We start from the raw sequence: 72,089 nt of genomic DNA on the forward strand, positions 1-72,089 counted from the left end.
TAGTAAATACATATTGTGATAAGAATAGTAAAACATATTAAATACTTTCATATCCTTGAAATTTATGTTATAATTTTGTCAAATCCTTTGTGTGAGTCATATTTGAGTCTTAGAACCCTCCCATACTGTCAATATGTTCATCTACTATAATCATGTCTGATGCAGGAGCATCCGGACTTAGCCAGAAATATAATTGCATGTTCACATGTTGTGGCTAAGAAGAGATGAATTTCATTGACTTGAGTGGTCAAAATCAATTCTTAGTAGAGAGGGTTAGATCTCTCAAAAATTACCTTTACTCGAATTATTGTAATAATTAGAATATTGTATTATTTTTAGAATAGGAGATAAGTTGTTAGTATAGGTGTGTATCAGAGCTTGAGAATAGGGATTTAATGGTTGAGTTGATAAAAATAGAGATTGAGTTGTCAATGTAGTTAGGATAGGATTTGATTCATAAAAGAGGAAAGAATGTAATGACAAAGGAATGAGATGATCAAGAATGATAGAGTGAGAACTAAGAAATTGAGAGAGCGAGAGATAGGATTTGAGAGAGAAATAGAGGTCAGACAGATTGTTGTAATCGAGCTAAGAGGGCCAAGACTCTGTAATTTCTATTTTATTGAATAAATTGATAAAGTGTGGCATGGGGTATTATTCCTGGTGTGAATTTCTCTTGAATCTGTGGTTCGGCATTCTAGACCCTAATCGGGTAGTGATTTCTGTTTATGTGTTTTATTGTTAATCGTTGTCAAATAGAGTTAAGGCTTTATTCTAAGATGAAGCTAAACCTCTATTAAACAATGTTTCTTAAAGTTATGTATTTAGCATGTGGGGAGTATTCCCAAGTGGTAAATGGTATCTCATGTGCTTAAGAAGAGGTAAATGGTATTGTTCCAAGTCGCGTGATTAAACTTAGCGGTCGACACGTAGCACGGGAAAACCACTTTTCTCGCGCGCTCTCAACCTGATATCAGTCGTGCAATATTTCATGCGAGATTATGCGATATCTGTTGGATCTGAAGGAGTGAAATCGATGGTATGGATTGAAGCGCCTAACAAAAGGAAAATTCAAAGAAGGAACGACATTGATTAGTCAGGAAGGTGGGACTTCAGGAGGAAATACACATACAGAATCTGATTAAAGCACAGCTGATTGGTTCTAAAGTTAACTAGTAGTCTAATTCTAGACCACCACCCCATTTTCATCAAAATCCTACATAATTTTGGTATCAGAGAAAGGATTAATTTTTGCTACAGTAAACATGCCACCAAGGAGAGGAGTTGGCATAGGCTAGGAAAGACCTGTAGCGAATGTAGTTCTGCTGGATGAGATCCGAAATCTACACAAGGATGGAGACAATGGAGACTTCTCAGAGGAGAGCACCTGATGAAGGAGATGTCAGTGCTACAGAAGAATCTTCTGAGGAAGAAGAAGAGGATGAAAGTGAAGCTGCCAAAGTTCTCAAGATATTGGCCAAAGCAAGTGGAAGACCAAAGGTGGAAATACCTTTGTATGACGGGAATCTCAATGTAGAAGAATTGATGGATTGGATCAGTTCATTAGACAAGTATTTTGACTATTAGGTGGTTGATGATAAAAAGAAGGTGAAATTTGAAATTACCAGATTGAAGGGTCATGCAGCTATCTAGTGGGATTAATTACAAAAATCCAGAGGGAGAAAGGGAAATCCCAAGACCAAACAATGGGATAAAATGGCAAGTAGATTGAAATCCAAATTTATGCCAAAACATTATCAATTAAATCTTTTTAGACAGTTACACAATTTGAGGAAAAAAGGAATGACTGTTAAAGAAATACACAAAAGAGTTTTATAAGTTGAGCATTAGAGCAAGACATGCAGAGGATGATGTAGAAAAGGTAGCTAGATACATAAATGGGTTGAGATATGATATACAGGATGAAATCATCTTGCTGAGTCTGAAGAAAAGTTAAGATGCCTATCAAGAAGCTTTGAAATCAGAGGAGAAGATGTTGAGAAAACAAAATCAGAGGAATAGAGGGAAAAGTTCAGCAAGAGGTAAAGGAACTACTAGATCAAGATTTCAGAATCCTCAGGGTGAAGCAGGAGGTTCAAGTAGTAGACCACCACAAAGAGGAGAATTTAGTAGAGGAGGATTTGCACCCAAAGGAAGAGGCCGAGGAAGAGAAATTCAGTGTTACACATGTGGAGAATGGGGACACGGATCATGGGACTTTCCTCATAATAAAGTAACAAATCAGAGGAATGTGAATGTGGCTGAGGCAAGGGAAGAAAAAAACTCAAATTGCAAACAAGGAAAAATCACCTGAAGTAGGAGAATCCTTGTTGTTGAAAAGGGTATTGCTTAAGGCAGAGAAAGAGATAGGAGAACTAGCTCAGAGAAAGAGTTTATTCAAAACTACATGCAAGTCCAAAGGAAAATGTTGTAAATTGATAATTGATAGTGGAAGCACTGATAACCTTGTTTGTAGATAAATGGTGGACAAGTTAGGACTAGTAAAAACAATACAGCCTACTCCTTACAAAGTATCATGGTTGCAAAAAGGACATTAGCTTATTGTGACAGAACAATGCAAGGTAGAGATACGGATTCATACTTATAAGGATGTGATATTGTGTGATGTAATGCCAATGGATGTATGTCATGTTTTGCTGGGAAGACCTTGGCAGTTTGATTGGAAAGCTATTCATGATGGGAGAAGAAATACTTACACTCTAGAGAAGGATGGAAATAAACACACACTACTGCCATTGAAGGATGAAGCTGGCAAAGAAGCGCTTGGAAACAGTGTTATGTTGATGAGTGGGAAAGAATTACTACAAGAAGTCAAGAAGGATGAACAGATGCATTTTGATGTCATAAGGAGACCTAAGGTAATTTTAACTTCCACAAACTTAGATGATTTATCTGAAGAAATCAAAACTCTGTTGTATGATTTTGTTGATATTATTGTGGATGAGTTGCCAAATGCATTACCACCCATCAGGAGTATTAGTCATCATATTGATATAATACATGGAGCAATTTTGCCAAACAAAGCAGCATACAGGTTAACTCCTCAAGAAAATGCACAAGTTGGAAGACAAGTACATGAATTGATGGATAAGGGATTAATCAAAGAGAGTCTAGTCCATGTGTTGTACCAACAGTACTCAGTCCAAAGAAAGGTGGTGAATGGCGTATGTGTACAGATTCCAGAGCCATAAACAAGATTACTATTAGGTATAGATTTCCTTTACCACACATGGATGATTTGATGGATTGTTTAAGTGGGTAAAAGTATTTTTCTAAAATAGATCTGAAGAGTGGATATCATAATATAAGGATTAGAGAAGGAGATGAATGGAAGACTGTATTTAAAACAAATAGTGGGTTGTATGAATGGTTAATGATGCCTTTTGGAATCACTAATGCACCTAGAACATTCATGAGATTAATGAATGAAGTCTTGAAGGAATATGCAGGCAAGTTTGTCATTGTTTATCTTGATGATATTCTAGTTTTCAATAGAAGCAAAGAAGAACATCTAGAGCATCTTAAGTTGGTTTTAAGAACTCTGTAGAAATAGAAATTTCTGATAAATATGAAGAAATGTAGTTTCATGAAAGAAGAATTAATATATTTGGGATTTGTAGTTTCTAAAGAAGGTTTGAAAATGGATCCAGAGAAAGTCCAAGCAAATTGGAACTGGCCTACTCCAAGAAACATATTTGAGGTAAGAAGCTTTCATGGTCTTGCAAGTTTTTATAGAAAAATTATTAGAAGTTTTAGTCAAATTTGTGCACCAATTATTGAAATAATCAAAGATACTAATCAGACATTAAAGAGGACAGAAACAGTGGACCAAAATTTTAAGTTGCTAAAGAAGAAAATTACAGAGAAACTAGTTTTAGCTTTACCTGATTTTGGGAAAGTTTTCCAAGTTGAAATTGATGCTAGTGGAGTTGCAATTGGAGCAGTTTTGAGTCAGGAATAGAGACAAATAGCCTAATTTAGTGAGAAAATAAATGATGCTAAGAGGAAGTATTCTTCTTATGATAAATAATTTTATGCTATTGTGCAAGCTTTAAAAAAATGGAGACATTATTTGCTACCAAAGGAGTTTGTATTATATTCTAACAATCATGCATTACAATTCATAAACAACCAATGAAAATTGAACCAGAAACATGCCAAGTGGATAGAGTTTTTACAGATTTTTACTTTTGTGATAAAACACACAAGTGGTAAGTTGAACAATGTTTCTGATGCTTTGAGCAGGGTAAATTTCATTGTATAAGAATGAAGAGTTGGTGTTGTAGGATTTGAAGAAATGGTTGATATGTATAAAGATGATGCAAAATTCAAAGATATTTATATAGTTGTACAAAATCCAATAGTTCATAATAGAAGTCAGTGGTTAAATTATGTTATACAAGGAGGTTTATTGTTTAAAGGTAGCAAATTATGCATTCCCAAATGTTCTATGAGGGAAAACATAATCAAGGAGAAACACAGTGGAGGATTATCTAGTCACTTTGGACAAGACAAAACCTTTGCTTAGGTAAATGCTTTTTACTATTGGCCAAAGATGCAAACTAATGTTAAGAAATTTGTTGAGAAGTGCAGAATATATCAGCATGCTAAAGGGAGAAGCCAAAATACAAGATTGTACCAGCCATTATCAATACCAGACTAACCATGGGATGCAATTAGTATGGACTTTGTTTTGGGGTTACCTAGAACTCAAATAGGGAATGATTCCATTTATGTTGTAGTATATAGATTTTCCAAAATGCCACATTTCATTGCATGTAAAAAGACTAGTGATGCAACACATATTGCTAATTTGTTTTTGTCAGAGGTTGTAAGGTTACATGGATTGCCTATAAATATTGTGTCTGATAGGGATACAAAGTTTGTTGGGCATTTCTCGAGAACTCTTTGGAAGAAATTAGGTGCCAACCTTAGTTTTAGTTCAAAATATCATCCTCAAACAGATGGACAGACCGAAGTGGTAAACAGAAGCTTGGGAAACATATTGAGAAGTTTAGTGTATAACAATCCTAAGAAGTGGGATTTAGCACTTGCTCAAGCTGAGTTTGCTTATAATGACACTCCAAACCGAAGTACTGGGATTAGTCCATTTTAGATCATTTTTGGAATGAATCCAAGAGGTGTGTATGAACTCATAAATTTGGGTAAATGGGAGACAAGAAGTGCAAAAGATGAAGAGTTTACAGAGAAGATGTAGAGACTACAAGAAGATGTCAAATATAGATTGCAGGAAAGCAGTAGAAAATACAAACATAGATCTGATATGAGGAGGAGAGAAAAAGAATTCCAAGTGGGAGATCTAGTGATGGTATACTTGAGAAAAGAAAGATTTCTTGTTGGGACTTACAATAAACTAAAGATGAAAAAGATAGGGCCATGCAGAATTGTGAGGAAGTTTTCAACTAATTATTATGAAATTGAATTGCCAGAAGGGATTGGAATATCACCTATCTTCAATGTCGCATATTTGTATCCATACAAGGAGATAGAGTCAGAGCTACAGAAGGAACCTGCAGGAGATGAAGTTCAAACTTTAAATTGGGAAGAACAAATGCCAAAGACAATCAAGAAAGAGGTGGAAGCTTTTTTGGAGAAAATAGTATCCAAAAGAACCAAAGGACAAGTTTATTTTCAATATTTAGTCAAAGGGAGGGGATAGCCAATGGAGGTGCCATTTGGATAACAACAACAGAATTACAAAAGTATGGAGTTAATCCTGAAATTTTGACGAAGGATTGTTTTCTTCCCCAAGAGTCTGATGCATGAGCATCCAAACTTAGCCAGCAATGTGATTGTATGTTCACATGTTTTGGTTAACAAGAGATGAATTTCATTGACCTGAGTGGTCAAAATCAATTCTTAGTAGAGAGGGTTGGATCTATCAAAAATTATCTTTACTCCAATTATTTTACTAATTAGAATATTGTATTATTTTTAGAATAGGAGATAAGTTGTTAGTATAGGTGTGTATAAGAGCTTGAGAATAGGGATTTAATGGTTGAGTTGATAAAAATAGAGATTGAGTTGTCAATGCAGTTAGGATAGGATTTGATTCATAAAAGAGGAAAGAATGTAATGATAAAGGGATGAGATGATCAAGAATGATAGAGTGAGAATCGAGAAATTGAGAGAGAGAGAGATAGGACTTGCGAGAGAACATAGGTCAGACAAATTATTGTAATCGGGCCGAGAGGGCCAAGACTTTGTAATTTCTATTTTATTGAATAAATTGATTAAGTGTGGCATGGGGTATTATTCCTGGTGTGAATTTCTCTTGAATTTGTGGTTCATCATTCTGGACCCTAATCGGGTATTAATTTTTGTTTATGTGTTTTATTGTTAATCGCTGTCAATTAGCGTTAAGGCTTTATTCTGAGATTAATCTAAACCTCTTTTAAACTGTGTTTCTTAAAGTTATGTATTTAGCATAGGTTTAGGATGTGAAGGCAACTGATTGTATTCAAACGTTTAAACCTCCACCTCCTCTCAAGAGAGGTGATGTATCAGTGAATTTTGTCCACCTTTTTCCAAAGAATTCAGAGCACTTTATAGTCTACAACAAGGCATCATCAATCTATATCATGACACTCCAAGGGCAGGTTGTGAAAAGTTTCTCATCTGGAAAAAGAGGAGGAAATGCAAGAAAAGCCATCTCAAGGAAATTGTCCCAGATTTGAGGAAATGGAGTAAAAGAGGAGAATTAATGGAGAAAACTAAAGTATCAAAGCTGCCAGGCACAAATCTAGCAGTGGTTGAGGAAAATCTCATATTTTAGGGCTTAATATCAGCAGTCAAAGATTGAAACAACAATAAAAGGGTAGATTTTGTGGAATATGGTTCCACACTTAAAGGAGCATATCCAGTAATATTAATTCACTTGGCAAACCTTCACTAAATTTGGGTTTTCCAAAATTATTTCTCATGGTTCTCGAGATAGTTTGGAGTATTAGTTGCAAATTAAGTGATCATATTGTTTAGTTTTGATATTGTTTAGTTTTTATATTATTTCATGATAGGATTTTAATATTAATTGTATTTATTAATAGGATTTTATTTTATTTTTTATTTCTTATGTTGAGGAGATAAAAATATATTTGTAATTTAGTATATATAGGATTCGTTTTGAAGATGTAAGGGTTCGATTTTGGCAGCAGAGAGGCTATCTTGGATTTGTGTAATTTTTTTTTTTCTGAATATCATTTTAATAAAAGCAGTCTTTTGCCCTTTGGATCTGGGATTCATCACGGTGCTGATGTTTAGTATGTTTTTCCTTTAATTCATTTGCACATTATGTTTTTTCTGCCTTGTTACATCATTATCTAAGTAATATTTTAGGAATTCATCCTTAATGATGCTCCTTTCATGATGATTTTTCTATTAGTTGTAATGGTTGTCTTATGCAGAATTCATCCTTGGCTAGATGCTCTGTTGAGCAACCTCGTGATTCTCTTTCATCTAAAGTTGTTGTTGCAGATTCATCCTTTGTCTGATGCCTGCAGGGCAGCGGGCTTTCTCCCTCATACTTCTCACATTTACAATCTTCACTTGGCTAAACATGGCACTTAATTTTCCCTAGGTTTTCCGGCAGAAACTGACATCGATTCCATAGTCTAATCACCCTTTCTCTTGTTGTTTTCAACCTAAAACAAATCCAATCAAATCCTCTGAGCTTCTATACCTAGCCTAAAATCTATATTTGATTTAGTCATCTCAACTGAGATTGACAAGGAGAGAGCCCTCTCCCGACCTGGTAGGGCTAGCTACCAGGTTAAGCGTGGTTTGATGTTACCCTAGACCTACTTCCTTTAGCCCGAGGCAGATTTATGCACTAACATATAACATGCATTGAAACAAATTACCTACAATTTTAGAGCAGTAGATATTGAAACGATGAAATAAAGAAAAGGGTGCCTCAAAAGGTTCTTTGCCATATTCCTATAATTTTATGTTTGAAATGATTGTTCAAATGCGAAAAAATAACACAGTTTATGGATTACCATGCATGGAAGAGAATTACAGATGGTGCTCTTCAAATTCCTGTAAATGGTTATGCATTTAGAAAAATTGAGGAAAATGGGTTGCATATTAATGGTGAACCTTGTAATGTTAGGTTTTCATTGGCAGCTGACCATTTGGAGATCTTAGGTCTATTTACTTAGTGTGGCCAATTTTTGTTATCAACAATAAACTTCCTCCTTGGATAGAAATAAAGAAGGAGCACATAATGTTGACAATGATTGTTCCTGGAATTTGTTTACATTAGTTTTTCAAATGTAATATTTTAATTTGTCTTATTTTTTGCATAATATCTTATATTTATTTATTTAGTTATATACATACATATAATGGTAGTAATTATGTGTAATTTGAAATAATTACTAGGTAAATACCAAGTTAAAGATATGATTGTATATATTGAGCGTCTTATCAACGAGTGACTGATTTTTATGGGTATGCATCACTATGTATAACATTTGTAGACCAACAAGGAAGAGGAAATTTCAATTATATGGAACATGTGTATGGACAATTCATGTTTCCCTAGGACTAACACTTTTTTTTGTATGTAACATTCCAATATTTCACTTTAATAGTATATAACTATTTGAATATATCATGCATATATTTTAAATAATCCCTTCATATAATTGAAATTAATCCATCTCTTAATGCTAGTCTTCAAATAAAGGGTAAATTTGCATATCCACTTTGTGGTCCTAAGATGAAATCTTCTTGTTCAAAAAGTTTAGGAAAAGAGATGTTTGAGGAGTATAGGCATATCCTCTCTAAAAGCCATAGGTATCACACTACTAAAAGACATCTTTTCAATGGGAACAAAGAGTCTGGATTAAAACCACAAAGAATGACACCTCACCTATGGAAGTTGGAATATAACAAAAAGAATCAAGATATGAAATTTGTTTATGTATCATATATGTAATGTTTTGAATTTTTATTTTTATATAATTTATTTTACTGTATTTGATAATTATTGTTTTGATTTCTTCTATGCTTCATCATGAAGGTCGTGAAGGAATTCATAATGGTCTTCCACAAGGGATGAAAAGCTATCCCACTCAATTCATGAGGTTTCCCTACTATGAGGACCTAAGAATAGTTCATTTGTTTGATAAAAATCATGTTGGGAATAATGTGAATGAAATGTTATGGTGAATCATATATGGTAGAGGGATAAATAAAGAATCGTCAAAATTTGTAGTGACATTCAGGAATCTAGTCATGCAATGAAAAATGAAATTTGATCAAATAAAAATGGAGATAGAAATAGCCTTCCATTGTTATTAATATAGAAGCAGAGAAATGATGTAAAAGAGGTCATTCGAAGAATAACATTTCATGTGGTTTTTTTTCAAACTTAAAAAATATGTTAACAAAGAAATGTAAATTTGGTGGCATAAAAACACTTGATTAGCATACCTTCATTAAGGTAGTTAATTTGCTCTATATATTTCTATATTGGTATACATCTTCATAGTTTTTTTTCTACTTTGTATTAAACAAATAACTATTCATTTTTATTGTTACTATATGTTCTATCTCTATCTCTCCCAGACAAATTTAACAACAACGTCAAACGAATTATATATTATCTTGGGAAATACATGAGGTAAGTAGCGATTTATATGCAAAGCGTTTTTTCAATTTGTTGTTAGATTTAATGACATGTGTTTTACTTGTAATGTAATATATTATGTGTTGTTGAAACATGTTATTTCCTTGTATCATTTGTAGATGGTTTTCATTGAAACAAATCCATAAACAAGATATAAAGTATTGGAAGAGAGAAATTCCTTGGCTAATGTGTGAAATGCAAAAGTATCTTGATGGAACACTACTTATATAATAGTAAATTTCAAATAAATAGTATGACTGTACAACTAAAATTGGTTGTATCATCAAAAATTATAATAATTAATGTCAATTTTTCAATTTTTTTTAATTAATCTAAATTCATTGGTATTTTGACGACATATCTTGATATCGTTATAATTTGGATGGTATTCTTCATATCATCATGAGAGCAACAATATCTAACGATTGTCGCAATATTAATGAAAACCCTTTTCCCCTATATTTTGAGCTATTAATGAATCATTGGTCTTTCTCACTCGTTAAGTTTGATTTTGTCAACTATCGTTGGAATTATGATGGTAAGTAAATTTATAAATATGTTTATTTGAAGAGACGTTGTGGCATTTTCTCTATAACTACAATTGTTCTAAAAAGTTATAGGGTCTTCTTTTCGAGCTAATATATCAATTGGAGTATAAAATATAATACATCTAGTTTGCTATTCAATTGTATAACATAATCATCAAATACTTTTTTTGTGGGGAAGAATGTCAACAAACTTTAGTAGGGGAAAGAACCAAGGGGATGATGAGAGATGTTATTTCACTTGTTATGAAAGTGGGGGCTTACCTCCCATGAGAGTTTTAAAAGAAATAACTAAAAGGCATTGTAGGAAACATGAACATATTGAAGGGGATCAAAGAAATATCGTCCCTTGGTAAGCTATAAATTCATCATCCATTGTATTTATATTAATTGTATTTGTAATATTTATATTGTTATAATATTTGTTATGCAGTCTAATTTTAATTTGCATGATTATTTGTAATTATAAAGTCAATTTGTCCCCTTGCTCGGTGTTGAAATGCCATTATTAGTAGTAGAAATGTTGTACAAGTTGAGGAAGATGGAGAAAATATTGAAGATCAAGTTAATGATCATATTGAAGAAGATGAAAATAATAACATAGTTCAAGATGATGGGACAAATGAATTGATCCAAGACTTGTCCACTTGACTAGTCAAGGATGAGGATGAGGATGATGATGATAATATTCTTAATGAACCTTTGCAAAGAAAAGGTAATGACGCCACTTCATGAAGACAAGAAAATCTTCTCTTTGCTACATTATTTTTGGTGAACTTAAAGGTATTGAATGGTTTCTCAACTAGTTGTATCACACAAATCCTAAGATATGTAATATGTTTCATCACATATTATACATCAAGGTTGGATTTTTCCCTCTCTTTGTGTTAATTAATATGTAAAATAAGAATGGAATATTTATGATTAATTCTTTACAGTAGTTAGTGATTTTTTATTTTGTATATTGTTAGGTGAAATGATGTTACCATCATCAAATATTTTACCTCACACATACCGATATTTATAAGCCATTATGAAAGAAATTGGAATAGAGTATCGAGTTTTAGATGCATGTCCTAATGATCATATTATATATTATGTACAACATGCATTGAAACAAATTACTTGCAATTTTAGAGAAGTAGATATTGAAACGATGAAATAACAAAAAGGGTGCCTCAAAGGGTTCTTCGTCATACTCCTATAATTTTATGTTTGCAATGATTGTTCAAGTGTGAAAGCATAACACAATTTATGGATTACCATGCATGGAAGAGAAGTATAGATGGTGCTCTTAAAATTCCTATAGATGGTTATGCATTTAGAAAAATTGAGGAAAATGGGCCACATATTAATGGTGAACCTCATAATGTTAGGTTTCCATTGGCAATTGACCATTTATTTACTCAGTGTGGCCAATTTTTGTTATCAACAATAAACTTCCTCCTTGGATGGAAATAAAGAAGGAGCACATAATGTTGACAATGATTGTTCCTGGAATTTGTTTACATTAATTTTTCGAATGTAATATTTTAATTTGTCTTATTTGTTGCATAATATATTATATTATATTTATTTATTTATTTATATACATACATATAATGGTAGTAATTATGTGTAATTTGAAATAATTACTAGGTAAATACCAAGTTAAAGATATGACTGTATATGTTGAGCCTCCTATCAACGAGTGACTGATTTTTATGGGGATGCATCACTATGTATAACATTTGTAAACCAACAAGGAAGAGGAAATTTCAATTATATGGAATATATGTATGGACGATTCATGTTTCTCTAGGACTAACACTTTTTTGTGGTATGTAACATTCCAATATTTCACTTTAATAGTATATAACTATTTGAATATATCATGCATATTTTTTAAATAATACCTTCATATAACTGGAATTAATCCATCTCTTAATGTCGGTCTTCAAATAAAGGGTAAATTTGCATGTCCACTTTGTGGTCCTAAGATGAAATCTTCTTGTTCAAAAAGTTTAGGAAAAGAGATGTTTCAGGAGTATAGGCACATCCTCTCCAAAATCCATAGGTATGACACTACTGAAAGACATCTTTTCAATGGGAACAAAGAGTCTGGATTAAAACCACAAAGAATGACACCTCACCTATGGAAGTTGGAATATAACAGAAAGAATCAAGATATGAAATTTGTTTATGTATCATATATATAATGATTTGAATTTTTATTTTTCTATAATTTATTTTACTGTATTTGATAATTATTAATTTGATTTCTTCTATGCTTCATCATGAAGGTCGTGAAGGAATTCATAATGGTCTTCCACAAGGGATGAAAAGTTATCCCACTCAATTCATGAGGTTTCCCTACTATGAGGACCTAAGAATAGTTCATTTGTTTGATAAAAATCATATTGGGAATAATGTGAATGAAATGTTATGGTGAATCATAGATGGTAGAGGGATAAATAAAGAATCATCAAAATTTGTAGTGACATTCAGGAATCTAGTCATGCAATGAAAAATGCAATTTGATCAAATAACAATGGAGATAGAAATAGCCTTCCATTGTTATTATTATAGAAGCAAAGAAATGATGTAAAAGAGGTCATTCAAAGAATAACATTTCATGTGGTTTTTTTTTCAAACTTAAAAAATATGTTAACAAAGAAAGGTGAATTTGGTGGCGTAAAAACACTTGATTAGGATACCTTCATTAAGGTAATTATTTTGCTATATATATTTCTATATTGGTATACATCTTCATAGTTTTTTTTTCTACTTTGTATTAAACAAATAACTATTCATTTTTATTGTTACGATATGTTCTATCTATATCTCTCCTAGACAACTTTAACAACAACATCAAACAAATTATATATGATCTTGGGAAATACATGAGGTAAGTAGCGATTTATATGAAAAGTGTTTTTTCAATTTGTTGTTAAATTTAATGACATGTGTTTTACTTGTAATGTAATATATTATGTGTTTTTGAAACATGTTATTTGCTTGTATCATTTGTAGATGGTTGTCATTGAAACAAATCCATAAACAATATATAAAGTATTGGAAGAGAGAAATTCCTTGGCTAATGTGTGAAATGAAAAAGTATCTACCTCTAGATTTTTTCAATGCACAAGAACACTATCTCATACACCAAGTTGAGGAGATTGAATTGTGTAGACTTGTACACACAAGGTCAATGTGGATGGTAGAGAGATACTTGAAATCATTGAATGCTTTGGTTATACAAAGAGAACATCTTGAGGGTTCTATGGTGGAGGAATATATGGTATATTAATTCATGGTGTATATTAGTCAGTATCTTCCTAAATTAGCAGAAAGTATACATGTGGATTGCATTTGGGATGTGAAATCCATAAAAGATTGAAAGGGAGTACCAATTAGGAAAAGGTAGAATAAGAAAAGTGAGAGGTAATTAAATATTTAATGTGAAGATTATTTATAATACATATAACTTTTCAATTTTGTTTATATCATACTTATTTAATTTTTATTCTTTGATAAATTAATAATGGTGACCATGATAACTAATATTTATTGGTGAATTATGATTTTCTAATAAAGTTGGTCAAGAGTGGGATGTACTACATATGTATATTAAAAACAATACTTGACTGGATGAAGGTATGGATTGAAAGATGTATACAAGGTGATGTCAGGTTATCATGGGAAGGGGTGTCTACATTAGTTATAGAATCTCATCATTCATAGACAGGATACCAATATTATACAAAGGGAATTTGATTTAGTAAATGGTTTGAAAGATGAACAAGAAAGCATGCATTTTCACCCTGAAATATTTTATTAAGATATTTTCATAATTTTTAAATGTGATGGAAGGTGTGTTTTTTCTTTCAAATATTTTCTCATTTATATAAATATGTTTATTTATTGAAAATTCCTTTTGTAATATGTTTGGAATATTGCAGTAGATACACCACAAGGCTATGTGGTACAATGGCTATAAATTTTGCATCAAAGAGTTGGATGAAAAGAGGAATTTTTTTTATTGTGGGATAACTACAATCTTCTAAGTCACTAATATTTCCTCTAAAAGTGACACATGTCCACAACTATTTGAAAATTGATACTATGGGAATTTGGATGACATACTTGAGTGTGATTTTAATTCCTTAAAATTGATTCTATTCAATATCAAATGGTACAAGCTACGAATGAATGAACATTGTCCTAATAGAATCGTTATTCAGCATGATAATGGATTTACCATGATTAATACAAGCTCATTTGAGCCAAGACTATATCACTATGTTTTTCCAAGCCAACACAAATAATTCATTTACTCATATGTTCCAGGTAGAGGGGGTTAGTCATATGTTGTTAGATATGATCCAAGAGGAAGGGTAATAGAGTATAATGTAGTGGAAGAAGATGATATGGCAGAAGAAGATGACATAAAGGAGAAATTACTTCATGTGTCAGATGAATACATTGAATAAGTTCAAGAAGATGTTAACCAAGACAAAGTTTTGGATGAAGATGATATCGACAATATACTGTTAGATGAAGACCTTGAAGAAGTCAAATGAAACATAAGAGACAATGTTCGTGATGATGATAACGATGTTGATGATGATGCTAATATGGCCAATCCTTTTATCGACATCAATTCTAAATTGGATGATATAATTGTTTACTTAGATGAAGAATAAGATTAATGATACCAAAATGTTGAAATGTACAAGGTATGTGTTTATATGTTTTCAGTTTATTCGTCCTTTTTTATTTACCTTATATTTTTGTTTTATTAGTAATTTGTAGCTATGCTTGATTTTTACTATGTTGGTTTCAAATATTTTGTAGTAGATAAATTGGGTATTAGGGAATTGAGGGTGATGTGAAGCGGGGGGGGCGAATCGCGTAGGGGCTGTATGAGCTTCCACCTTCACGTACTTGGACTTGTTTAGTAGAAAATATATTATTCTTGAAACCAAGAGAACCTCACTGAGGTATGTATTTAGCTACATCGAGGATAAGCTCAATTGGTAGAGCACTCATCATCAAAGCACCTTAATTTGCTATTGAGAGGGGCCAATGTTGAATATTTTTCAGCTTGTGCTTATATGAATTGAAATTTGACATGGTTATAATAGATGCATGTGTTGATGTTATGGGAGGATTTCAAGACTCAAATATGACTCACACAAATAATTCAAAAAAAGGTTAACATAAATTTTAAGGAGATGAAATTATATATTATTTTTTACTATCCATATCATGGTGTGTATTTACTATCCCTATTGATGGTTAGCTCAATTGGTCAAGTACCCATCATCAAAGCACCTTAATTTTCTACTAAGAGGACATGGGTTAAATTATCTTGACACTATCGTGGTCTGGTAAATGTTCATTTCACTTGACATTTAGTAATGGAAATTATGCTTTAATTAATTAACCCCATATAAAGGGGGTTGTGAATGGGGCTTACATTGAAATCTTTTCAAATTATGTTTGTATGCACTAAAATTTGACATGGTTATAGTATATGCATGAAATGATAGTATCAACCGGCTATAAGATTCAAATATAACTCACACATGAATTTGAAAAAATGATATCATAAATGTCAAGGAGTTGAAATTATTTATTAGTTTTTACTGTCCATATCATGGTATGTATTTACTAGACTTGTCGAGGTTTAGCTCACTTGGTCAAGTAACCATCCTTAAAGCACCTTAATTTGCTTCTGAGAGGTCACATGTTCAATTATCTAGATGCTCTTAGGGTCAAGTAAATGTTAAATTCACTTCAAATTTAGTAGTCAGACAAAATTATGCTTATTAATTAACCTCACATAGAGGTGGTTATGAATGGGGCTAACATTGAAATTTTTTCAGTTTGTGCTTATATGCATTAAAATTTGACATTGATGTAGGAGGTTGATGAAAATAGGGTGGTAGTCTAGAATTAGACTACTAGTTAACTTTAAAACCAACCAACTATGCTTTAATCAGATTTTGTACACGTATTTCCTCCTGAGGTACCACCTTCCTAACCAATCACCATTGTTCCTTCTTTGACTTTTTCTTTTGGTAGGTGCTTCAATCCACGCCATCAATTTCACTCCTTTAGATCCAATGGATATCGTGCAAGCTCATGTGAAATCTTTCACGACTGATATAAGGTTGAGAGCGCGCGAAAAAATTGGTTTTCCCGTGCTACGTGCCGACTGCTAAGGTTAATCGTGCGACTTGCAATAATACCATTTACCTCTTCTTAAGTGCACGAGATAGTAATAACATGACCCCCATCACTTATGAATATTGCATCATTTACGTAAAATGTATGACCATAAAATTCCTTTAACGCTTTGCCAGATTTGAGCCCATGTATTCTTGCAATACTGTCAAATGACGTGCTTAAAAGTCGATTGCCATCACGAGAGAAGGAAAGGCTTGTAACGCCTTGAGAATGTACATGCTATGGACACCTTAAACACTAACCTATTCGTATACGCCATACCTTAATTTTCCCATCCTGTGAACCAGAAGCCAGTATCTCTGAATCTCGACTGAAGTCAACACAGAGGACAGCATCATCATGCATCATAAAGGAATCATCAGCTTGATACTGAAGATCCTTTTTAAGCTTCCCACTGATGTAGACCCAGACCCCTATGAATCCATCAACTGAGCAAGAGACAAGGTATTGACCATCTGGAGAGAAATGAGCACATTCTGGGTGGCTTTGTTTCCCAAATTTAATTGTATGTGCCAGTGTTGTCAGATACATTTCTTCCTCATCTGCCTTTACTGCTGCAGTGCCCCTGAAGAGATCAAACTGTGTACCTGGAGGAGGTAATCCTCGATGTTGTTGCCACTTCAAAGATTGACCAATCAAGGCCATTAATCAAAATGATTTGTGACCACCTCTTCTCTTTTGAGGACTCGTGATAAGCCTCACGAAGATCAAAATATGTGCGAACTAGAAGGTGTTCCAAGCGTAGATAGCGCTCAGGTTGCTCCTGCTTCATGAAACCCATTGCTTGAGTCGGCCTTAGAATAGCTCTTGCAGTATCTAATTCTCGAAGTCAAATTATTTCCAATACAATCTGTTCATACAAGTCTTCTAGTTTCTTCCTAGGAAGCTTAAGCTATGCAACTTGTAGTATCACATCCCATCTTCTGCTATTGATATCTAATACAAATGTTTCAAGGTTGTCCATAGTATTAAGAGAAACCTAGATGGTGAACATGATGATGAAATTTCAGGTTAAACTGCACCATCAAAATCATTCCCACAATGATCTGAAAGCTTGTGGTTTGTTTATGGACTTCATGGGGATTTCCTTCTCAATGAATCAATATGATTGACCGATAATGAAGTTTTGGAGAACCTTTGCCTCAAAGACACTGGCATCTCAGAAGTTCTCTGTTCATGAAGTCATTTCTTAGTGTTCATTATTTCGAGACTTGTTTCTTCTTTCATGGGTGCCTTAGACTTGTTTCCTGTGTTCTGTTTGTTTTTCTGAATTCTATGTTGTTCTTGCTTTTGGGTAGTCCTTTTCATTAGACCATCCAAAAAAAATTGCAAGGCTGCATTTTTCTGGGTCAAATTGTTATTTGAATAGCGAATCTTTCCATAAGAAACATGAGCATTTCTTAAAGAAATAGCCCATGACTGCACCTCTTTTCCACCTGTTGATGCCAACTTCTTAAGCAAATGCTCTGATGTTATACCAGACAGTAGGTTTAGTTCAAGTACATCAACAGCAGACACACAAATATTGATATCTAACCCGAGCACTGACAAGAGCAGTTCCAAAAGCTTTTCATGAAACACCTTTCCAAGGATAGCCATATGCATTGCAGTTCTTCCTTCCTTGTCCTGGAAATTAACAATAGTTGGCAAATATATAGTTTTGTCTAAGACTAATCTTGCAGAAGTGAATGCAGTCAAGTCAGTGATTGATTTTGTGTCTCACTTACTCCATGATAATAACCAACAAAACAATGCCATCACCACTTAAACTTTGAGCATCTTCTTCAATGAATTCATTCGGTCATATATTTTGATCTGGGAGCTGGTTTTTGGAGTAATATACCATTGGAAAGCTCTTTCCGAGATGCTCTTGATGGATAGACTTATGACATGTTTTGTGCTGAATATCATGTGCAAAACATCTGCTGAAACCAAACCTAGTAAGACCTCATGTTGATCCCTGGTGACAGGCTGCGAAGACTGGAACTAACATCGGCTCCATTGGGGATGGCAGCTCCTTAGAGGTGTCAAGAACACCATAGACCAAATGCCTCATCCATTGGACAATACGTCAAACAACTACAAACTCAAAACAACTCATACCAAACCAATTATACCCATACTACAACTTGTACATAAAAAATACCAGAAACTGAAATGCTACCTTTGGCAGCTTATTTATTTACAAATATACCCTACTTTGCTGCAAAGCCAATAGGTCAAGTGATTTTGTAATTCCATATCAACCAATCAAGTAACTGTGACAATGATGTTGTTTTTTTATAGTGTTTGAACCAGAACATAGTTAGAAATCCTACCAGTAGTATATACCCATAGTACCTCTGGCTGTGTAAAAGGAAACCTGGTTTTCTTTCAACTTAAAAATATATTCCATATATGCTGCTATGGGATCATAGAAACCAGATTCTATCTGCTGCCCCATCTCATTAACATATGCTCTTGGCTGGAGATTGTCACATCCTCGCTGTAAATCATAACATCCTTCCATCCAACCATCTAAAGGCAGCCCTATCTTTTCTTCTTTGGGAGGAGGAAGAATTTCCAAGAACTGTTTAGGGTCTTGGAATAGATGTGATTTACTTTGGACATCCAATAGTTCAATTTCATTTTATAATCTTTCAACAACTAAGCCAAGAAAATAATATTTATTCTCAGGTGTGAGTCGGCTAGATTTCAAGCTAAGAAGCAATGATGTTAAAAAACTCTGATCAATCTAAAATTTTGCTATCTCATCCCTTAAAATCAATAACATTTCACTAGATAACAGATTTTCCACATACCCTGTCATCGGTGATTACCATCAACGTTTTGAAAACTGGATTCTTTGGCAGTGAAGTCGAAGCACAGGATCTTGAACATTGGAGTCATCAGGTAGATGATTTCAGCCTTCATATGTGTCTGACTGTTGTCCACCATCAACAATCAGATCTACAACTTGAATGATCTTTCCCAGAGAAGATCTGTCGCCTCTTCCTCAGTGGAGTCACTACTATGTTAGTGCCTAAATCTACCTCAGGATGAAGGAAGGCAGGTCTAGGGTAACATCAAACCATGCTTACCCTGGTAGCTAGCCCTACCAGGTCGGGAGAGGGCTCTCTCCTTGTCAATATCAGTTGAGATGACTGAATCAAATATAGATTTTAGTCTAGGTATAGTAGCTCAGAGGATTTTATTGGATTTGTTTCGGGTCGAAAACAGCAAGAGAAAGGGTGATTGGACTATGGAATCGATGTCAGTTTCTGCTGGCAAACCTGGGGCAAATTAAGTGCCATGTTCAGCCAAGTGAATATTGTAAATGTGAGAAGTATGAGGGAGAAAGCCCACTGCCCTGCAGGCATCAGACAAAGGATGAATATGCAACAACAACTTGAGATGAAAGAGAATCACGAGGTTGCTCAACAGAGCATCTAGCCAAGGATGAATTCTGCATAATACAACCATTAAAACTAACAGCAAAATCATCACGAAAGGAGCATCATTAAGGATGAATTCTTAACATATTACTTAAATAATGTTGTAACAAGGAAGAAAAAACATAATGTGCAAATGAATTACAGGAAAAAACATACTGAACATCAGCACCGTGATGAATCCCAGATCCAAAGGGCAAAAGGCTGCTTTTATTAAAATGATATTCAAGAAAAAATTTAAACAAAGCCAAGATAGCCTCCCTGCTGCCAAAATCGAACCCTTACATCTTCAAAACAAATCCTATATATACTAAATTACAAATCTATTTTTATTTCCTCAAAATAGGAAATAAAAAATAAAATAAAATCCTATTAATCAATAAAATTAATATTAAAAGCCTATCATGAAGTAATATCAAAACTAAACAATATGATCACTTAATTTTCAACTAATACTCCAAACCATCTTGAGAACCATGATAAATAATTTTGGAAAACCCAAATTCAGTGAAGATTTACCAAGTGAATTAATATTACTAGATCTGCTCCTTTAAGTGTGGAACCATATTCCACAAAATATACCCTTTTACTGTTTTTTCAATCTTTGACTGTTGATATTAAGCCGTGAAATATGAGATTTTCCTCAACCACTGCTGGATTTGTGCCTGGCAGCTCTGATACTTCAGTTTTCTCCATTAATTCTACTATTTTACTCTATTTCCTTGAATCTGGGACAGTTTGCTTGAGATGGTTTTTCTTGTGTTTCCTCCTCTTCTGCCAAATGAGAAAATTTTCACAACCTACCCTTGGAGTGTCATGATATAGATTGATGATGCCTCGTTGCAGACTACAATGTGCTCTGACTTCTTTGGAAAAAGGTGGACAGAATTCACTGATACATCACCTCCCTTGAGAGGAGGTGGAGGTTTAAACGTTTGAATACAATCAGTTGTCTTCACATCCTAAACCTATACAGTACAATCACTAGAAGTAGTAATAACATGACCCCCATCACTTGTGAATATTGCATCATTTACGTAAGATGTATGACCACAAAATTCCTTTAACGCTTTGCCAGATTTGAGCCCATGTATTCTTGCAATACTCTCAAATGATGTGCTTAAAAGCCGACTACCATCACGAGAGAAGGAAAGGCTTGTAACACCCTGAGAATGTGCATGCTCTGGACGCCTTAAACACTAACCTGTTCGTATACGCCATACCTTAATTTTCCCATCCTATGAACCAGAAGCCAGTATCTTTGAATCTCGACTAAAGTCAACACAGAGGACATCATCATCATGCATAATAAAGGAATCATCAGATTGATATTGAAGATGCTTTTTAAGCTTCCCACTGATGTAGACCCTGACCCCTATGAATCCATCAACTGAGCAAGAGACAAGGTATTGACCATTTGGAGAGAAACGAGCACATTCTGGGTGGCTTTGTTTCCCAAATTTAATTGTATGTGCCAGTGTTGTCGGATACATTTCTTCCTCATCTGCCTTTACTGCTGCAGTGCCCCTGAAGAGATCAAACTGTGTACCTAGAGGAGGTAATCCTCGATGTTGTTGCCACTTCAAAGATTGACCAATCAAGGCCATTAATCAAAATGATTTGTGGCCGCCTCTTCTCTTTTGAGGACTCATGATAAGCCTCATGAAGATCAAAATATGCACAAACTAGAAGGTGTTCCAAGTGTAGATAGCACTCAGGTTGCTCCTGCTTCATGAAACCCATTGCTTGAGTCAGCCTTAGAATAGCTCTTGCAGTATCTAATTCTCGAAGTCAAATTATTTCCAATACAATCTGTTCATACAATTCTTCTAGTTTCTTTCTAGGAAGCTTAAGCTATGCAACTTGTGGAAGTATCACATCCCATCTTCCACTATTGATATCTGATACAAATGTTTCAAGGCTATCCATAGTAGTAAGAGAAACCTAGATGGTGAACATGATGATGAAATTGCAGGTTAAACTGCACCATCAAAATCATTCCCACAATGATCTGAAAGCTCATGGTTGGTTTATGGACTTCATGGGGATTTCCCTCTCAATGAATCAATATGATTGACCGATAATGAAGTTTTGAATAACCTTTGCCTCAGAGACATTGGCATCTCAAAAGTTCTCTGTTCATGAAGTCGTTTCTTAGTGTTCATTATTTCGAGACTTTTTTCTTCTTTCATGGGTGCCTTAGACTTGTTTCTTGCGTTTTATTGTTTTTCTAAATTCTATGTTCTTCTTGCTTTTGGGTAGTCCTTTTCTCATTAGAATGCTTCTTTTGATTCCCTACATAATGCTTTCTACTGTGCAATCAAGCAACTCATGGGAACCGAGCCTTCTTGATGATACTTCAAGAAGTCTCTCAACTCTTGGTCAGACAAATCTTCAATACGAGTGTATACATTGACATCTGTATCTGCAGATCTGAATGATGTGCCTGGACTGTAATCTAAATAGTGAATCTTTCCATAAGAAACATTAGCATTTCTTAAAGAAACATCCCATGATTGCACCTCTTTTCCACCTGCTAATGCCAACTTCTTAGGCAAATGCTCTGATGTTATACCAGACAGTAGGTTCAGTTCCAGTAAATCAACAACATACACATGAATATTGATATCTAACCCAGGCACTAACAAGAGAAGTTCCAAAAGATTTTCATGAAACACCTTTCCAAGGATAGCCATATGCATTGCAGTTCTTCCTTCCTTGTCCTGGCAATTAACAATAGTTGGCAAATATGTAGTTTTGTCTAAGACTAATCTTGCAAAAGTGAATGCAGTCAAGTTAGTGATTGATTTTGTGCCTCACTTACTCCATGAAAATAACCAACAAAATAATGCCATCACCACTTAAACTCTGAACATATTCTTCAATGAACTCATTCAATACCTGAATTGCTGCATTGGGTCTCTGAGTCAATCACTCATTCGGTCATATCTTTTGATCTGGGAGCCAGTTTTTGGAGTGTAATATACCGTTGGAAAGCTCTTTCTGAGCTGCTCCTGATGGACAAACTTATGACATGTTTTGTGCTGAATATCATGTGCAAAACATCTGGTGAAACCAAACGTACTAAGAGCTCATGTTGATCCCTGGTGACAGGCTGCGAAGACTACAACTAACATTGTTCATAATATATAATATGATCATTAGGACATGCATCTACAACTTGATACTCTATTCCAATTTCTTTCATAATGGCTTATAAATATTGGTATGTGTGTGGTAAAATATTTGATGATGGTAACACAAAGAGAGGGGAAAATCCAACCTTTATGTATAATATGTGATGAAACATATTACATATCTTAGGATTTGTGTGATACAACTATTTGAGAAACCATTCAGTACCTTTAAGTTCACCAAAAATAATGTAGCAAAGAGAATAATTTCTTGTCTTCATAAAGTGGCATCATTACCTTTTCTTTGCAAAGGTTCATTAAGAATATTATCATCATTGTCCTCATCTTGATCCTTGACTAGTCAAGGTCTTGGATCAATTCATTTGTCCCATCATCTTGAACTATGTTATTATTTTCATCTTCTTCAATATGATCATTAACTTGATCTTCAATATTTTTTCCATCTTCCTCAACTTGTACAACATTTCTACTACTAATTAAGGCATTTGAACATCGAGCAGGGGGACAAATTGACTTTATAATTACAAATAATCATGCAAATTAAAATTAGTCTGCAAAACAAATATTATAAAAATATAAATATTAAAATAAAATTAATATAAACACAATAGATGATGAATTTATAGCTTACTAAGGGACGATATTTCTTTGATCCCCTTCAATATGTTCATGTTTCCTACAATGTCTTTTAGTTATTTCTTTTAAAACTCTCATGGGAGGTAAGCCCCCACTTTCATAACAAGGGAAATAACATCTCCCATCATCCCCTTGGTTTTTTCCCCTACTAATGATTGTTTACATTCTTCCCCACAAAAAATGTATTCGATGATTATATAATAAAATTGAGTAGCAAACTAGATGTATTATATTTTATACTCCAATTGATATATTATCTTGAAAAGAAGACCTTATTACTTCTTAGAAAAATTGTAGTTATAGAGGAAATGTCACAACATCTCTTCAAATAAACATATTTATAAATTTACTCACCATCATAATTCCGACGATAGTTGACCAAATCAAACTTAACAAGTCAGCAAGACCTAATGATTCATTAATAGCTCAAAATATAGGGAAAAAGGGTTTTCATTAATATTGCGACAATCGTTAGATATCGTTGCTCTCATGATGATATGAAGAATACCATCCAAATTATAATGATATCAAGATATGTCGTCAAAATACCAATGAATTTAGATTAATTAAAAAATTTTGAAAAAATTGACATTAATTATTATAATTTTCGACGATACAACCAATTTTAGTTGTACGGTCATACTATTTATTTGAAATTTACTATTATATATAGTAGTGTTTCCATCAAAGTAGTTAGTTTTAACTCTTGAATTCATATTTCTTACATTTTTAATATGGCTACTCCAAGTGATATGTTTCTTACTAGTACCAACTACCTCTCATTGGAATCCCAAATGGAGGTTTTACTAAGATTATTGTAGCAAATTACCTTGGGAAAATAAAAATCCCCCATAGATGCAAAAAATAAAAGCAAATGGGATAGAATGAGAATAAAAAAGAATGTGGATTAATCAAAATGTCCATTTTTCTTGATTTATGGTTTCATTTACATGTAACAGATGACTCAAATGCAGCTTGAGTATGTAACGACCAAAGTTCGGACTTCACAATAATCTCCAAAATACTTGGAATATGAAGACATCCATTAAGGATAGAAATATATATATTGAATAGTTGCATACGAGAATTTATATGAAATATTGATTATGAATGCCCCCTTATATACCTAGGTAGGTGCCCCTTAATGAACATTCATGTCTTTAGAGACATGCCTATTCTATACAAATTATTATTTAATTAACATTATTTATGATTAGTATCATTATTAGTATTATTATTATTCATAACATTTCCCTTCTCTTCAAAAAATATTTGACCTCAAAGATTATTGCTAATAAGGCATGACATTTGTTTCTTTGTCTTGTAATCTATTCACATCTTTCAAAATTCTTTAAGTTGTTATCATTGATGATACGAGATGATATGACCCTCTATGTGAGAAGATAAATTGTCGAACTGAGAAGGGATATGACCATCCTAAATTAATATTTTGTGGATTCTTATGGTTACTAGATACTTAAAATGAATTTTTATCATAATATTGAGTTGTGGTGACATCAATATCCCTTGGAACATAAGTCACTTGTCTTTGGTTTGAGTGATATGGATTTGCAGACTGGTTGAAATGTCTACTTTTATGATTTGAGTGTTGATAACAAGTTCTTATGATCTGAATCCTCTTATCCTATTTGTGGTGATTTCTTGATTTACTTGAAGTATATGATTTCCTTCATGTACTGCAGTCACTTGATTAAACATAAAATTTTCTTGTGAAATTTCAATTGTTTTTACTGTAACATCTGAATATGTTTTTACTTTTTTTGTGTTGTTATCTTCTTGCATTGTGATATTGACTAGATTGATATTCATTCTTTTTCCTTTAACTTGGACTAGTATGTCTGAAGAATTTGGTGCCTCTTTCATGATAAGTTCTCCTAATTTATATTTTAATGATTTTTTATCATTTTTAAGTTTCTTAGCTTGTGTCAGTAATTTCTTGTTGTGGTCCTTGAGGCGAGTAACTTCTTCATTTTTTTCTGAAATAATATTTTCAACTTCCTTCTGCATATTTTTCATTGAATTATGGTTTTTTTGAAGAATTACTTTTGGGATATCTTTTATGTCCTCCGGTGTTACTAAATTTGGCTTGAATGTAACATCATGTAGCATTATTATTTTATTTTCGTAGGAAAAATGTCAAGAACTTATTTTTCGTAATTAGGATGAAGGACCCTAGTGATTCCATCCAGGTAAAACGTAGAATTATATCACTATATTCACAAAAAAAGGTTTTAAGAATGAATTGCAAGACAAAAATAGTATCTAATACTTAGTTCTAGATTTCTTATGTCATTTTTTTTATTCATCAAATCCATTGTTTCAATTATATTTGATTCAAGAATCACTAATTGGTTAGCACATCTAATACACCATGATTATTATCTTCAATAGGATCGATAGAGATTATAATATCCTTTCCTGTGAGTGATCCTTCGGTTTTAAATAGTGCATTGACACTTTTACTATAAAGTTTAGGGAATCTTCCATTACTAGTATCCATTTTACTTTTTTTTTTTTTTCAGGATGACATTGGGGTTTTAAAATTAACCTTTTAATCTTTACAATAATACCTCTTTTTGTTTTTTTGTTTTTTTCTTTTAATTCAAAAGTTATTTCAATTATACCCCCTTTAAAAATATGATCTGAATTTATGAAGGAATGAAATTAAATATAGATTTAAAATAGAAATATAAAGATATAATGAAAATGAACTTCAATTAATAAATAACAAATACTAAAAACTATTTACATGCAAAATGTACGCAAACTAGTTGAAGTGATGGTAGCTTATCTCTAAGAAGAGATGTGACAAAGACATGCCTTCTAAACTATGTTCAAATGAGGCTCAAAGATCTTTTCATCATGAAGAAACAATAAGAAACCCTAAACATCCAAAAACCTAACACTAGAAGATGAAGCGTTAAAAGGTATGTGCCCTGTAAGGGTTATGTAACAGCCCTCGTGAAAATTCCATGTAATAAAAGTTAATAAAGGAAAAGATAATAACCACGGTTTATTGGAAACTTATTCCAAGTTGAACGTTGGGCAAGAAATCCTAGTGTGGGTGTTCATTGGTTTATTATGGCTAAGGAAATTGGGAAAGGAAATGGCTAAGGATTTGGAAAGGAAAAATGGCATTTTTGGCACATTTGTTTATGAAAATAATGGGAATTAGGAGAAAAGGGAGGGGGTGAAAGGTCACTGGTTGCATGTGAGGAGGAAAATGAAGGAAAATAATGTAAAATGAAGAAAATAGAGGCCTCATTAATAAAAATGTTTATGAGGATCAATTGGTAACCTTTTGTCAGTTCAATTTTGGAGCTCTCTCATTATTCTCTCTCTCTCACTCACTCTTGGAAACTTAGAGTTTTCTTAGAGCATTTTGGCATTGGATCAAGAAAGGAAAAGAAGGCAAGAGGAAGCAAAGATCAAGTTGGGAAAGGCAAGATCAAGCAGCTATAGCAGGATTCTTTGTAGGTATCAATTTGCATATGTATTTTCCTTGTTAGATTTGGCATGCATGGTATTGCATGTCGTTCATTTGTTGTTATGGTATGGGTTTTGCTAGGTGTAATAGTATTTCATCCTAGCCTTTCCATTTCCAGATAGTCATGGCGTGATGAGGTTCTCATGTTTTGGTTGAGCTAGATTGTCGGATGGATTCAAAGTTGAGTGAGTTGGAACTATGAATGATATAGCACATGGCCTAATGGTCCTTGAACCATACTATGGATCATGGTAAAGCCACTGGCCTAGTAACCCCTGAGCCAGACTATGGGTTGCAGTAAATCCAAGATTATGTTGCCTCGGTGGGCCTAGAAATCCTTTCCAGTGAATGACAGGATATATGGTAAATCCAAGAGGTGGTTTTGTCTCCATTGGTGTTATAGACATATTTGGGCACTGCAACCCCAATCACATATGTCCATAAACCAAGGGCTTCTAAACCCCTAAAAGTGTTGTTTCATACCCTAAAGGAACAAGGTCAGTCGATTACATCATCTCCAAGAAGTTCTCCATGAAAAACTACTTAGAACTGGTCAAAACAGGACCATATAGACTGCTCCATGCATAGGGTGCGATGCATCTCACCTATTACACATGGGGGGTGCGATGCATACTGGAAAGCCCTTCTGTAGGGTGCGGTGAGCGAGAGCAAACAAATGGCAGAAGTAGTTTGCTAGGTGGAAACCCAGAGAATCTTCTAGAAACTGCTCATATGATACTTGCCTCTCTGAATTCGCCCAGGGATGAGTAAGAGATCTGAAATCTCCAAGTGGAACCAAGAACTATTAGTGAAATGAAACTAATCAAAATCCCAGAAGCTGACTCACTTTCCTGTAAACATCTATATATGGATCCCTCATCCTAGAGATCCAGAGGCTGGAATTTTGTAATTTGCAAGGAAGTGTTGTTGGTTTCTCTTTGAAGACATTGTTGGGTGATCTTGCTTTGTATGAGGTGAAGAGGGCTTTCATGCTAGGAGGATGATGCTAGATCAGACAGCCTGGTTGTAATCCTCTCTTCTACTACTTCTATCAATAAAGCTATTTCAGTTTTCTTCCATATGCTTGTATATCTCTGAATCTTGTATTTGTATATGCATTTATATGGTTAATGTACATCTGATCCTAAATTATTTATGGTTATAGATCTCTATGCTTTGATGGTATTTTGCTGCCTTGAATCTAGAGGTGTTCTTTGAAGCGGGACAAGTGAGAAAGAAGCGACGAAAGCTCTATCAAGGGAGAGAGGAAACGAGCAAGGAGACTAGCGAAAGACTGAGGTTGGTACTCTCTGCTTATCTCTCATCTATCTCTCATAAAGGAAAACACAAGTGACTTTATTTTGTTTGTTTCTAAGATAGCTACTCGTCTTAGTGGGACTAGCAGCTCTGAATGGACACTAGTTTTCCCAATAACAAAATGGTGACTCCACTGGGGAGCGAATAGTTTATTTGTTTTGTTAGTATTGTTTGCTTTATAAACCATAGACGGAGCCTAAAGTTAAGCCAGCTAGCCTTCAAACTACTTTTTCTATGCAACTACAAAGTAGATCATCGTTGCTTCAGTCAATCTCTGGGTTGGTTTATGAACTGAACATCTAGCTTGCAAACATCCTAAGTGCCCTGCTGGTAGCTCAGATAATCTCATTAGATCAGCCCCTATACTTTGTGTTTAATGACAATCATTAGCTCAGCCTAAATCCCTGAACTTAGCTGCAAACTATGAGTGAAAATCAAGCACAGTCTCATCCCTGGACCATCGCACTGTCTCTTCTTGGAAACCTGGATGCATCACACCTACCATGTGTTGCAAGTGAGATGCATCCCTGTTTCCCTATGTTACAGGTGTGATGATTGACTAAGACTATTTCTGCCTCTAGATTTTGGTTTTTTCTTCATTATCTTCAGCTTTATTCAGTAGTTTTGCTGTCTATGATCAATATATCTCTGTTGAAACCATCTTCCTTTGCATTATTCAGCCTCAATCAGAAGGAATTGTGAACGTTTTTTATGTATTTTTTATCATTTACAGTTCTCCTTTACAAATAGTGGCTTAATCGAACTGTCGTCTTTTGATTTGAAAGTGTCACAAGTGTCGCTTTCAGTCAAGAAAAAGAGTGTCACAAAGCATTCCTCTTTTAGATAGTTGATTACACTTTTTCCATGGTATTTTATTTGAATCATTAGTATTTGTTGAAAGAACTTTTAAATTTGAAAACGCAAAGTGTCGTCTTGGCTTTACTTTCATTTTTTGAAAAGAAAATTGTTAGTATTGTCACTTTGAAAGAAGATATTTCAGATCTATCTTAGTTTCTTTTTGTCATTCTCACATTAAGAAAACTGAAAAACAATACATGCATGTGCATTTGCATTAAGGCTGCATGCTGAAGTTGATTTAGGAAAAGTGCATCTAGTGTGTGTTCTCTGCTCTATGTTGAAAGAATTTCATTTCTCTTTCCTTAGTAGCTAGGATTTTCATTGCAAAAAGAAAGTAAACGACTTTTTATCATCTTAAATTTCATATTTAGGAATTGTATATCTACATCACACGGTGAACCTTAAAGGAAAACTTCTTAAGAAAGATCAGCTATAAAATAAACCTCAATGAACATAAAAATTCTTTGGAACCTAACACACAACATTTATAAGTCTAGGCTAGAGATGTATTCTGGCGTCGTAAAGCCTAGTAACTATCGCTTTCATTGTAGGTTGGGTGATTCCTTCTCTTTGAGATGACAAGTGCCAGTACGGACTTGTGCTCCCATGTACCATCAAGTATATATTGGGAGACTAGAATAGGCTACATCCTCTATCCTTAGGAAGCCATGTCTGCTGCCCTATCTATCGCAATGTACTGAACACAACATTCGGGAAGATTGACTGCCATGCCGTAAAAAGTATTCTGCAGTTTTGCGATTTGTTTGGTAATCCCTCTGTCTAGATTTCTAGAGTAGTCACTTTCATTCCTTTTCAAACTCATTAAAATAAAAGGTCCATCTGAGCACTTGTCACTTTAGGCTCATTAAAAATCGAAGGCGACTAGAGTCATCTTTAGCTTTTTCTCAACTCTTAAAAATTGAAAAAGCAAGTTGTGTCAAAGCATCATAAAATTTATTTTAATCGGAATAACGTCACTATTCCCTCGTTGGTCTTTAGGTTGAGAAATGGAGTCTACCAATAAAGGATTTCCCCTTGGAGGGAATCCTAGTCCCTGCTCTTCTTGGGGAGATGTTGGTGCTCCACATATGGCTACATTGTCCCTTCCAGGACTCACAATTGGCCTACCAGTTTGGCTTTTCTCGACCTCTGTCATTCAAAACACAGCAATTCCTTAGAAATCCAGTCAGCAACTAGATAAAGTTTCTCCCCAACCTTCCACTTCGTTTGTTTCTCCCTCTCCTTCTTCCTCTTCGCTTGGTGAATCTAGCAATGCTAGAAACCAAGTAACAGAGAAGAAGAAGAAAGGGAAGGAGAAGAAGAAGAAGAATCCAACAGCAAAAGGGGGTGCATCATCTGGTGAAAATTCACACACTGCACCTTCCAAACCTAAATCTCCATGTGTCATTTGCAATGGAGACCACTGTCATCGAGATTGTCCCTACATTCCACGGATCTTGAGGGACTAGTCTCCCCGCTTGCACAATCCGGTGTCTTCAACCGCTGACGATCGTGTTGAGAGCACACCATCAACTAGTGAAAACAAAGTCAATGGACAAAAAGGAAGATCCAAATTTCCTTGTAGACTGTGTGAAGGCGATCATGCCCTACATTGTTGTCCCTTCCTAGAAGAAGCTAAAAGAGTCTTGGATAACTGTCCTACATCACAACAGCGACTTCCTCCTGGATACAAGAAACTCTTGCCGAGTCCATCGTTATTTGAAAATCCAACTGACACACCATTGTTTTCAGTTGAAGCACCTACCATTGAATATAAACCCTCTGAGTCGACACTAGACCAAAGTCAACAGGTCGAGACAGCAGTCGACCCAATCTTGTCTTTAGAGGGCCCACCTTTAGATGATACTGTCACCAAAGAGAATGAGAATGACACTATTCAAATTCTCTTCGTAAACACAGACTCCGATGAACATGGGGGTAATCTACCCATTCCTTTACCATAGGAGGGAATTTTGTCAGAGATTTATCTGGCTGTTTATTCGGTCCCACCTCCAAGCAATCTATTCATTTCCTTCAATTGGAATCTACTAAGCAGACCTCACCTACCATCTAATGTACCATTCCAAATCATAGTACAAGCTTACAGAATGATCATGGTTGGTACTATCATAGATGAAGGGGCTTCTGTGAGTATCCTTTCCTAAACTACTTGGAAAGCGCTTGGTTCTCCATCGCTTTTTCCTGAGATTCGAAATATGATAGGCTTCAAAAAAGGAACCAGTCAACCGTTAGGGATCCTTCCAAATTTTACTATAACTTTGAGAAGGAAAACCGTTCATCTAAATGTGATTGTAGTCCAAGGACCTATAGATTACAATCTACTCCTTGGGCGTGACTACATTTATAGCATGGGAGCTATTGTTCCCTCACTCTTCCGAGGGATGTGTTTTCCACATGAAGATAGAGTGGTCCACCTAGTTGATCAGATTTCATTCCTTGGTTCAAACACAGTAATTAGTCAAATGTTGTCCCTAACTAGTCTCTTTACATAAGGAATGTCTAATCAGTCTCCAATCCATCCACCTGATGATCGCTAGTGATTTGGTGACTGTGACTGAAACCCAGGAGGCATGCGCCCTAGTCTGCTTTAGTAGGAAAACCCCAGATATAAGATAGGTTTCCATGTAGGAACATGACTAGTCTGATAACCCTGTCCATTTAGGAAAATGGATTCAGACTGGAAAAGGATTCCCCCGTCAAAGTTTATGTGATTGGCACTGACAACAGTCACCTTTGTCCATTTCGATGGACATCGCTAAGGAAGTGTTTTGTCTGCGACACAGATGGAATAATGTTTCTAATGCAAGAACTTCCATATGGTGACCTGGAAACTCTACTTTATACCTGGGGGCATGCAAACCTTTTTGTATGCAAATGAAAAGAAACTAGCGTAACTCTAACCCCGTAGCTTTTACTAGCTTCAACTGCTTATGTTAGATAATTGGTCTAATCAACCATTCACATTTTTCAGGACCAATGGAAAGGGCAAAGTAAAGGAGATGTTCCCCACCAAGAAGCTATCCTACCTAACCTTAGTAGTTCTTTAACCCCTAGGACAGCAGTTGGTCATTCCTAGCTTACATACAAAAGACTCAGGAGCAAAGTTGCGCATGGGGCAAGCTCCCTAAAAAATGAACCTACTGATGAGACAACCTTATTATATGACTGGCATGAGCAGTTTTATGTGAAGTTCAAGCTCATTAAAAAATAAACCTAGTGATGAGCAAATGTTCCCATAGAGTTCAAGCTCATTAAAAAATGAACCCCACCTTTAGTAAATAACCATTGTGATTGCATAATTATCAACTTTTGAACCTTGGTCGTGTTCTCACCATCACCTGCACTCTTTTTTAGCTGATCATACGCCTCCATTTGATTGTTTACCCTTTTGAGGAACAGCTGCGACGATTGATTCTATTAGCCACCTTCTTTACACTGCCGTGATTGAAAAGTTCCAAAGCTTACTTAGAACCAGTTGCTATCCAAAAACATCACTCGTTCCTCAAAAAATGAGTCTCCTTTAAGCTCTTTTCATCTGACTCGTAAAATATGAAAATATTATTGAGCAATTGGCCTCTCCAGCTCGTTAAAGAGATCGGAGTTGCCATCCCTCCTCTAGATTTTAATCTTTTTGGACCCAAGGGATTATTACACAAAAAGATCGAGTGCTTGTCTTGTTCGGCTCGTTAAAACTATCAAAAAGTCATCCCTTTCGTATTATTTTACACTTTTGCGGACTTAAGGGATTACATTACGAAAAAGGACCACCAGAGTTGCCTTTTCGTCCCTTTATAAACTCTCTAAAATTAAAAAGGATCGAGTTATATTTGTCGTTAAACTTGTTAAAACAATAGCGACAAACTTGTCCATGCAGACAAGAGCAAGTTTCACTATCGCTAGGCTCGTTAAAACATAGTGACAGGTTTGCCTGAAGGGAAAATTATAGAACAAGAATATGTTATCCTCCTCAAGCTTGACAAAAATAAAGAGGTACTGGTCAGCAATGACTGGGGAAAAAGGGAAGAAAACTTGAATAGCTTCATTGGTAGTAGGTCGCTCTTGAACATGACACTTTCACTTCGTCACCATGATTGAGTTAGGTTGGGTTATTCCGTTCATCGGTCATATCACCATTGGTCCACCGTACCATCCACCTTGGGGTTAATGCTACTAATCCATTTCAATGTCATCGGTATGTTCAAGAGAAGTTGCTCCGAAAATTCACCAACTTGCTAACGTCTCATCCGCTGCAATACCTTCACTCTCCATTTTTCAAGACTGCCACCCTGAACCTTATATCATCAAATCATTTTCACCTCCACAAAATCATTTGCTCCGTTTTGTGTCGTAGATGTGGGATTCATTAAGGCCCTCCTACGACGGGTCACTTCTTGTCGACATTGTTGGCATTATGATTCAAGTGTTGTCCTTGATGGCAACTCACTCAAAGGTTGGTACAGGTGCTCAGAGGTTGGTACAGGTGATGGCAACTTAATCAGAAGACAGATCTTAGTACAGCATGCCAAGGAAGTTCATATACGCAGGTTCGTTAAGCCCAAGTCGCGTGTACACGCTAGTTGGCTTCATCAAAAGCGCGTGTATGTGGAAAAGTACCTTTGGTCCATGGCGGTTAGTCCTTGGAAGTTGTGCCTATGGTTTCGGACCATTGTGTCTCGACGGGCGTGTCGATTCCTAGTTTTGAAGTTGATGGTATTGTGTTACTATGGTTTTGGCTCTTGGTATTGAGCAAGGCCTAAGGCTATATAAGGAGAAGAAGATCATTAGGCAAAATTATCTTTCGACAAGGCTTGAATATCTAAGAGAGAAAGAGATCTGATATGCAGGGTCTGGGTTGCTTGATATGAGCTAAGGAGAAATCACATCGGATGATGGAAGACTAGATCTAAGGATAAATCGGGATCTAATGGTTTGAAATGCACTATTATGATATGGTTGATTATGCGTATTTCTAGATCTGCATACTGTCGCAATATTATGTTCTGGGTCTAACTGATGTCTGGTACAGCTGCAAGTTGAGAGAATCTATTTTTAGATCTGTACGCAGGTTGGCATAGGTAAAAGCGCGTGTATACGCGGGTTTCGCTCATTGAAGTAGCGTATATCTCTTAAAGCTTGATTTTTGGGTTTGCAGTTGGATCTGACTGTTATTGCAGAGTTCTGTAGACTGCTCTGTGTTCTGGTATCTGGTGATTGACAGGGTTCAGTGGTTCAGTGATTCAAAGTTTGATAATACTAGTATTGGTTGTTTTATGCTTCAATGATCTGTTGTGAAAGTTGAATGAATTGGGGTCTACAGATTGTAATGTTGTGCTTCAGGAATATCCAGTCTGAAAATGTATGAAAGGTGGTATCTGAAGGAAAGAAGATTGTAGGTCAGCACCTACGTACTAGTATCTTGGCTAGTACAAGAGCAAAGGGGGTTGGAGCTCCCTTCCAAGGAAGTTTGGAGAACGAGAGAAGGTTGTAGCCTTCTGCAGGGTGTAGCCTGCGTACTGGTATAAGGCTGCACCAGTACAAAAGATTGTAAACTGAAGTTTCATATTAAAGAAAGATAGAGACAACTTGCAGCAGGTGGTTTTCACCCACATTGGGTTTCCACCTTATATCTTGGTGTTCATGTGTGTGGCTTTTGATCTGTTCTGTTATACTGCACCTGTTTACTGTTAATGTGGTGAATAATGTCCTGATGAACTTAACTGAAGAATAAGCTAACTAAATTATGAGTTTTCTTCTTATACGCTGTTTTATTTAGTCACAGTAGCGTGTACACGCTGGTTCACTTAACTGAAGTAGCGTATATGTTTCTGAGCATTGAAAAAGTTTGATTGATCTGATAATACTGATTCACCCCCCCTCTCAGTATTATTTCCAACAATTGGTATCAGAGCAGGTCCTTCAGAGAAGCTTGATCGCTTGAAGGAAGATCATTCATCATGAGCAACTACGAGAAAGAAGCATCAATCAGGCCACCGATTTTTGATGGGACAAATTTCAATTATTGGAAGGTAAGAGTTACTGCATATCTTCAATCTCTTGGTACAGAAGTTTGGAACATTGTAGAAACAGGCTATGCTTTTCCTTCAGCTACTCCTACAGATCCAGCTGAGAAAAAGCAGTATGAAACAAATGCAAAAGCAGTCAGTACTCTATTAGGAAGTATATCCCAAACAGAATTCATGAAGGTCATGCACTTCAAATCAGCAAAAGAGATATGGGACAAAATGATCACTAGCTATGAAGGAGATGAACAGGTAAAGCAAGCTAAACTTCAAACTCTCAGGATTCAATATGAGACTCTCAAGATGTATAATGATGAAAGTGTGGCTAACTATTTTCTTCGGGTAGATGAGATTGTTAATTGTATGAAAAATTTGGGTGAAGAAATAAAAGAGACTATAGTAGTTCAAAAGATTCTAAGATCATTATCCCCCAAGTTTGAATCTAAAGTATCTGCAATAGAAGAAAAAGAAAATCTCCGTGTTCTCACTATGTCTCAGCTACATGGAATTCTAACTGCTTATGAAATGAGAAAGGGAGGTCCATCAGACAGAAGGGAAGCTGCTTTTAAGGCATCAGGAAAAGAAGATTACTATGAAGCAAGCCATGTTCTAGAAGAAGAGGAAGAAGAATCAAATTTTGTCAGAAATCTTCAAAGGGGTTCTGGAAGGTTCAGAGGTAAGCTACCTTTCAAATGCTTTGCTTGTGGAAGAGTAGGTCATTATGCTGCAAAATGTCCTTATAAGGATAAAGGAAAAGAACCTGCTAGATGGAACAAGAAACAAAGTGCAAATAAGAAAAGTTACTGCACCCATGAAGATAGTGATGGCTTATCAAACAGTGATGAAGATGAACAAGGTAATAAATATAAGCTGTTAATGGCATTTGAAGATGATGATTATGAGGATGCTGTAGATGTGGATAATCTCTATAATGAAATTACTAGACTCAAGAGATGCATAGAAGAAAAGAATGTGATCATTGATACTTTGCAATTTCAAATTGATGAAAAGGAAAAACATCTTGAAAAACTAGAAGGAGAAATTGTTGGTCTCAGAAAAGAAATTGAGAAAACAAAAGCTATTAATCTTAAGTTTGTCAAAGGATCTGAAACTTTGGATGAGATTATCAATGTGCAGCGGTCTCCTCTAAACAAGACAGGTTTGGGCTATAATGGAGAAACCTCTCAAGCATCCACCTCAAAAAGTTATCTTGATGCAGCAAGAAGAAATGAGCAGAAGAACAATGAAGATAATCAGGTAAAGCAGGGACAAATTACAAACAGAAACTATCAGGGACAATCCTTCTTAAGGGTGAACAAAAGCTACAACCAACCACAGGTAAAATCTTCTCAGTTTGGCTCAAGAATAGATGAAAATAGAAATTACAATCAGTTGGCTGGTAGATTCAATAACCGCAGAAGCTTCTTCAATGGACAATGCTTTTCTTGCCATAACTTTGGTCACAAAGCAGCTCAATGTGTTGCATATAAAACAATCATGACTAGGGAAGCTCAAAAACAAAGAAGTATGACAGGGATTACAAAAAGGACCTATAACAACTTTTCGGTTCTTGAAAATGAAGTTGAATGTTCTATTTGCAATAATTTTGGTCATAAAGACTCTGAATGCAGGAGCAGGTTTCAGGAGAAAAAGGAACAAGCCACGAGCACCAAAACATGGAGAATAAAGGAACCTCAAACAGAAAGATGTGGGATAGCATTTTATGCAGAAGGACAGGAAAATCTATGGTACATTGACAGTGGATGTTCGAAACATATGACAGGTGATAAAGAAAAACTTGAATCTTATTCTACTTTAGAAAAGGGAAAGAAAGTTTCTTTTGGAAATGATACTCCTGCAACTATAAAAGGAAAAGGTATTGCTCCTTTGAAAGAAAAGGTCAAGGCTGGAAATGTTTTATATGTTGATGGATTGAAGCATAATCTTCTAAGTGTCAGCCAGATGTGTGATAAAAAAACCGAGGTTATTTTTAGATCGAATGGATGTCTTGTTCGTGATCTTGATACAGGTAAAACAGTTCTCAAAGGCAAAAGAACTCCAAATAATCTGTACATATTTGAAGAAGGACAACAACAATGCTATCTTAGCAAGGATGAAGAGCACTGGTTATGGCATCGAAGGTTGGGACATCTAAGCTTCTCACAAATAAGGAAAGCATGCAAATATCAGGCAGTTCGCGATCTTCCAGATATCAAAATTCCAGACAACACCATATGCAAATCTTGTCAGTTTGGAAAGCAAACCAGAACTAACTTTCCAGAGAAGGAAGGATCAGTTAGCTTGCCTCTTGAGCTAGTCCATACAGATGTATGTGGTCCATTTAGGAAAAGGACACCTCGAGGAGAAGAATATCTGATATTATTCATTGATGATTTCTCAAGGTTTGTTTGGTTAGGGCTTATGAAGCACAAAGATGAAGCATTCGAAAAATTCAAATCCTTCAAAGCATTGGTTGAAAATGAATCAGGACACAAAATTAAGTGCCTCAGATCTGACAGAGGTGGGGAGTTCACCTCAAATGAATTTTTCGATTTCTGTGACGAACATGGGATAAGAAGAGAATTCTCTACAGCTAGAACTCCTCAGCAAAATGGGGTTGTGGAAAGAATGAACAGAACTATCCAACAAATGGCTCGTGCTATGCTCGATGAATCAGGTACTCCTGCAACCTTCTGGGGTGAAGCTGCACATGCTGTTGTTATTATTCTTAACAAAACAAATGTCCGAGTAAACAGCACTCAAACACCTCATGAGCTTTGGAGTGGTAAAACTCCTTCCGTGAAGCACTTCAAAATCTTTGGGAGCAAATGTTATATTAAGAATACTGATGAGCAACTTGGCAAACTTGAACCAAGAGCAGATGAGGGCATTCTTCTTGGTTATTCTCCACATAGCAAAGCATACAAGTGCTACAATAAAAGACTTGGCAGAATTGTTGACAGTATTGATATAGTGGTTGATGAGAAGGGATATATTCCTAGGCAAGTTCATCATGAAGACATTGAAGAAGATGAAGGTTACTCTCAAAGGCGAAATGATGAAGAAGAAGAACCTCAAGAAGAAGAAGAATCTCAAGAAGAACCAGAGGAGCAGACAAGAATAGAAGAGAAGACTCCATCCAGATATGTTCAAAAGAATCATCCAGAAACTCAGATTGTGGGGCAGAAAGAAGCAGGAGTACAAACAAGAAGGACACTTGCAGAAGCTTCAAGCTACTTGGCATTACTCTCCTCCACTGAACCACAAAATGTGAAAGAGGCATGCAAAGATGAATGTTGGGTCAAAGCAATGGATGAAGAACTTGAGCAAATCGAAAAGAACAACACTTGGGAATTAGTTCCTAGACCAAAAGATAAGAATGTAATAGGAACAAAATGGGTCTTCAAGAATAAATTAAATGAAAATGGAGAAGTAATTAGAAACAAGGCCAGACTTGTTTGTAAAGGGTATGCACAGCAAGAAGGAATAGATTTTGAAGAGACCTTTGCTCCTGTGGCAAGACTTGAGGCCATCCGAATGTTCCTTGCTCTCTCAAGCTTTCAAAACTTCAAGGTATTTCAAATGGACGTGAAATCAGCCTTCCTGAATGGAGACTTAGAAGAAGAAGTATATATTGAGCAGCCAGATGGCTTCATTCTTGGGAATGATCCAAACCTTGTATGCAGATTGAAAAAGGCACTCTATGGACTCAAACAAGCTCCAAGGGCTTGGTACTATCGGTTGGACAAATATCTTCACCAACAAGGCTTTTCAAAAGGATCAGCAGATAGCAATCTCTATATAAAAGTTGAAAATAACAAATTGCTAATTCTTGTTGTTTATGTAGATGATATTATTTTTGGCAGCAATGAAGAGACTATGAGTCAAAACTTTGCCTTGGTTATGCAGAAAGAATTCGAAATGTCACTTCTTGGAGAATTGACATATTTTCTTGGATTGCAAATCCAACAAAATGAAGGAGGTATCTTCTTGTCTCAAACCAAATACCTCAAGCAGATCTTGAAGAAGTATGGCATGGAAGAGTCAAAGCCAGTATGTACACCCATGGTTACAGGATGCAGCCTCAGTGCAAATGATGAATCAGCAGCAGTTCACCAACCCACTTATAGATCAATGATTGGGAGTTTGCTTTATTTGACAGGTACTCGACCAGATATTACACATGCAGTAGGAATGGTTGGAAGATTTCAAGCCAACCCAAAGGAAACTCATCTTCAGGCAGTCAAAAGAATCTTCAAATATCTTCAAGGGACCCAAAACTATGGCTTATGGTATCCTAGAAATACAGATCTCACTCTTCATGCTTACACAGATGCAGATTGGGCTGGAAGTGTGGATGATAGGAAAAGCACAAGTGGTGGTGCTTTCTTCATGGGTTCCAGATTAGTATCTTGGTTCAGCAAGAAACAGAGTTCGATTGCCTTATCTACAGCTGAAGCAGAATATGTGGCTGCAGCATCTTGTTGCACACAACTTCTTTGGATGATGCAGACCTTGCAGGACTTTCAAATCACTTGCACTCCACCAGTTTCTATCTTATGTGATAATACTAGTGCAATCAGCATTTCAAAGAATCCAGTCATGCACTCAAAGACCAAGCACATACCAATCAAGTACCATTTTCTCCGGGAACAAGTGCTTGAGCAGAAGGTCAAGTTGGAGTATGTTCCTTCTAAGGAACAAGTTGCTGATATTCTCACAAAACCACTGCCCAGGGAAACTTTTGAATATCTCAGACAAAAGCTGGGAGTAGTTGATGCTTCATCCTGCTGTTGAAGCTTGTCTGTTCTACAGAAAAGTTGGTATACGCAAGTTACGAAAGGTATATACGCATATACATGCGGATTTATGCTGGGAAAGTCGCGTGTATGGTGTACGCTTGTTGCGGAGATTATATCCGCGTCCATACGCTGTTTCATGCAGGAGAAATCGCGTATATGAAGTTCTGAACAGCAAGGGCAAACTCTGGAGTTCTGAACAGCAATGGGTATGTCAGAATTCTTCAGGCACGGTTTCAGGGGGTGCAGCAGGCACAGGTTCAGGGGGAGAAGCTTAAAAGTCTCATAAAGCATTGTTGGCATTCAGATGTTTTGGTTGTTGATTTCAGGAAAAGGAGCTCAGAAAGAAATCCTGGTTGCTGATCTAAAAAGATGTTTATAATATGCTGCTGATGACTTTCATAAGTCTTGGTCTAGATCTGTTGTCTCTATGTCATGTATCTCTCTTGTGATATCTCTTTTATGGTGTCAAGGTCATGTAACGGCCTATGTTGGTTTCCCCACTATGCCTGGGATGAATGCTGTAATATAATTGGTTGTTTTTGATATGTCCCCTCTTGGTAGGGAGTATGGATGTAAGTATTGAGTCTTTTGGTGATAGGAAGGTCCCTTATGGTGTATAAGTCTTGGTTCTTGTTGAAGAAAATCTTTTGCAGATCTGGCCTACTATCAGGGGGAGCATGAGTCAGCACAGCCAAGCAGAGGTATCAGCATGTCCTCAGGGGGAGCACAGCCCTTTGCCCTTGATGTCAAAGGGGGAGAGTGACTTGGTGTGGTGGTTGCCATCAAGTCCAAAGGGGGAGATTGTTGGCATTATGATTCAAGTGTTGTCCTTGATGGCAACTCACTCAAAGGTTGGTACAGGTGCTCAGAGGTTGGTACAGGTGATGGCAACTTAATCAGAAGACAGATCTTAGTACAGCATGCCAAGGAAGTTCATATACGCAGGTTCGTTAAGCCCAAGTCGCGTGTACATGCTAGTTGGCTTCATCAAAAGCGCGTGTATGTGGAAAAGTACCTTTGGTCCATGGCGGTTAGTCCTTGGAAGTTGTGCCTATGGTTTCGGACCATTGTGTCTCGACGGGCGTGTCGATTCCTAGTTTTGAAGTTGATGGTATTGTGTTACTATGGTTTTGGCTCTTGGTATTGAGCAAGGCCTAAGGCTATATAAGGAGAAGAAGATCATTAGGCAAAATTATCTTTCGACAAGGCTTGAATATCTAAGAGAGAAAGAGATCTGATATGCAGGGTCTGGGTTGCTTGATATGAGCTAAGGAGAAATCACATCGGATGATGGAAGACTAGATCTAAGGATAAATCGGGATCTAATGGTTTGAAATGCACTATTATGATATGGTTGATTATGCGTATTTCTAGATCTGCATACTGTCGCAATATTATGTTCTGGGTCTAACTGATGTCTGGTACAGCTGCAAGTTGAGAGAATCTATTTTTAGATCTGTACGCAGGTTGGCTTAGGTAAAAGCGCGTGTATACGCGGGTTTCGCTCATTGAAGTAGCGTATATCTCTTAAAGCTTGATTTTTGGGTTTGCAGTTGGATCTGACTGTTATTGCAGAGTTCTGTAGACTGCTCTGTGTTCTGGTATCTGGTGATTGACAGGGTTCAGTGGTTCAGTGATTCAAAGTTTGATAATACTAGTATTGGTTGTTTTATGCTTCAATGATCTGTTGTGAAAGTTGAATGAATTGGGGTCTACAGATTGTAATGTTGTGCTTCAGGAATATCCAGTCTGAAAATGTATGAAAGGTGGTATCTGAAGGAAAGAAGATTGTAGGTCAGCACCTACGTACTAGTATCTTGGCTAGTACAAGAGCAAAGGGGGTTGGAGCTCCCTTCCAAGGAAGTTTGGAGAACGAGAGAAGGTTGTAGCCTTCTGCAGGGTGTAGCCTGCGTACTGGTATAAGGCTGCACCAGTACAAAAGATTGTAAACTGAAGTTTCATATTAAAGAAAGATAGAGACAACTTGCAGCAGGTGGTTTTCACCCACATTGGGTTTCCACCTTATATCTTGGTGTTCATGTGTGTGGCTTTTGATCTGTTCTGTTATACTGCACCTGTTTACTGTTAATGTGGTGAATAATGTCCTGATGAACTTAACTGAAGAATAAGCTAACTAAATTATGAGTTTTCTTCTTATACGCTGTTTTATTTAGTCACAGTAGTGTGTACACGCTGGTTCACTTAACTGAAGTAGCGTATATGTTTCTGAGCATTGAAAAAGTTTGATTGATCTGATAATACTGATTCACCCCCCCTCTCAGTATTATTTCCAACAGACATCAGCTCATTATCCAAGAAGTTGACTTAGGAACAACCCTTTCATTACTTTGAAGCTTGCATGCCTTAGTGGCAAGTTTCTCACTTCCGACAACAGGTTTACATCAATGGCCTTCAACCGAAAGATTTTACATGGTGTTCAACATCAACTCATGTATTCACACCACGTGAATTGTATTGCAGTACCTTGAGGGTCATCATCATTATCAGTGATTCCTCTCATGCCTGTTAACAACTTACATCATTGGCTGGTAATCAGGTGTTGTCTTTCCATGTTCGACATTAGAACATCTTTTCACATGGATCGACTTGTACTTCAGGTGAAGATTGAACGAGTTTGAAAACCCCGAATCTAGTTTCATCCATTCGGGCTACGATATATTCAGGAAAATAAAGACATCAAATGTACATCACATCTGCACAGATAATCATCCAAACTAAAGGATGATGGCTCTACCAGAATCATCAGTCTGCCACACAGACGATTGTCTGTCTTATGTAGATAATATGAATTTATAAATATGAGCATGGGAATTCTCACCTCAGCTATATCATGAAAATGTTATGAAGATAATGTATTTTATTGTATCTTATTATAGGTCACCTTCCAGTACAAAAGACATCGGATCCTCATTATAAAGAATTTCACCTAACATCAAAAGATTTACGACCTCATGCTTTAGGGGGCAACTTTTATAGACATATTTGGGCACTGCAACCCCAATCACATATGTCCATAAACCAAGGGCTTCCAAACCCCTAAAAGTGTTGTTTCATACCCTAAAGGAACAAGGTCAGCTAATTACATCATCTCCCAGAAGTTCTCCATGAAAAACTACTCAGAACTGGTCAAAACAGGACCATACAGACTGTTCCATGCATAGGGTGCGATGCATCTCACCTATTGCACACGGGGTGTGCGATGCATACTTGAAATCCCTTCTGTAGGGTGTGGTGAGTGAGAGAAAACAAATGGAAGAAGTAGTTTGCTAGGTGGAAACCCAGAGAATCTTCTAGAAACTGCTCATATGACACTTGCCTCTTTTGAATTCGCCTAGGGATGAGTTTGAGATATGAAATCTCCAAGTGGAACCAAGAACTGTAAGTGAAATGACACTACTCAAAATCCTAGAAGCTGACTCACTCTCTTGTAAACATCTATATATGGATCCCTCATCCCAGAGATCCAGAGGCTAGAATTTTATAATTTGCAAGGAAGTGCTATTGGTTTCTCTTTGAAGACATTGTTGGGTGATCTTGCCTTGTATGAGGTGAAGAGGGCTTTCATGTTGGGAGGATGATTGTAGAGCCTCTACTTTACACTTGATTATCCACCATTACCTACAGTTTTCCCTCATTCATCTCTCACTTTTGCCTCATTTTCCTTGCAAACCAACCCAGATCATTACATTATATGACTTTAAGCATGATTAAGGAATTTTGCTAATGTGTGACTGTTTTGTTTAGATTTTGACATATTTACAGGCATTCCGCAGCCATCTGCTAATTCCGCAGCCATCTGCTGATTCCGCAGCCATCTGATGATCCCGCAGCCTTTTTGTTAATCTCAAGGTTCCACGTGTCATTTTGCCAAATGAGCCACATGGGCACTTAGGAATCAAGGTGCTTGAGGTTCCTGTGCTATTTGTTCAACCATCCACGTCATCTGTACCTCCGGTCAACGAGGGTCAAGTTACGGTCAACAAAGGCAGCTTAATGGTGATGCGTAAGCTGTTGGGTCACGTCAGTTCAAATGGTGACTTGTCCGTGTTACGCGGGTTGTGGGGGACATAATCCAACTCTGGATTCAATGCCCATAACGACCAGAACCTCCAGCTCATCCACGCAGGCTTATGACGTGTTATTGAACCTTAATTACGCATGACAGTTAGTTTATTTTTCAGTTTTAGCTGTACGCATTAGGCCATCTTTCAGATGCCTATAAAAACTTGCGTCTGTGTACGCTTATGTTACTTTTTAGTTGCTGTGTTTTATGAACTCGTTATCATTTTAGTGCATTCCAAAACTCTGTTTTAATAGTGCCGTTCTAGCACTCTTGACTGTAATTTTCTGCACATGGAGTAATAGAAGCAGTGCTGTTCTGAAGTTTTCAATACCTTGAGTCTTCTTTGGGTTATATGAATGGAGGGCCCCTGTTCATGTTAGCCTTGTATAGTATTTTATGTTCAGCATTTCCTTATTTCCATTCAGCATTTCCTTTTCTTGACACATGTACAGCGTAATTTACTTTCATGTTATTTCATTTCCAGCCTTTATTTTAAGCTGGTCAGCATTGTTCTTTTGCAGGTTTTTAACCCGGGATTGCTTGTGTGTTTGTGTATTTGCTTTATATCTAGTGGTAGTTTCAGTTGACAGATTCAAATTTGCTGCCTTTACTTTATTTTCATAGCTGATTTTTAGTTTTATTTCTCAAATCTGTCTGCTAACATATGAATGGTCTCTTTATTATAAATTGTCTATCTTTTAGAGATCAGAATACTAATAACTTGCAGCTGGCTTTGGGTACTTTTTAGACTAATCTTTAACTACTTTCTAATCGTGCTTTACACAGTACTATGTGTTAGAGGCAGAGAGTTAGAAAGAGCAAAACATTATAACTAGTCTTTAAAGTAGATTTTTCTCATTTTTTTATCATTTCTTAGACTTATCTTTAGCTACTTCCTAATCGTGTCTTACACAGTACTATGTGTTAGAGGCAGAGAGTTAGGAAGAGATAAACATTATCATTGGTCTTTTAAGTGATTTTCTTACCTTTTATTTGCAGCAGCATGAATGGTGTCTAATGCCATTAGAAAGTGGTTCTTTGCTTTCAGTTCATTTTAATTTATTTATTTCCTTCAAGCTTTTCCTTTTCAGCAAGTAGTTAGAAACCACTAATCACACACCTTCACTCATCTAGAATTCACCTTACACACACCATCACTCATCTGTTTATAAATACATCACTCCATCTTAGGAAGATAAATTAACCACAAACAACACCCCAAATGACAAAAAGCCCTAAGAGGTTGCTTAAGTACATATAGTACACCTTCACTTCATCAGCTTACGAGCCCCGGGTTGACAATTAATGACATCAATTTAGGAACACTAAATTGACTAAACAATGATGCTGGATCAGACAACCTGGTTTTAATCCTCTCTTCTACTACTTCTATTAATAAAGCTATTTGATTTTTCTTCCATATGCTTGTATATCTCTAAATCTTGTATTTGTATATGCATTTATATGGTTATTGTACATCTGATCCTACATTATTTATGGTTATAGATCTCTATGCTTTGATGGTATTTTTCTGCCTTGACTCTACAGGTGTTCTTTGACGTGGGACAAGGGAGAAAGGAGCGACGAAAGCTCTACCAAGGGAGAGAGGAAACGAGCAAGGAGACTAGAAAAAGACTGAGGTTGGTACTCTCTGCTTCTCTCTCATCTATCTCTCATAAAGGAAAACACAAGTGACTTTATTTTGTTTGTTTCTAAGATAGTTACCCGTCTTAGTGGGACTAGCAGCTTTGAATGGACACTAGTTTTCCCGATAACAATTGGGCCTAGTAATCAGGGGTTTGGGATATGAGTTAAATCTTGGATAGTGGGTCTCGGTTTAGGGCCTAGTGATCCAGGTTTGGATTGCGGTAAATCCTAAGAGACTAGGAGACAATAAATTCCCCCATGGTATAAGTGGAGAAATATGGTGGCATCCATATTTGTTTTGGCATATTGATTTGGTGGAGATCATGGTAAAGCCTATTATAACATGTTTATTGAGTTTTCCTAGTGATCTAGGATGGATTACATTAAAGCCTGGTTTCTATTGATGAGGGTGAGGCGGTTTAGCCTCAGGATGCCCTGTTTGGTTCTTTGGTTTGAGCCCCACATTCATGCTTGGAATATGGCACGGGGGTGAATGATTGAATAGATATTTGGCTTAGTTATTCTATGGTCAAGTGGACCATGGTAGTTCCATCCCGGGTTTTGATTTTGAATCATTAATGAGAGGTTATTTCTCCTTGTATTTCTATAAGTATTATATTGGTTTTTATGTCAATCCTATGGTTGTGATTTCATTGGTATTTATGTTTCTATTATGCTGGTTATATATGTGTTTTATGATAGTGGATATGTATGGATCTCATCATGCTTTTACTTGTAAATGAATGGACAGTGTGTCTATGACTTAATAGGTGATAATGTAGTAAATGATATGAGGGAGCAAAGGTTCTTAGTGATTCTCTGCTAAGTATGAGATCCCTGTGCTTAAATATGTTATTTACACCTATAGATTACATATTTGCGATATGTTCGACAAAATGCTTATCATGGCTAGTAAGGATCCGGTTAAGGGCTTGTTCAACTATTTGCTTTTTCATCATTGTTTCCCTATTATTTTAATGTTCTGGAGATTTCATTCAATTATGGGTAATGACCGAGGCTCTGGGATTGAAAAAATGGCTCAAAACCTGGGGAAATTGGCACAACAATGGACAAAAGAGTCCTTGGAAGATGATATGCTTATAGCATGAGAGCGTCCAGAGACTCGGTAGGCCTATAGCATGAGAGGATCAAGAGGTCAATTGGTCAAAAACTTCAGTGGGACCTAGGGGCTAGCTACTTGTGTGGTTAGGATGGTTGTTATGAGTCATGTAGCTGACGTGGAAGGCATGTATGTTGTGTTTTTGTCAGTTCCACTTTCTTAAGGTATAGGAGGTTTAATACAATCATAGTATCCTCTGATCACATGTTTAGCCTGGTTGACTAGTTACTTGGGTAGATGTGGGAGGAGGTGGTTACAGGCTAGTTGGAATATCAACTTCCTGGGGTCATAACATTGGCATAAGATCTTTGTTTGGTGTGCATAATATCTTGTTAGAAAGGTCTATCCGAGGACAAAAACTCTTAATTGTAAACATGGATATAATATCCATGTTTAATTTTTTCCCTAAAAAATTCCATTTAGGACCTCAAAATGGCTCCAAAAGTTCAAGACTTGAAAACTTCCAAAAATAGAAAACTATCAAAATAGGACACTATATTAAAAAATAGGAAACTAATAGAAAATAGTGTTGGGGTCCAAGTGGAATAGGAAGGTGGCCATCAATATCTACCTGGATTAGTCCTCCCCCCCGAGGAACTATTGGTCCCCATTATGTTGAGTGCCTCTTTCAGGTGAGGAAACTTCCATTAAACTTGGTCATTGATGAACCATTTTCCTTGCAGGTGATGGTTGGTTTAACAATCCAATATAGTTAAATTCCATATGAATGAGTGTTATTAATTTGTGTTTCCATGATCTGATCAATTGAGGCTTTTTCAGTGCAATCTAGGTTGAACTCTATTGGTGTCAACTACTCAGCAATGTCTGATATGTCCAAAAATGGTGGAAAGTATGGCCGAAGGCAGTCCACATTGAATATTGAGTGCATCCAAGAAATGGGGGTATACTTATCTTGAAATAATTATCACCCACACCATTGGTGATGGTGTAAGGTCCATATCATAGTCATTGAAGCTTTTGATAGGCTTTGACAAAGCATTCCTTCTGCAAATGCAAACAAGACTTGTCTCCCACTTGAAACTTATGTGGCACTCGATGTTGATCATGTCGTTGTTTGTGCTTAGTAAATTGGATTTATCCACATTATCATGAACTTGTTGGAGTATGTGTTGAATGCATTCAATAAATTTATGGCTTTATCATCTTTGGATTGAACATGTATAAATAATGTTTGTGTAGTTGCAAGAGGCATTACAACATCAATGGGACATAATGGTTGAAATTCTAGGCATACTTGAAAGGGGCTATGGTTAGTTGTAGTGTGGAGAGCTATATTGTAGTTGTGTTTCACATAAGGGAGACTCTCATCCCATGTTCATGGATTCTTAGAGTTGTACATGCATAATATGTGCACTATCATCTTATTGACAACCTTTGTTTGGCCATTAGTATAGGGGTTGAATGCAGTTGACCTGGTGAGCTTGATGTCCAACAATGACTAGAGTCCCATCCATTATGTGATTAAGAACTTGCTATCCTAATTTGATATAATTTTCTGTGGTATCCAAAAATGTACCCATACTCATTCAATGAAGAGCATGGCAGTGGCTTCTATTGTGATACACTTCTTCCAAGCAACTAATATAGTCATATTATAAAATCTATCAACGACCACAAAGACATAGTTATTACCATGCTTGGTATAAGGGAGGCTAGACATATAGTCCATGGACATGGATTCCTGAGGCCGACTAGGAGTAGGTCAAGGAATGTATAGGCCTTGCTTCTTAATGGTTGGCTTGGTGATGTCACAAGAAATGCAAGATATGATATATTTTCCAACATCCTATCAAAATTTTGGCCAACAAAAATACTTCTGTAGTACTTCCACTACCTTCTCCAAACAAAAGTGTCCCACGACCTAACTATAATGCACCTCCCAAATCAACATGGCACGCTCACTTGAAATAACACAAATATTTCTCAGATAACACAATAGTCCATCCTGAAGGTGGAATTCTTAAACTAGCTTTCCAGCCACCAACATCTTGTTGGTGGTAGCTAATTCTAAGTCATTTTCATATATTTTCATCCATCTAGAGATCTCATTCCCACAAGAATTGAGAATTGTTCTTAGTGCAAAAATCGGGGGTCGACTGAGGCATCCTACAACATGCTTGGTTCTACCCTTCTCATATTTAATGTTCAAATCTGATGCTCTTATGCATCCTGAAGCCAAGAAGCTACAAAGTTCTATTACAATTGTTAGAGTCAACCAATCCTGAATGACTTGGATCTTAGTTGGATCCACATGCATGCCTTGCTCATCAACTATGTAGCCTAGATATTGGACCTGGTCCATGCCAAAGGATAATTTATCCAATTTGGCACATTGTTGGTGCTACCACATGGTTTGAAGGACTTGCCAAATATGTTACGAGTTCTCTTCACAAATCTTGCTAAATATGAGGATATCACCCAAATATACAACCATAGATGAGTTGGTGAAAGTTCACAAGATGTCAGCCATCAACCTCATAAAAGTTGCAAAGGCATTTTTCAACATTAAGGGCATGACCAACCATTCAAAGAGACCCTCCTTGGACTTGAAAGGAGTCTTCCATACATTTATGGGTTCTCTTGGAACTTGGTGATAGTTGAAATTCAAATTAATGCTATTGAAGCACGTAGCCCCCTTAAGATGGTTAAGAAGGTCATCAATCCATTTGGTTAGGTATTTTTTCCTGACTGTTATTTTGTTTCATTCTCGATAATTAATGAAAAGTCTCCAAGTGCCATATTTCTTCAGCACAAGTACAATTGGGCTCCCAAAAGGTGATGAACTTAGTCAGATGTGCCCTTTTTGTAGAAACTCTTGGATCTCCCACTTGATTTCTTCATTTTCTAGAAGAGAGTAGTTGTAGATGGGCCCATTAGGTACAGGTGCATTGAGGGTCATATCAATTGAATGTTTGACTTGAAAGTACAAAGGTATCCCTATAGGTGAGGAGAAGATGTGTTTGTACTCTTCCATAACCTTATCCATTTGCTTCTACAGTGTGGAAAAGCCCTTTCTAGAGGCCATGGATGTGGCCACTATCTTCCCCTTAATTTGAGAGAAAATTAAGAAGAAAACAAATCTCCTAGTCTAGGAGATGATCTTGCTGCATTGCATAGTAGAGATCAAAGAAATGGTGACAAGTGGGGCTACCTCTAGTATCCTGTATAATTTTCTACCCAAAGTAATAATAACATTGCAAGGTTTGGACTCATACACAACATGACACTTCCAAAAGCATGTTTGGCCTAATAAATATCACAAACTTCAAGGGGAGCTACATCACACAATACCTTGTGCGTGATGTTAGGTCTCAGAATTGTTATATTTAATACATCTTCTTGCCCCATGATATTATATTTTACCCCCTTGTTTCACCAATTCTGACTCTTTTATCATGCACTGCCTTATGATTTTGACACAACAATGAAGGATTGGGTCCAATGTGTATTTTTAATCAAATTCATTCATTCATTTATGTTTTTTGAAGTTTATGTGTATCATGTCACTAATACAGGTTTATGTAGTTCCTGCACTCCACAGAGATCCCACACCAGAGTTAAAGAACGTGTGGACTGATTTATCATTTGAAGTTTCCATGGAGGCCAATGATAGCTAATAGTATGAGCACATGTTTGTTGAGAGTTATATATCTTTCCTTATCTCCATTATGATTAAATGTGAAAAGAATTGACCATACTTTGTTGCTACAACATGTTTTAACTGGATTTAATTTTGGAAGTAGAAATAGAGTGTGATGTTATTAATGTGTTTCCTTATGTCATGCAAGATTCCACAATGATCTGAATTGTAGTTTTTTAGCTTAATGGTCGATTACGCAGAGTAGTCTTGAATATCTTTTTGTGGATTTTGAGGCATCAAAGTCATTTTCAATATATTGTGTGCTTTTACTATAAATGAAGGCAATGAGTAGATTTCCTATAGGATATTTTTCAAATATTAATTGAATTTGATTTCTAAACACATGCATATCTTTCGATGATATATGTTCAACTTCAAATTTAGATACATCCTGCATGGAATAATGAGTGAGAGCTCATTCGCTCCAATGGTGTTTTGATTTCATGAGTTAGCATTTATTTTAAAACCATAGAGATACTCCTTAATGGAATCGAGTGCAGGCAGACCGTGAGAAGGAACAAAGTATGAATATTTGAGTTTGAATCCAAGATTTATGCTTTGAATTTAGTCCTTTGTTTTTCACTTTTAATACTAGTCACCATTCTAGACTTGGTATAATATTGGGATAATGGATTTGAGTGCTTTATGATTAGGTGGAATCAATTTACAATAGCGTTCTTATTTGATTTGTTTCTTGCACACAATAATGTACTCTTCATTGATGGCCTTATGCATATCAACACTCTATTTAATTTTCCTTGATTTAGACATGTGTGAGGAGTTTGTTTCCATTTTCTTTCAGAAATTTGATTGATTTGCATGACTGAGTGAACTTTGATTGATTTACATGATAGAGTAGAAAATAAAGCATAGTGAAGGAATCAAATTTGGATTGGATTGGTTTTCAAATTGATTTAATAGAAGGGTTTTCTCTTTAAATTATCAAAAGGCTAGGTTTGTTTTCAATTGATCGATTTTTTGGGTTGTTTTCAAAAATTGTAGGATTAGTGATTATGATTTTTAAAGTTTCCCTTGAGTCCAATATTTGAATTAATTGTTTATTGCAGGATGTTATAAAGAGATTGTTGTGCAAGTTAGGCTAGAATTTGGTTTACATGTTGTTAGGGCCTCTCTTCGGCATTTCTAGTGTTGCGCCTCGAAGTTTACGAACTCCCAGGTTGACAACTAAATATTAAGTTCTTTATTATGCCCAACATTTTAGCGTTGCTGCTGGGGAGGCACTTAGGGGATTGACCTTGGTGACCTACTATAGTTTGGTTAGCTCTTTACTTAGTTTTTCTTGCAAGTTTTTTACTTTGTTTCTTTCCTGTATATCTAGCTTATCATTTTAAGGTTTTTCATTTCTAGGGTGTTGTAATAACCCCCTATATACTCATCGATGTGATGATAGGATATATTAGTTTTCCTGTTAAGAACAAAAATATGGTATTTGGAGGAATATTTCTATGAGGAGTTTTGATGTTGCTACAGAGACATACAAATCATCTAATGAAGAACTCACAGGTGCATAATTCAATATTTTACTTGAACATAAAAATAATATTATCAACGCTTTGATTTCGATGTTGGATGATTTTTAAGAAGAACAAAAGAAGGATTAAGAACCACTGCTAATTTTTTGTGCCAACTACATGAAAAAGCACTTCCTTGGAAAGTGTCCACTTAGTAGCATGAAAGTTTACAAAATTTGTGAATAGGCTCATGCAATAGAACATTTCCCATCACTGCGAGGATTATTAAAGGTATTCAGTAAATCAAGTAATGAATTGAATCAACTACCATGTATAATTGAAAACTTATCATCATTCAATACTTTGATTAATGCTTATTGGCCTTAGTAGTTTCCTCAACATGTTTATAATCCTTCAGTTTCATGGAAAACTTTTAGTCCTCCTCCAAATGAACATCCTACCTTTTCGTCGCAATGGCCCTCTCCCTGGACCTCATCCTCGAGCTACATATCCCCATGGCCTCAAGAATGGTTTGGATCTTTCTCTCTATGGCAATCTTTCATGCAAAATCAACAACATCAACCACAAGTTCTAGCCAATGCACCACCGATTCATCCTCCTCCATGGTCCCAACTACGTGTACAACCTTATCCTAATCCATACGCTGAACCTTATCCTAATAAATAACCTAGCCCTAATCCATATCCTATCCCTTATCCTACTCCATACCCTAGCCCTCATCCAAACCCTAGTCCATACCTTAATCCAAACCCTAGACCTAGCCCTAATCCATACCCTAGACCTTATCCTAATCCATACCCTAACCCTGATTCAAGCCCTAAACCTAACCCTAGCCTAAACCATAACCCAAATTCTAATCCAAATCCAAAGCCTAGTCCAAGCTTTAGCCCAAACCAGTAGGTTGCACAACAATTTAAAACACCCATTCTTCCTTTTGATTCCACTACTTAATGAAATGATACATCATCGAGGTTGGGGGAAGGGGTGAGTTTGGAAACCTAGCCTATCACTACCAAATGTTCACCCTAGGAAGATCTAATTCAAATACCATTATAGGAGAAATCTATAATTGGAACCTATTCTGAAGTTGTTGTTGAAGCTTAAAACCCTAGAATTTCCCTTAACCATTCTTGTCATTTTGAAAAGTAAATATTTGAGCTCGAACTTGAGGGATTTTCTTTTGTCTCTCACCAGATCCCTTATGCCTCCTAGAGAGTGATTATTAAGTTGTGGAAGATTTGTACGAGTTGTAGAATCATAAATATGTGGATCTAATTGAAGCATGGTTTCAAGCAGTCATTAGCACATCATATTCCCTCATCATTTGATAGCTCTTGGTATCATATCAAATAAATTGGTTTATCATACTCTAATATGTGTTGAAGCTTACATTTTGAACCTGAGTGTGAGTACGTTCAGTAGTTTGTTACGCACATGGTTACATTAGAACTACTCCTTCACTTGAAGGAGATCTTCCTCTATTTAAATTAGGGTAGGGTAGTATAAGAGAACTTAATAAAAATGTCATCTAAAATAAAATTTTACAACAACAATCTTGAAACTGTAATTCATAAGGCACAAATATTGAAATTTATGTTATTATGCACTATTGTGGTAAGCCTTGTTGTAATTAATTCACTCTTAATACCCCATATCTTGTAAAGTGACATTGATCATTAATTGGGTGGTTTTTTTTATATATTTTTTAGTCATCCATGGAGTTTGTCAAGGGGATTTTCCATTACAAATTATGTTCATAAGACCAAAACCCTAACCTTGTCCTAGTTGTAGAATTTTTGTAGAATTTTTCTACAAATCAGCTAGCTCTGATACCATGTAGAACTTTTTCTACAAATCTGCTAGCTGCGATACCATGTAGAAATTCCCACCTGTAGATCACCTGGTAATGCAATGTACTAAAGCAAAACACTTGATCTACTTCTACAAAAAATTTAGCGGAAGCTTAATCAACCATGAGCAACATCAAGCATGAACACATATAACTGATAAGAAGGAATCAATCACACATAACACAGAAGAATTTATCCAGGGAAAGCACCAGCCTAAAACCCCATCTCTGTATTATCATACAAGTGGAAATATGTCTGGATTACACAAAGCCTTAGCTCAGAAGCTATCCAACTCTCAGTACAATCCATCTGCTGCTCATAGATAGTCAAAGGATTCTCACAAACCTTCTCCTCTGCCCTCCAAGCCTCCTATTTCTATGCACTTTTTTCCTGGGTCCTCGAGCTGCAACCTATGTGATTCTCACCTCACACACAACACTGACCTTTGAAATAACTGCAAAAACCTGAAGGACATAAATCCTCATCATGGATGAGCTTCCTTTATAGGAAAAATATTCATCCAACTGATAGTACACTGTCCCTTCTCTGATCTCAACTGGGTCTCTAACAGAACTGACATGCATCAGTTATCCATAAGTGAATACTCAGTTATCTGAAAATAATAGTTGTCACATGCATGGAAGCATTAACAAACTATATCTCATTATTTTAACAACTTGTTGAAATAATCTAACTAGACTTGACTATTTTAAACTAAGTCAACTGATTCTCTCATTATATAACTCATACTTAATTCCTCAATCAGTTGAGAGAATCAAGGATAAATTCCTCAATCAGTGGGACAACTAATTGCATGTTCTCACAAAGACTTTAAGTTTAATTTTCCATAACTAACTAACTCATGGAGATTAATTAATTAATATTTTAAACTGTTGTTAAGACCAAATTCGTTTTTACTTCCTATTGTTATACCAAGGACTACTAAAAATAGAAAGGGACCCAGAAATGTTATTTTTAGAAGATTCTATTTTTAGCAGTTTCACCTCTCACCCAAGGTGGCCAAAATGCTCATTGGCCAAACTGCTATTTTTAGAAGTGCTATTTTTAGCGGTTCTATTTTTAGCACTTTCTAAATTTAGCATTTCTTGTTGCACACTTTTCAACACTCCCTCTCAAGAAGAAAGGCTTCCTCTTGAACCTGATCTTGTACCTTTGGAATGTTTTGCATGCAACACTTCTATTAAGTGTGGCTGCTCTAGCAACTCTCGAAACAAAAAAAACTCCCAACTGACCTCTCTGTTGGGCTAGAAACATACTCTGATGCTGAAGCTCTACCTGCTGCTGACAAGTGCTCCCTCTCTGACCTCTGTGCTACTGCAACATCTCCATGCATCTCGTATCGTTGCACCCTTCTTTGTGCTACCCTGCACTGTGCAACGCACTTGTGCCTCTCGCATTGCTGCAACTTGCATGCTCTATGCTGTCCTGGGATTCCCTGCACTATAGCTCTCTCTACCACTCCATCCGCATCTGTCTCTACCCAATCAGTCAGTTTCTACTACTCCACATCGGGGCTTCTGTAGCAAGGTCTCATCTAAGAGGTTGGGTACCTCAAGGATCCTGCCCCTCCTCCTTGAGACGATCACTCTATATCGCCCCACCTCCTACCTGGAGGTATGGCGGCATGTGATTCCTATGCCCACCTAGCTCGAAGTTTCCCCTACTAGAGGTCTCTGCATGAGTAGATGTCTCCACTTGATCTCCTCTCAACTTCTCTAGTTGCGGTTGCTCCACAACCACCTGAAGTTGCTGCACCAATCATGGTTCCTCCATAATCATCTGAGACTTCTTCTGGCGCTGCATGTTGAGAGGTAATTTACTCTCCCTCTCAACCACCAAGTATCTGACCTTTGCCTTGCTCCTCAAGGCTTTGCATGCATCTTGTATCTCAAGTGCATACAGGTTCTTGGCTAGCACACCAATCTATTTCCACTTTCCCACCATCACGAAATTTTCTAGAAAAAGAGTTGATTTTAAATCAACGCTATTTCCCTCATCTGAACTCGGATTCAGCCGTTTTATTTTTATTTTTTTTATTTTGGGTATTTTTCCACAAGGAATCCAAATCTACTATTTTTCTTTTTTTGAAAATTTTGTATAGAAATTTTCAGATCTACTCTGCAAACTCTCTGCCCAAAACTCAAAACCTTGAAATCTCCTCTAGTATATTGTTCTTCCTTGATCACCTGTGCTCTGATACCATGTAGAACTTTTTCTACAAATCAGCTAGCTCTGATACCATGTAGAAATTCCCACCTATAGATCACCTGGGAATGTAATGTACTAAAGCAAAACACTTGATCTACTTCTACAAACAATTTAGCAGAAGCTTAATCAACCATGAGAAACATCAAGCATGAACACATATAACTGATAAGAAGGAATCAATCACACATAACGCAGAAGAATTTACCCGGGGAAAGAACCAGCCTAAAACCCCATCTCTATATTATCATACAGTGGAAATATGTCTGGATTACACAAAGCCTTAGCTCAGAAGCTATCCATCTCTCAGTACAATCCCTTTTCTGCTCATATACAATCAAAGGCTTCTCACAAACCTTCTCCTTTGCCCTCCAAGCCTCCTATTTCTATGCACAGTTTTCCTTGGTCCTCCAGTTGCAACATGTGTGATTCTCACCTCACACACAACATTGACCTCTGAAATAACTCCAAAAACCTGAAGGAGATAAATCCTCATCATGGATGAGCTTCCTTTATAGGAAAAATATTCATCCAACTAATAGTACATTGTCCCTTCTCTGATCTCAACTGGGTCCCTGACAGAACTGACATGCATCAGTTATCCATGAGTGAATACTCAATTATCTGAAAATAATAGTTGTCACATGCATGCAAGCATTAACAAACTATATCTCATTATTTTAGCAACTTGTTAAAATAATCTAACTGGACTTGACTAGTTTAATCTAAGTCAATTGATTCTCTCATTATAGAACTCATACTTAATTCCTCAATTAGTGGAGAGAATCAAGGATAAATTCCTCAATCAGTGGGACAACTAATTGCATGTTCTCACAAAGACTTCAAGTCTAATTTTCCATAACTAATTAACTCATGGAGATTAATTAATTAATATTTTAAACTGTTGTTAAGACCAAATTCATCTTTACTTCCTATTGTTAGACCAAGGACTGCTAAAAATAGGAAGGGACCCAGAAATGCTATTTTTAGAAGATTCTATTTTTAGCAGTTTCACCTCTCACCCAAGGTGGCCAAAATGCTCATTGGCCAAACTACTATTTTTAGAAGTGCTATTTTTAGCAGTTCTAATTTTAGCACTTTCTACATTTAGCATTTCTTGCTGCACACTTTTCAACACTAGTCACTTCAACAAGTTGTTATTTGAGAAACATTTTCAAGTTTCTCTTTGAAGGTATTAATGAAAAGCCTCCTATGGTGGAACACTCCTATAAAACCCTAATGATCTCTCATGAGAACCATAACATGATTAACTCGAGGAATATTTTGGTCATTATCCGAGATGTTTTCTTTAAAATGATTCTTTAAGGTAGTAATACCAACCAGTAAAGTTTAGTCATCAAATACTCTTCACGCCATCTCATGCTCTTAAGGAGTAGATTTTCCTCCCCACTTAGTAAGAACCTATCTGAGGCTAAGCATAATCAGAGTTTATTCTATAAAGGATTAATTGAGGGATAGGAGGTCTTATTACAAGCTGACCTACCATGATCATGGGTCCTAATGAGAATGACGTTACCACTACTGATCACCAAGCCAGGGTAATGGCTTTCAACTGAAAAGTTGGAAGACAAAAGGTCTCATAATGAGCTGACTTGTTCATTCTTGTTAGCTCTCATTAATGGCACTGTCATTAGTTGGTTACCAAGCTAGGACAATGGCCTTCAGCTAATGCTTAAACCAAAGTAAATAATTTTAAATGACTTTGAATCTATATCTAGTAGATGGGACACATGCATTTCATGGGGTTAAAAGGCATCCCTTTCGAGGCTATAGATGTCTGCTGGTAGTAGGGCCATGCCTGTGGTATCAGATTTAATTATACACTATGATTTACTTGTTTTTTTGTCTTTCCTTGAACTCATTAGCATATCTCCTTGAGAATGGATTTAAGATCCTTTTAGTAATGTGCTTTAGAGTTGTATATTTTGGGAATGTGAACGTTTTTATGGACATGGGACCCTTAGTGCAGGTGATTTACTTTTCCCGAACAAGAGAAGCTTTAGATATATGCTTATATAATGGTAAAATGGTCACTGTGGGAAGCTATTATTTTGTCATATTTTCTTAACACCATGGATTTCAAATCATGTCACTTCTAATTATAATGAGGATATTGAAAGTGAAGACTTACTGATTTGGATTGCTCTTGATATGCTTTGTCAAAAATTTTAATAGCTGCCCATTTTATTCAAAGATAACACTATCCTTGCATTTTATCATCCCTATAGCAGCCTTGGTATTAGACTTTCTTGGAATCAGTCTTAATGAATGAAGAATCCAGCATGAAACAAACCAACATGTATCTCCATATCTAGTAGCAAATATTTGTAGGAATATTGTAAGTGCAGCGTCACCTATAGATGTTGCAATTTTGGGTTTTTACAAGGGATTGATAGTACAATAGATAAATCTCTTGCATGAGGACATGCAAGTTGATCAACATGGGGGAGATGTCAGGTCTCAGAATTTTTATATTTAATACATTGTCTTACCCCATGATATTATATATTTATCCCCTTCTTTAACTAATTTTGACTCTTTTAACATGCACTACCCTATGATTTTGACACAACAATGAAGGATTGGGTCCAATGTGTATTTTTAATCAAATTCCTTCATTCATTTATGGTTTTTTATGTTTATGTCTATCATGTCACTAATACAAGTTTATACAGTTCCTGCACTCCAAAAAGATCTCGCACCAGGGTTAAAGCATGTGTGGACTGATTTATCATTTGAACTTGCCATAGAGGCCAATGATAGCTAATAGTATGAGCACATGTTAGAGACTATTTTGGATCATATCTGATAGTCAAAGGCGTGCTTATATTTCACTAACATGTTCCTGCACCAGCAACAGTTCCTACACTGGTGGGGGCTTTGACATATTGACACAATTCCAAGAGGAAAATGAGACTTGGTTTATGTTCATAATGATGTTTTCATGCTTCCACATGAGTTAGAATGCACCTATGGCATACAAATTTATTTTTATGGAATAATTAATGCTTCAGCCCCAAATTCGCGCTAGTTTTCAAATTGTTGATTTCCTCCTCGCTTTATGTGAATATGAGAGAAAATATTAAAATTCTGGAACATGGGTTTTTATTCCAACATAGTTGAGTATTATGCAGGTTGTTTTCGCAAGTTCACCATGTTCTGGGATATACGCAAGGTTATTCGAGGAATATTTGTAAAAAAAACACAAATTTCCATAATTTCAAGATCACGCCTAGATTTGGAGAAAAAGAAAATCATGCATCAAATATATATCTCCTCAATTAGTTAATGGTTCTAAAATACTTCCTTTCAATGGAAAACTGTTATGATCTCCCCTCATTTAGTTTTTAGTTGATTTGTTCAATCGAAAGCTTGTTGTGTAATTGTAAAATTTATAAAAGCCAAAACATGGCCCTGTGTTGGGGGAGGGTAGTTCCAATGTAAACTTATATTTTAGTAATTGATCCTCGGGTCACTCCTCACAAGTTGTTGGGATCTCTCTACATGATGTAAATATTGGATGTTTCTTAATAAGAAGCTTGTGCCATGTCCTAATTCTATGGTTTTCTTTTATCTTTGATTACTTTGTGATCTGAATCTTTCTTATGTGGCGCGAGCTAGTCAGTTGGGCCCACCAACCAATATTGTTGCCTCTTTGTCTTGTTCATCAATTTTTTTGGTATTCTAATCTTTAATATTGTTCTCAAAACTGAAGTATTGAGAAGCAGAGTATGTTGAATTTGTATATTTCCTGTGTAATTTAGACCTGCCATATTTATGTGCCTGCATGGAATGTATTTAGAACTGGAAATGGCATAGTATATCCTTGTCTTGGTAATTCAATGTGTGAAGGTTACATTCTTTCAATCAAATAACAAATTTGTTTAATTTCCAAAATTTTGATCCTTGCTTAAAATTCTAGAGTGATTGGATTTATCTGAACATGAGTTGCAAGTATACTCCTAGATTTACTTTTTATTTCACACTAGAATAAAACCAATATACATATTGTTTATTCAATTATTCATATTGTATATTTTAATTGTGCTTATTTGAATTTGGGGATATACACTTGTCAAATAAGAATTGGAGTTTAATGTTTCCACGTGAAGGGAATAACCTATAGCTTCTTTAAGTAAACCATAAAAGCAATAGTTTATGCTATAGGATGTGTTTCTAACATCTTTTCTCATGTCACTTCTTATGAATGGTAGCAACGTATCATTTCCAGGACTTATAAAGTGAACTTATTTGCTTATAGAGGTATGGAGCTTATCAACTTTAAGTAAGGACCTTGTTGGGATGTCTCATTGAAATTTGGAATATATACCTGATATTTGAACAAATAATTTCGTGTTTGTTGAGAGTTATATATCTCGCCTTATATTTATTATGATTAAATGTGAAAATAATTGATCATACTTTGTCGCTACAATAGGTTTTAACTAGATTTAATTTTGATAGTAGAAATAGAGTGTGATGTTATGTCTTGCAAGATTCCACAATGATCTGAATTGCAGTCTTTTAGCCTAGTAGTCTTGAAGATGTTTTTGTGGATTTTGAGGCATCAAAGTCATTTTCAAGATCTTGTGTGCTTTTACTGTAAATGAAGGCAATGAGTAGATTTCCTGTAGCATATTTTTCAAATATTAATTGAATTTGATTTCTACAATGAGATATGTTTAACTTCAGATTTAGATACATCTTGCATGGTATAATGAGTGAGAGCTCATTCGTTTCACATGGTTTTTTGAATACATGAGTTAGAATTTCTTTTAAAACCATAGAGATAGTACTTAATGGCATTGAGTGCAGGAAACCTACTAAGTACAGACAAACTGTGAGAACGAACAGAGTATGAATATTTGAGTTTGAATATAATATTTATGCTCTGAATTTAGTCCTTTGTTTTTCACTTTTAATACTAGTTACAAATCTAGATTTAGTATAATATTGGGAGAATGGATTTGAGTGATTTATGAGAGGTGAAATCATTTTACAATAGTGTGTTTATTTGATTTCTTTCTTGCACACAATAATGTACTTTTCATTGATTGGATTATGTATTTCAACACTCTATTTAATTTTCTTTGATTTGGACATGTGTGAGGAGTTTGTTTCCATTTTCTTTCAGAACTTTGATTGATTTTCATAACCAAGTGAACTTTGATTAATTTACATGATAGAGTAGAAAATAGAGCATAGTGGAGTAATTGAATTTGGATTTTATGCATTGGTTTTCAAATTGATTTAATAGAAGGGTTTTCTCTTTAAATTGTCAAAGGCCATGTTTGTTTTCAATTTATCAATATTTAGGGTTGTTTTAAAAAAACTTAGGATTAGTGTTTATGTTTTCTAAAGTTTCCCTTGAGTTCAGGATTCAAATTAATTGTTGTTTGTAGGATGTTGTAAAGAGATTGTTGTGCAAGTTAGACTATAGTTTGGTTTACATGTTGCTAGGGGATTTCTCTGGAATTACCCATGCTATGATTTGATGTTTATGAACTCATGGCTTCTTAATTTAATTTTAGGTTGTTTATTACCCCCAAAATGTAAAAGGATTGATACTCTAGGGAAGGTGACATTGTTGGTTCATGTGGAGATCTCGCCCTTGGTGGATCCACCTAATCGAGTATGGTTGCAAGTGTGGTGTTGTTGGTAGGCCTAATCACTTAAAAGTATTTGCTTGTATGAGGTTATTTTAACTCTCACTATTGAAAATGAACTGTAGTAAAACACCATTCACCTATATCCGTGAGTGAAATAGATGCTCACCATTATACGAATCTTTCGACTCACTTTTCTTAACTATGGTGTCGGCAATGGTGGCACTGGGTTTTGCATCAATGATTTGGTTCCCCTTGTTGGGTTGTAGATTAGAGTTGAAACATGCATCTGAATCTGAAGCTTTCAGCTCACCCACTTGTGTTTGCTTTGTGTGATATTCACTTGTGTTGTGAGTGGAACTCTTGTGGAACTCACACCACTTTCCTATGTCTTTGTTTTTTCCCATTGCTATTCTTTTCTTGTGGCTTAAATGGGTTGTTGTGGTTCATTCCACCTTGTCTTTTTCCTTTATTTTATGTTTTGGGGATTCCCTTGCCCTTCTTGGGATTTGAAAATCCAAAGTCCCGCTTATTCTATTTAAAAATTTTATTGATCTTGACAACATATTGGTATGTTGCACCAGGCGAGGAGATATTTAGTAACTCTATTTCTACCTAGATGGATTTGTGCAAATAGCCATAGTACTTGAGTACTAGATGTTTCTCAGATTCCTTGATACCTATCTTTGTGCGTAAGTTATGAAATATATTTTTTAACTATGGCACTTCTTGGTCGCTTTCTTGTTATAGTGCAATCCATTTTATGTACTTGCCTTCATAGCTCCCAAGAGGGTAATATTGTTCCTTAACAACATCTCATAAAGAGTCCTAAGAGGGTGTGGCTAAAAATAGTGAGGATTCCTCCTTGACCCTTTTCTCATAGTAAGTGTCCTACTAACCCTTGACATGGGCGGCAACGTTATGTAGTGAAAAAGTATATTTTCTCTATTTGAAAAATTATGGACAGAAAATATCCTTATGGAAAATTTAACCATTTATCTAGTGCATATGCATCTATTTGGCCTTCAAATATGGGAATTTTAAAATTAACTTGTACCTTAAAGGGGGTGATGCCTTCAAAGTGACTTCTAGATGAAGATAATTCACCCATTAGTATTCACCAAAGGATATGGGAAAAATTATCCATCTTCTCATTCCTTATTTGATAGGATCTCCTACTCCCTCATATTTATTTTATTTCACTATGCGAGGTTTCCATGGTGATGAGGATGGTCTTGCAAGTGTTTAATCAGTTTGAGTCCCAACTCATTATACCCCGACCTTGTTGGGGACATGCATAGAAAAAAAAAGAAAGAGAAGACCACCCTAATACCACTAATCCAAATTTATGAAGGAATGAAATGAAATACATATTTAAAATAGAAACATAGATATATATCGAAATTTATCTTCACTTAATAAATAGCAAATGTTGAAAATTGCTTACATGCATAATGAAAGAAAACTAGCTCAAGTGATGGTAGCTTATCTCTAAGAAGAGATGTGATGACTACATGCCTTCTAAATTGTGTTACTATGAAGGTTAGAGGCCTTTTTATCATGAAGAAACAATGATAAACCCTAAACATCCAAAAATCAAACCCTAGGAGATGAAACTCCAAAAGGTATGGGCCTCGATGGGGTTAGTTGGAACGTCAACTTCCCGGGGTCATAACTTTGGCACACAATCTTAATTTGGTGGGCATGATAGCCCATTAGAAAGGTATATTTGAGGAAAACAAATTTTGATTATGAAATTCCCATTTACCCAAAAAATTTCATTTAGGGCCTCAAAATGGATTTGGAAGCTCAAGCCCTGAAAAACTATCAAAAATAGAAAAATGTTGAAATAGGAAACTATTCTGAAAAATAGGAAATTGATAGAAAACAATGTTGGGGGTCCAAGTGGCCACCAATATCCACCTAGATCAAAATATGAATCAAAACTTTGAAATTTTTTAATTCTCTAAAGTATATATTTCTATAATATAACTCTACCCCCACTTAAACTAACTAAATCAAACCTTTAAATATTATCATAAACCTTTAAATATATGAAAGGTCATATATAAAGGGTCATGACTAAAGTCTTTTTTCACTCACTATTCAATTAATTTGCTGGGCAAATTAGGTATAAGGACAATGTAAAGAATTGAGTGATTGTTGAATGGATCGTCAAAATAATTCAACAATTTCTCATCCAAGGAATTAGTCACATGATTGAACAAAAAAAATTTCATTGAATGATGGTTGGAATTGGGTTTATTTCCCATACGATAAATTTCTTGCATTATTGAAATAAAAGAAATTGTGACTAAATGGTGGCATACGATGGGGGTTACATTGGTGCTACTTGAAGGGTGCGGCCAACAACTATTTGTAGCTATGTTTGGGCACGAGGTTTCATTCAGTAATATGGGCGATAGAATCAATGGAAGGCTAATATATGGAAAACATATTGTGGTGGCAGATGGATGGCATACAGTGGTTGAAAAACAAGGTGGTGGTAAGAGAGGATGCTTATACAATTAGAGAAATGGTGAATAATTCAATCTACTAGTAGCAAGATGTGACTGTTACATGTGGACGCAGTGGGGCAACAGTTGTATGTGGGTATATAGTTGGAACAACGATAGATGGTTATTGTCAAATGGTGGCATGGGAGGCTTATGGGGGTTATCACAATTTTTTGGATAGTCTATGACAATTTGGATAGGATGTTCGGTGTTTGGGCCATGGGGAGACTTTATTATTATTATTATTATTTTTTAATTATTTTTTACATAACATTTTTTTTTTAACATTTTGTTTTGAATTTTTTATATATATATATATATATATATATATATATATATATATATATATATATATATATATATATATCAATTTTTTTGTTTTTAGAGGCCAATGGGCTGATGGCAGAATGGAGTACCTCCAAGTATTTGTTTGGCTAAAATAATTTGTTACAGGTCACTTTCTTGCATCCACTCAAAAGGCCTAAAAAATGGATCAATCAACGTCCTTGCATACTTTGTCATTATCCCTTTTCAAAGCCCTAAGCATCACCTCTCCAAAAAGTTTCAGTTTCTGGTTCAATGAGCTAAAAATACATGTTTTTAGCCCAAACTCACTTTCCATACCTATCTACTTGTAATGGTTGCAAGTCACATGATTGACAACCTGCACTGACCAATGCATGTTTCTCTACTTTGCAGGTGTGATGGTTCTATAATTTCAGGAAAGATAAAAAATATTTACAAAACTTCTCCTTCCATAAGCTTCTAAGGTGGTTTTAACCATTTACCATGGATAGAGATCTAAAATTCCTACTCTAAAGGTATTATCTCTTCTCCTTATAGTTTATCCTCCTTCATATGTGGTCTCAAGCCTAGATTAGTAAATCCTAAACTACCACTTTTACCCTATAAATTCATCGCCTCCCATATAGTATGGGTTGGACTTTGGAGATTACTAGTTCCCTCATGTTATTTCTTTGAGCTTAAGTAATCATCATCCATTTATGCATTAGGGTTGAGTGTGAAGGTTTTCTTTGTGGCAAGGAAGGATAATACAATTGGGGAGATATCTACAAAGTCAACATCTATAAATGGTTGTAACTATCTCCTTTATTTATTAATGCAAAAATCACTTTGTTTTCATATACTTGTGTCATACTGATGCTAATGTATTTCAATGGAACTTGAATCATTGATTAGATACATTATTTTATGCTATGTGGATATTGAATTTCACTTGCTTGTTTTATTCATTGTTGCAGGTTCCATTTATAGCAGTTGGAGCTAGAGTTGGAGCTTACAAGCAAGGAGAAGAGAAGGAATTACTACAAACTCCAGGTAGGTCTCTTTTTTGTATTCTAATATCTGTAAGGAAAACATAGATTGTTTTTCCTTTGTTGTTTCTAGATCAAGCCACTAGATCTAGGGAGTTCATTTTGGTCCACATTAGTGAATTTTCCTTATAAAAACTTGGCGACTCTACTAGGGAACGATATTTCCCTTAGTCCTTAGCCTAAGCATTTTTAACCTTTCAAATTGACCTTAATTGACTTATTTAGATAGTAATTTGCCTTAATAAAACAAATTTTTGAGCTTGGTAGGGTTTTTTGTGTCGTGTTTTGAGAAAATTAGCTCCAACGCACTCTTTGTTCTAAGACAAAGCAACCCAACATAGTCTTTCCTCTCTTGAAGTGCGATGATTCACATTGATGCCCACTCTTCACATGTGATGGTCCTGTAGGATGCAACAATTTCCATTTATGTGGCTTTCTTTGAGTTTTGATTTGATCCAGAAGTTTTTCTTGACTCTTTGAACTTATATGTGTCTTATAAAGCCATTAGAATGTTTACATTTGGATTTGTTTGCCTTTGATGAGAGTTTGTTTCATTTTTCTTTCTTCTCATCATTAGGGTTTGTGAACACTTGAGCTTGATTATTGATTTGATTAAAGAACTACATATTATAGTTGCAGTCTATGTGACTTATTTTGGTCAATGGTCTAGCTTCATTTTCATTTTCATTGCATTTGAAATTGAAAAGGAAATGAAAAGAAAAAAATTAGTTTCTTTAACAATTTTTGAGTGTTTTTCTTTCATTTTTGTGTATGAGTGTTAATTACCTTTGAGTGTCATCTCTTTTTATCGTTGCAAATTTCACCCAACTTTAGTTTGAGTCCTCTATTAATGAAATCTCATATTACATTTGATTTCATTGGGAATTTCCTTTACACTTAATTGGTTCTTTCATTGCATTAGTGAAGGAAGGTACTATTGTTCATAGGTAGTCTTGTTATATTGTTCTTTCACTGATTTGGAATCATCTTGTTTTTGTTTTGAAGAATTATCTTTCATTGATTAAATTTGCATAGTTATAATTTTCATTTCCATAATAGGAAAGGAAATTCTGCATAGATTACATTTGCATAGTTTTTAGGGGAATTGTGCATAGATTACATTCAATGGTTTGGCATATTTTAGGGCTTTGAATTGAATTGAAATAGTGAAATTGAATTATCTAGTTAGGAATCATATTTGATTGTGCATAATTATTTATTTCTTCCTTATGATAGATAGATCTCATATAAATGAATGAACTATTTTCATCATGCTAGTTGCATCATAGGGAGTTGGGTGAATTCATATCATGAGCCTTGAAATTGAAACTTAATTGAATATCAACATTAAAATTTACAAAATCAACCTAAGGATCATTTGGAACATTAACAAAACACATATAGATATAGGCTAGAGACATGTTTCAACATCTTTAAACATAGGAGTTGTTGTTACTTGTTTGCGTTACATTCTGGGGGTAGTCGGTATTCCATGTATGTAAGTATATCAGATCATTCTCCACATACCCTTGGGCATATTGGATGGCACTCCATGTATGAAAAGTATATCAGAATACTTCATATCATATAGGATGCATTAGACAACACTATCACAGACTGTGCTTCCATGTACCTTCGGGTTTATTTTGGAAGTTCCCTATATATTATTATCTTACCATAGGTAATCGAGTTAGCCACCTTGTCTACTTTGATACACTGAACAAAACATTTGGGGAGATTTCCTCCATGTACTAGAAGCAATATATTTCACTTCACAGTGGCTTGGTAAACCCTTTTTCCTAGTTACCCTTGTTTTGTTTTGTTTGTATCTTTAATTTCTAAGATCAATTAATTGAACGCGTGTCACACGGAATTGGTCAAGGGTGCGGACACAGCTGACCTTCCTAGAAGTCTAAGACATTCTAATGACAAACAAGACAAAATGGAGTGATCTTTCTCTAAATACACCTTTTATAACATGAAAACTACAAGTGTTTAGGCTTACCTTATTCCAAAATGCTGTTGTTGAGGTCCGTTCTTGACGATCCGGATGAGCTCCTCCTTCAAGTCAATTCCTGCAACCACAAACAATCAAACAATTACCAAGCACTTGCATTTAATATAATAAAACATATATTCAACATGCAGACCAAGGAACACATGAAATAACTCATTAACACAAGCTATTGAGAAAAATAAACCAGTTTGTATTAATAACGAAACAAAGAAACTCTTACAACCTGGCCTTGGTGTTGTGCAAGTTCCTCTCAGGGTCCATCAAGGGTTTTCCTCTACTTTGACAAAGCTCACCCTCTTCCAAGTAGAATCAAGTAAAGACAATCTCTCCTCACAAAGGCTCTAATGGAAGACCTAAATCCTGCAGCATTTACCCAAAGAAAATGTATAGCTCCAACCTCCTCTCCCTCTGGCTCAATGTCTTTATTTATAGTGCTGTAAAGAGGTTATTCAGGTCCACTATCAATGGGATCATCCCCCTCTTTGGGTGGGATAGCTCCCTTATTGATGGGATAAGTTCCCCCTTAATAGAGATACATGAACCAACTGGAGGCGCATCCATTTCATCAAACCGACCTCTAGAATGTTCTAGAAGTAACCACAAGTAACGTTTTCAAGATAAAACTCGCGCATTTTGCCTTTTACAGAGGGACGCACCTGTCCCTTAACATACAGAGCGTCCATGGACGCAGATTTTGTGAACATGGTCAGCATCCCCGCAGGTAAGGCTAGAGAGAACCTGCGACCCCAGAGATAAACATAGTTTTTACAAGACTTTCTCTCTTCTTTGAGTTTGAGATGGATAACAGAGGCATGAGACTTGCCCAAGAGGGTAGCATGACTGTTGATTTGAGCCATACTAACTGTAAGTAGTCAAGGTGACATTTTTTAGTGTAACAGATTGCCCCCTAAAGTGCGAAGCATGGAATAGAGTAGGGTTTTGTAATTCTAGGAAGGGTGAAGCGCTTTATCATTTCAAGGATTGTCTTGTGGATGGCCTGGTTGGAACCTGCAATTTTCAACACAAAATACATGGATAAGATTATATCATCACTGAGGTAGGCATTCCCATACTCAGATTCAAAACTTTAACTAATGGACTAACTATTCTGATACAGGAATGATCTTGCAGTACATCATTTTTATAGACTTTTGTAGACACAGTATGGACGCAGCCATCTGTTTATGATTAGTCTACATAGATAATGAATACAAAACTCCTCGCAGCCTGGATGGTAGAAACTAGATCCAGGGTCTTCACTTCTACTTCCCGAATTGGTACGATTCTAGCCATGTGATTAAATGATTCGATGTCGAACATGTTAGAAACCACTTGATTACCAGTCGATGATGCAAACTGTTAACAAGCATGAGAGAAACCACCAGTAATGTCAATGGTTCTCAAAGTACCAATCACAACCCGTGAAATGTGAATAGATGTTTTGATGTCGAACACTTCACGGAATCCTTTGATCGAAAGTCAATGATGTAAACTGACGTCAAAGGCGAGAAACCTGCCATTGATGCATGCAGACTTCAAGGTACTGTCGATTCCTAAGTCATCTTTCTAGATAATGTGTCGATGTCGATAGAAAGCGACCCGTTGCAGGCAAGCCCACAACACGAAATCATTGTTCAAGTTGAAGAAATGTTGCTGTAAGGACTGACTCAGGGATGGTCAAATGGATGACAAGTATTTTGCAGATGAAAGTTTTTCTTGCAGACCTCTTGAACACATAACGACACAACAGATGGCTTGGTGACGAATAACTCAAAGTTAATCCCCGGAACCTGGTTAAAGACTTTCAAAGTGGTTTGGTCAACTGTGAGGTAAAAGATTTCCCAACCCAGGTGAATAAAAAGTGTCGTGTTCAAGAGCGGTAATAAAGTTTCTTTTGAGACAAAAGGTGACAAACAGGTTCATTCTTCTCTCTTTTCCCCCACCATTTCTGGCAAGTACCTCTTTATTTTTAACAAGCTTGAGGAGGATAACATATGCTTGATTATAAGCTCATCCTTCGGACGAGTCCAACCTAGTTTAAATTCGAACCCTAGGAAGGAGTGGTTCGTTCCTGTTTGTAATTGAACAGGTCCTCTACTGTAAAAGTTTAACGAGCCCAGTATAGGAGAAACTCGGCGTTTTTCAATTTTAGAGAGTCTGAAAAAACTAAAGGAGACTCCACGTTGAACTTTTTCGTATATTTGTGTCCCTCAAGCCCGAAAAAGTATAAAATAATACCTGGGGGAACCGCTTGATCTTGCGACCAAGGAGTACTTTCATAATAGTGTCGTTGACCTGAAAAGTAAAAAGCGATCAAGGACACGTCGTTTTATTTCCTTATCGAGTTCGAAACGACAAAAACCCGGCAATCTTTTCCTGATTTTGCGGTCAGAAAAGAGCTAAAAGGGGACCGTCTTTTAATTCCGTTTTAACGAGTGAAAAAGAAACACTCGGCAATCTTTTCATGTTTTAGGAGTCAGAAAAGGGCTTAAAAGATGACTCTGATATTTTTGTTTGTGAAAAAAAATTACAATTTTCCTCGAAATCCCTTTGTCCTGCACAAAAGCAACACATTACTCATACCTGTTTAAAATAGGCAAAAATACATTCAAAAACATCTTTTCATGGTAAAAAATGAACTAATTCATCCAAAAAACCTATAAAAAGACCTTTTACCATGTCATTTTTACCGTTTCACTGTTGAGGTTGAAAAAGGAGCTTTTGACAAGAAACTTCCCGTGGTCGCTGCGGAAAATCTGACCGTCGGAATCGAACGCCGTTTCATCCAGGTATTTTACACATCCTACTCTGCATTTCTATCCGTTTAGAATTAATTTTTAGGTTTTAGTTTCATTTTTTGGGGGGGTTTTGGTTTTGGAATGCGCCTCTCGGCGGACGCAGGTGCCCTTCGGGTGACCTGCGTCCCCCGACTTTTTCTCATACGGGAAAACGGTCGGAAGACGCAGCCCGCCTTCAGGCCAGCTGCGTCCGGGCGCCCTGTGCTACAAAGCCGGGGTGCGTCTTCCGAGAAACGCGCATTTCAAAACCCCAACTCTCTCAAAAAACCACCAAATATTCCCAAATCAATTTCTAATTGCTATTTTTGATATGCAGGGCATTAATCATGTTAGACTGGAGAGAAAGAGAGCATGTAGAGGAAGATGAAGCTGCAATAAATCATCAACCTTCCCTGGATGCCCTAAGAGCATGCGGATTATACAAATATTGGACCATACCGGGCATGAGGGGCCAGGTAAGATTCTTGGAATGGCTGGTTGAGCGATGGAACGTTCAAGAACAATGCTTTTACATAGGAGGGCACCAGCTCGAGATAGAGCCCTCGGATGTATACTTTCTCACTGGCTTGCCAAACAGAGGTGAGCAACTCAGTCTTGCGGGGACTAGGCCGGGTGGCCAATCCCTTGATAGTCTCCGCGAGGATTGGTGCACACGTGGGGCTCACCATTCAAAAGGCATAGAGATAAAACACATCACTCTACCGGAACTCAAAGTCATAGCGTTCACGGTTACCAGAATTTGCGGCGCGGCCGCTTTACACATTGCTTCCGGATCCCAAATGCGGATGGCAATTGACTGTTACCAAGGCACCATTTTCAACTGGTGTGAAGCTGTGTCGGCTCATATGAAGAGCCAACTGACCAAGGCAAAGAACGGACGACTAAAGACTTTTGGATATGGGCCTATAGTCGTGAGCTTTGCCTTGGAGAGAATTCCAATGCTGATCCCTCAGCAACTCACTGTTGATATCTTGGGTCCTCGGCAGCCAAAGCTGATACGATGGGTTGCGGTGATGGCCCGGCATCCTGACGAGGGCGCGACAGTAGTTCGATTCTCAGATAGTTATTTTGACTGGTTAGAGGGCCAGCTTTTTGTGATACAGGACTTTCCGTATGCCGGAATGGATTTCAGAGGTGATCCGGACATGGTTCTTCCACAGGGAGAACAATGGGACGACAGAGGTACTTTTATTTTCACAAGTTTCCTAATTATGTATTTTTTGTATTTTTTATATATATCGTCTCAAAACTAATAGTAAAACTTTTTCAAAATGCAGATGTTGGACCACAGCGTCCAGCCAACCTCCGGCCTTATGATAGACTACATCCAGCTGCACCGGTACCGGCCCACAGGACGCGACAGCAGAAGTACTAGCTGAGTTGGAGCATGATCTAGAGCGTCTCACGGCAGATATACCTGAGACTACTATGGACGACATTCCTATCAGGCTTCAGCGTTTCGTAGTCGCGGTCCCTGGACCGTTTAGGAGATTTTTGCGTAAGGTAGCCCGCG

The 72,089-nt window shown here is 36.1% G+C and overlaps 2 pseudogenes; both read right to left on the minus strand.

Moving 5' to 3' along the window:
* Positions 1 to 16,470: 16,470 nt before the first annotated feature.
* LOC149192128 (uncharacterized) lies at positions 16,471 to 18,060 on the minus strand (annotated as a pseudogene).
* Positions 18,061 to 20,590: 2,530 nt separating this feature from the next.
* LOC149192129 (suppressor of mec-8 and unc-52 protein homolog 1 pseudogene) lies at positions 20,591 to 22,588 on the minus strand (annotated as a pseudogene).
* Positions 22,589 to 72,089: the final 49,501 nt, after the last annotated feature.

This window comes from Pinus tabuliformis, chromosome 2_2 (assembly GCF_031772625.1).
Source record: "Pinus tabuliformis cultivar Carrire ecotype Pingquan chromosome 2_2, CPIR1, whole genome shotgun sequence".
Lineage (NCBI taxonomy): Eukaryota > Viridiplantae > Streptophyta > Pinopsida > Pinales > Pinaceae > Pinus > Pinus tabuliformis.